This window comes from Lactuca virosa, chromosome 9 (assembly GCF_052849685.1).
Source record: "Lactuca virosa cultivar CGN04683 chromosome 9, Lactuca_virosa_CGN04683_v6, whole genome shotgun sequence".
Classification (NCBI taxonomy): Eukaryota; Viridiplantae; Streptophyta; class Magnoliopsida; order Asterales; family Asteraceae; genus Lactuca; species Lactuca virosa.
In genome coordinates this window covers 24,076,031-24,148,119 of record NC_136434.1, presented here as the reverse complement: position 1 = coordinate 24,148,119, position 72,089 = coordinate 24,076,031, and positions in this window count along the sequence as shown.

Below are 72,089 nucleotides of genomic sequence, written 5' to 3'. Positions count from 1 at the left end.
TATTATATATTCATAAATATTATTTACAATATATATTATTTATATATTAATAAATATTACTTTATTGGATTATTAATTTCTTTTAGTTAATTTTTTTAATTAATTTTTAGTGGATTAATTCATTTTTGTGGACAATATCACCACCATCCTAATTTATTTAAAAAAATCTCATCCATCCCACCACTATCGGACATAAACCGGGTCATTTTTCATCATTCAGCACAGTTAATCAGATGTACAATCAAACAACATGGTTTCTTTTCCAGTCAGAAAACTTTCCTAGACAACATTTTACCAGACAACACTTTCCCAGACAGAAACTATCAAACGGAACCTAACAGTTATTTTAATAAATATCCCAAAAATACCCAACTAAGATTTTCACTCAGGATCCATATATAAAATTTTATGAATAAGCAATAGTTGTACATAAAATAAGTTTAAAAAGAATGACTAAATGGGATATATATATATATATATATATATATATATATATATATATATATATATATATATATATATATATTAAAGAAGATTATATAATATTAAAAGATTTCATACAAAATTATAACAACTAAAAAAACGAATCGTTAATTAATTACTAATAAATCGATAAATATTTAGTTAAAAATATCATACACATGGTTGTCAAAATCGCGATCCTGATCGTAGGATCTTACGATCCTACGATCCTAGGTATGAAAAACAATCCGGATCGTAAACGGATCGTATTTTGGGTAGGATCGCAGGTAGGATCGTAAGATCGTAGGTACGATCGGGATCCGATCCGATCCTACCTTTCCTTGTTTTTTTTTTTTTTTTGCCAAATGAAAACATTTTACCACTTTATGTCTTTTACCCGTTTACCAAGTTACCGTTTATCATTTTATGTTGTGACTTATGACTAATATTTTGAAGTTTTTATAACTTTTTAACAAAAAATTGAATGTTTAAAATATTTTTCATGTATTAAAATTATAAATTAAAATTATGTTTCATTTTGTAGGATCTTAGGATCCCGATTCCGATCTTGCAAACCCAAAAACGATCTATGTAGGATCCCGATTGACAACCTTGATCATACATAACAATCGCATGTCTGTTATTAAATATGACATTAAACCGTGGTAGTTTCTTTAAATTATTTTCCGCCAAGCAATATTTTTGACGTAAGTTAAGATCTAAATAAGAGAGCAAAAATAGAAAGTTACACTATGGCCATCTAACTAATTTGGGTTGGGTATATTACCCCCTTTAGGAGTGAAACTAATCCCAAAAGCTCCTATTTTTGGTCATGTAAATGGCCAACTTTCATATCCAACAACCTTTTCTTTACATTGTGTATTTGCATTCACTTAAGGCAAGATTTCTATGTTTTGTGTATATTCCACATACGAATGTCTAACTAAATATTAATGAAAGGAATGTCCAACTAAAATTCATAGTGGTTAATTATTTCAATTTTGATAGGACAATAAATTTATTCGAATAAGCAAGAAGCATGTGTTTAACTATTTATTAGCAACATAGTATTCATATAATGAAGTAATTACTTTCAAATTGAATTGTACTTATTTTGGTATTGGAAAAAAATCAAATTTAGTATAAAACCATGATGGTTGTGTTTGGGCGCACTAGTTAAAAAGTTGGTTTTTAAGGGGTTGTTTGTATAATTTCAAAATGTTTATTATTTTAAGTTATATTATTCAATATAGAGTTGTTTTAATTTTTTTTCAACATGTTTATTATTTTAATAATATTATGAAAGATATTATAAACAATTCGAGTATATTTTATATAATTTCAAAACCATTTGGTAAATTTCATATAAATATTTTTTTGTGTTACATTGCATATAACCAAATTTTAATAAATTATAAAGTTAATCACTAAAATTACTAAATTTATTGAAGCTAACCGAAAAAATAATCATCGTCTTCAAAAAATTAACAAAATGAACATGATGTTCGTTAAATTAATAATTTTATTTATTGTTATTTAGCAAACACTATGTTTAATTATTTTGTATAAACATCTTTAAAAATCATATCATCGCAATGATCTTTATATTTGATTTGCATATGATTAAACTAAATATTATTTTTAACTATTGTATGGTTAATTTTAATTTATTACAACAGACTGCAGACGTTAAAAAACAAATAGACTTCTTATTACATGTTGCAGTTATTTCATCCACCTCTTCTGCAGATGGTTGCAGATGTCGTCCGCAGACTTCAGACATTTTCGTTTCGAAAAAACAAAAAACACCTAAGTTATAAGCTAGTTTATCAATAATTTTTTTTTAAAAAATAGTCTATAAAAAAGCTAATTTATAAGTTACGATATTTTTTTTATGGTCTTACAAATATCGATTTCAATGAGCTCGAAAAATAAGCTAATTTATATGCGTCAAATAAAATGAAATGTGATGATTAAGATAATGCTAACTTAACACTAAAGTCAATTTTTACACTATTTTAGGATTGATCCAACCCAACACGTACATCAAATTTGATGTTAGTAATAGTATAATAATAAATATGGTCTTATACTATTCATTAACATTAAATATAATGCTAAGTTGCGTTGATACAAATTTATCCATAAACTCTGAATTTAATCATTTATATTTTATGATTTACATAACAATAGTCGATATTTAATAGTGTTAATTACTTTGTGATATTATATAAACTAAACTGGTAATAATTTATAATATAAATTGAATCCAAATTTTATGTTTCCAATTCATTTAAAGTTAGTATATTTTAATAATTTAAAACATAATATCAAGTTTGAAAAAAAACTAATAAATATAAATGTTGTTTTTAAAACTTTATATAAAAAAGTTAGAAAATAAAATATGTATCAAAAATTTTCAATTTTAGTAATAAATAGTGTAATTTGTTGTAGAAGACTTTATTTTGCATTATTTTTCATATTCTTTTTTGGATAAATATAAAAGTTAAAGCCAACAAAAATGACATTCATGCTTAGCTGACATGAAATAAATGAGTTTTGGTATGAGAGTATAACTCGTTTAAGTAAAAGGATAGAAATGATATGTATAAGGAAATTAAACAAGTGATGTGGTCAATCTCTTCCAACCCACTTGGTGTTTAATCTGTCACGAAATAAACGAGTTTCGGTAAACGATTTTAACATATTTAAATAAAATGGATTGACACAAAACAGAAGTTAAGCAAGTTAGTCTTTGGTCAAGTTTTTTCAACCCGCTTAGTGTTTTAATTCAACAAGACACAACATATTTCCAAGGTTTAAACTATAAACTCACTAATGTGACACATAGTCGAGACAAAATAAATTGGTTTTGACAAAAGATTTCAAATCTTTTAAATAAACATGGTGACATGATCACATTCAACTAGTTTAAGTGTCAACTTCTTTCAACTCAACACGAGACAACATGTTTATACGTTTACCAGGTCTAATACAACAAGGTTATGGATAGAGATGTCTTAATATGAAAAATACAAAACACGATCTAATGGTGTGTTTGGTTGTGGAAAACTGTTTTCATTTTCTAAGAAAATGTTTTCAGAAAATAGAGTTGAGTTTTCGTTTTCAATTTTCAATGAAAATTTTAGAAAACGCGTTTGGTTGAAACCGGTGAAGTTTTCATTTTTCATCTTAGAAATTTGGAAAACTGTAAAAATCACTTTTCTACTTTACATACAATTTGGAAAACTGAAAATTTTCATTTTCTTGGAAAATTTTGAAAAACTGAACGAACCAAACGCATTTTCAAAATTTCCGTTTTTCTTGGAAATTTTTCCTTGAAAACTGAAAAATTTTCCACAACCAAACGCACATTAAGAGTCGTCTTTAAGGGGAAAAAAAACCTTAACAGGAATAGTAGAGGGAGGCAAACCGGCATATGATAGATAATATAATAAGGGGAAAAAGTGTCATGTATTCTAACATTAGGGTGTAGACAGCTGCAAACAGGAATAGTAGAGGGAGGCAAACCGGCATATGAGAGCATGGAGGCTGAGATTGGGTGTGGGCGGTGGAAAACTGAGAACGATACAAGTGGAATCAGTCGACAGTCGGTAGTTGTGACATAAGAATACATGTGCGTTAATTGAACGGAGACACGTGTAATGGTAGCTGTGGAATTCAAGCCCGCCTACTGAGTACTGTGTCCCTAACCACATAGGTAAACAACTTGTTATAATTCTTTAAATTTTATGTACTATTTTATTTATTAAACGATGAAAATGTCAAATCAAAATTAGTTTTGTTAATTTTTGGTAAAAATTGCAAAAATGGTCCCTGTGGTTTGTCAATTTTTGTGGGTAAGGTCCAAAAAAAAGTTTATTAACAAAAAAGTCTCTGATTGATGGTTTCGTTGTGGTTTTGGTCCCTACTTCGCTATGTTTAACAGCATGACTGTTAACTTTTGACAAATGACGGATTTACCCTTGGGACTATTTCTACAGTTTTATCTTCTTACCAAACTACAAGGACCAATTATACAATTTTTCTTTTTCATTTTATTGAATTATTAAATAATTCAATTACTTTTTTCTTTTTAACTTTTTTCTTATTATATTATTTTTTATGGATTATTATATACTAATAAATATTATTTTTAATATATTGTATTTATATATTAATAAATATTACTTTTTTTATTATTAAATTTTTTAATTAATTTTTTTTGAATTTCTTCTTTATTGCATTAATTCTTTTTTGTTGGATTATTATATATTAATAAATATTATTTTTAACATATAAATTATATTTATCTATTAGTAAGTGTTACTTTATTGGATTATTAAATTCATTTAATTAGTTTTTTTTAATTTTTTTTATTTTGTTAATTGTTTTGATTGGATTATTATATATTAATAAATATTATTTTTAATATATTTTATTTATATATTAATAAATATTACATTTTTATTATTAATTTTTTTAATTGTTTTTTTTTTAATTTCTTCTTTATTGCATTAATTCTTTATTGTTTCAAATAAAAATACCAAAAAATCATACCAACCCCACATTCTCTAATTTATTTTAAATATTTGGAAGATAACATATTTGGGACAACATCATCATCATCACTCAGTCACAACAAACCACTATCGGGTCGTCTCCAACCTTATTACTATATATATAAATATATATGTTCAGTTTTTATTCACGAAGTGAGATCATCGTGTGTATTTTAGTTTTTGTGTATTCACATATATCTAAATCTGTTATTTATTTCAATAAACTTATGATTTTAACTTATGATTTTGACATATATAATTTCCCTAAAAATATTTCTACATGAATTACCAAATCTGAGTATTCGCTACTCGGCGGTCGTCCGAACGAGTACTGAATAACGAGTTCTACAACTTTGTCACCACCTGTAGTGGCTATGGTGGTTTGAAAACCATCGATCTAACATTGTCGTCATCGATGGTGATATCTGTAATGAATGGTCGGCTGGAGGAAGTATGCTTTATGGGGTTTATTTCACATTGTGTGGGTAGTCAACTGGTGTAGTTTTCATCGAGAATGGCCGACTGTAGTCGATGATCGATGATTTCCAGCGAGACGATACGACGACCCAAGGTGGTAAAATGCAACGAATGGAGGAGCTGACCCTGAGTGTTTGTTGTTTTTATTTAAAACAATAAAGAAAGAAATTAAAATAAAATAAAAACAACTAAATAAATATTATTTATTATAAATACAAATAATAAATTTAAATTAATAATCCAATAAAAAGAACTAATGCAATAAAAAAATTAAAAAAATAATTAAATGAAATTAATAATCCAATAAAGTAACACTTACTAATAGATAAATATTATATGTTAAAAATAATATTTGTTAATATATAATAATCCAATAAAAAGAATTAATACAATAAAGAAGAAATTAAAAAAATCAATTAAAACAATAATAATAAAAAAAGTAATATTTATTAATATATAAATATAATATATTAAAAATAATATTTATTAATATAAAATAATCCAATCAAAAGAATTAACGAAATAAAAAAATAAAAAAAATTAATTAAATGAATTTAATAATCCAAAAAAGTAACACTTACTAATAGATAAATATTATATGTTAAAATAATATTTATTAATATATAATAATCCAATAAAAAAGAATTAATGCAATAAAGAAGAAATTCAAAAAAAATTGAAAAAATTAATAATAAAAAAGTAATATTTATTAATATATAAATATAATATATTAAAAATAATATTTATTAATATATAATAATCCAATGAAAAAATAATACAATAAGAAAAAGGTTAAAAAGAAAAAAGTAATTCAAATAATTAATATATAATAATTCAATAAAATGAAAAAGAAAAATTGCATAATTGGTCCTTGTAGGTTGGTAAAAAGATAAAACTGCAAAAATGGTCCTAGGGGTAAATCCGTCATTTGATAAAAGTTAACAGCCATGCTGTTAAACTTAACGAGGTTGGGACCAAAACCGCAACAAAACCATCAAATAGGGACCTTTTTTTGCTAATAAACTTTTTTTTGGACCTTACCCACAGAAATTGACAAACCACAGTGACCATTTTTGCAATTTTGTCTAATTTTTGCAAGAGTAGGTATTTAGATTCCGTTGGGATAAACTTGTTAAGGCTTGAGGAGTGGTGCCACCGAAACCGCACTCTCTTTCGTTGCCACATAAGCGCTACATCATTTTTACCACAAAAGTGTGGTTCTTTGCAACACCCAAGGAGTGGTGTCACACTTTATTTTAAAAAAAATAATTTAAATAAAAACATTATTTTTCTCCCCACCCAATCACAAAATGGTCAAATTCTCCTCACCCAATCACAAAACACGACCATTTTTTACAACACTGCGGTCTAAACCGCACCCAAACCGCAGTCAGGGGGCGGTGTTCCCCTGCCTATGTGGCAAAAGGTGCGGTAAAGACCGCACCACTCCCCACAGCCTAACAAAAGTTATAAATGACCAAAAAATGTATATAATAATAATAATAATAATAATAATAATAATAATAATAATAATAATAATAAGTTCATTACTCAACAGGACTGGATGTGCGGGATACACACTCAAGGTGATAAATGTGAACTCATAAATATGGCTTCCAGAGGCAACACTCCTGTGTACGGGGTTCCATTGGGGCAGCGCCCCTAGCGAGGTCCAAGGGGCTCGTTGTGGTTTCGGATATGGATTTTCCCGCCAAAAGGGTTTAAGACATCATAATGACGTAATTAGTTGGTTGTGTCTGATAACTACCTTTCAACCTCCATTCTGACGCCAAATCTGCATGTAATTACCATTAACTACCTTTCCCTCTTGTATAAGAAAAGGGTTACATTCTATATATATGGAATCACTCATCATATTTTCTCTCTCTCTGCAAGAACACAAAAACAACAATGTATTATTATGTGTTTCAAATTTAGAAGTAGTCTGACTTCTAAATTGTTACTCTTGTATTATTCCAAATCCGATTTCGCGATACCCCAGTTAAAAGGGTCGAAATCATAGATTTTGGAAAGTGATTACAATCACGATCCAAGATGTTATCCAAATATATTGATATTCTCAAGACCCCAAAATCTAACATAAATTATTAGATTTGGACCTATAGTCACATAATTTATAAATGGGGTAAATAAAAAATTGGGAGTAAAATATTTTATAAGCCACAGATAAAATGTAACATTTCGAAAATCACAATAAATTTTAACTTTTCAAAAACAACCCAAAATCATAATTGTTTACAAAACCATTGTTTTAAAAGTGTGTTACAGTAATCAGAGTATCTCAAAATCCAAATAACATAAAACCGAAAGATGTGCACGATCACACCTTCGCCTTGCCACAATCATCTGAAGTACCTGAAACAATAAACTGGAATTGTAAGCCAAAGCTTAGTGAGTCCCCCCCCACCCTTCCCAAAGTTCCAACACACAAACATATAACAACATGCATATTGGGTCCACAACTACTAACTGGATTACCCCTGAGCCCACAGTATGAGTCTGGCTTGCCTTTCAGGCCCACGACTCATATCTGGCTTGCTCCCGAGCCCACAACATAAGTCTGGCTTGCTCTTCAGGCCCACAGCTTATGTCTGTTTTGCTCCCAGGTTTGTTGGCTACCGCACAAAGCAGTACTACATCAACCCAACCATACTATGTCGATATATACGTAACATATAACATATATCCATCAAATAGATAAATATATAACCAGTCAGCAGATAATCAGGCAGATCTACAAATAACTACCACATACTACATTCTATATACCAGAACACAAGTCTAATAGATCACTACATCATAGCAACATCTTCTATACCAGGATACATAACTAATGGGCCGACATTGGTGCCTTCGACCCACAAGAACAATGAGGAAAACTCACCCCTAAGTCTGAAATGATCGTTGAACATGACACAACTCTGAATATCAGCTTTACCGGTCACCTATCCAACAATAGTGACCAATTCTCAAATACAACTCAAAATACGCAAAATATCCCTATGTCAAACTTGGTCAAAGTCAACGGTCAAAGTCAAAGTCAACTATAGCAGGTTGCCACGCTGTGACCATCCTTTGCCATGATGTGGCCACCAAATGACAAAACAGTCAAGTTTCAGTCCAGCTGCCACGCCGTGGAGACCTTAGCCACGTCGTGGGCACTAGGCTCCCCAACAACTTAATGGATTAAGTCGATTTCCTTAATCTTAAGGGCTCCAAATCCCATATATGGTCCATTCTAAAGTCCAAGTTGATAAAGTTTCTAACTTTATCCCTTTAGATTCTCTAAGGGATAAAGATCCCATTTCTAGACCTAAAAAGGGTAAGAACATAACTTGGTTTAGCCCATTAAGCACTTCCTCTTGAAGACTACTAGATCCCTATTTCCAGAACGTTTCTAGCATTAAATAACAACATAAAAATCCTCACTTTCTAGACATGCATGTCCAATGCATGTCTTGGACTCTATTAGGTCAAAATGAGGGTTTTTTTTTGCCAAATCTTCCATGCATGATGCTAAAATTTAATGTTATTCCAGATCCAAAGCATATAAGGTCCAAAATGACCTGGAGATTCATAAAGTTGCAAACTTTATGAGATATCACCATCCAACAATCAAGGACATGAAGATTAAGGCATAAAAAGCTAGATCTATGCACAATAAACCAAAAAGCTTGGAACTTGGGGACTTATAAGAGTCCAGAAGATGCACAATAAGATGGTGAGAATAGTTGCTTGCTGAATCCAAGCCTAGAAGTCACCTCCTTCTTCTTTAATCCCCAAAAAATTCAACATAAAAAACTTAGAGAGAAAAAATGGAGGCTAGGGTTTGCTTGGAGGATGAGAGAGTGTGATGGAGGCTGAGGGTGAGCAACCCTAGTCATCACATTCCCTTAAATACGACGCAAACCCTGGATATTTGAAACATCCCAAAAATATAGTCCAAAAATTTCGTTTTAATTCGTTAGTAAAAACCATCAATATCATCCATCACATAAAAGTCATAAACCATGTATCTCAAAAATTTCATAATATCTATCAATGTAACAAAATCATATGTCAAAAATCAGAGTAAATCCTCCCAGGCTAAAAACTGTGGTGTGTGCCATGCAGTCATCCCGAGCTCTTCCCCTTACTAGCGGAAGTACCTGAAACCAAAACTGAAAACTGTAACCACGAAGCTTAGTGAGTCTTCCCAACTACCACATACCATACACATATCACATAAACATATATTGGGCCCCGCCCCTGCTACATCTAGTCAAGCTCGGTATCGGCTTTCCTGACATCGGGCCCGCCCGACATCGAACCCTATTCGGCATCGAGCACATCTCGGTAAACATGTGAGCATAATGAAATAATACACATAAACCTAAACATAAATCCTTAACATTTAAACATTCCTTGGGCCCCGCCCGACATCAGACTGTAATCCGGAAACATACTAACATTCATCGGGACCGCGCCTCGGCATCAGACCGAAGTCCGGAAACATGCAAGTACAAACACATGCAAGAATCACAAAGACATCAAGCATACAAGCATTCCTCGGGACCGCCCCGACATATCGAAATCCGGAAAAACATATAAAGCTACATCGGGCCCCGCCCGGCATCGGACCGTAGTCCGGAACTAATACTATCTAAACGGTCCGGCCTTGGTGCCTTAGACCCGTTCCTACTGGAGGAAACTCACCTTTTATGCTAGCTGTGAAATCTCGTGTGAGGAATCTCTGACGGCTGCTCCAACGACTTCCCGACTATCAATTTCACAATAACACTTAATCAAAATATGATAATCCTTCTTAGGGTAAAATGAACCTTTTACCCCTAGTCAAAGTCAACATCCCAGTCAAAGTCAAAGTCAAGGTCAACTCCCAGCTGACTCAGCTCGTCGAGTTACCTCCTAACTCGACGAGTTCCTATACTACTCAGACTCGTGATCAACCGATTCAACTCGTCGAGTCCCTCCATAGACTCGTCGAGTTCTACCTGGCATAGAATCGGGACAACCCGACTTCAACTCGTCTAGTCCCTTTCTGGACTCGACGACTCGCCGAGTTCCCCTGTCTGTTTGGGCTATCTTAATGGATTAAGCCCCTACACTTCAGATCCAAGCCTCATACTTCACATAAACCCTGAAAATGTCCTTTTAAGGGTAAAGTTTCTAACTTTACCCATTAATACCTCTTCTTAAAGGGTTTAGCTCAAACCCTAATTCCTTGGGACCTAGAACTTGGTCCTTAAGCCATCCATACACCGAACTAAAGCTTACAACCTCAGATCTAAACCCCTAACACTACTTGGATATGTAAAGTTCCCACCTTTTTCCACATGCATGGGCTTTTGGGGCTAAAAAGGCCAATATAACACTCTATGGCTTGCCTGGGGGTCCAATGACATAAAGTTTGCACCTTTATGTCATATCAGCCCCTCTAGGTCCTAGATCTGGAAGAATATCCACTTAGGTCGATCATTCTCCAAAAGCTATTATTCTTGGACCAAAAACCCTCATAAAGATGGACATAAAGAGATCTAATGAACTAATAGCCAATATAGAAACTTTATTACCAGAAAATATAGCAAATGATGTGTAGTTTTTGTATCTACTATTTCCCTCTTGAGCCCTCTATCTTCTTCTTCTTCCACAAGCTTCAAAAGTACACAAAGATCTCTCAAAATGGTTCACACTCTCAAATAAAGCTTTAAGGTTTCGTGGATTAGGGTTTGGGACATGGAGGCTGGAAATGAGGCCAATGGGTGGGGGTTAAGGAGCTTAAATAGGGTGCAAACCCCGAAATTAGGGTTTCACTCTGGACGATATACTCACCGAGTCGAGGGCTCTTGACTCGTCGAGTAGATAGCTTAAACCCTGCGTATAATCTGCCCTCTACTCGACGAGTTAGGGCCACCAACTCGTCGAGTTACCCTTTCAAAATAAATAAATTAATGAGTTAAATGCATACCAGGAACCAGGCATTACAATTCTCCCCCACTTATCTTAGACTTCGTCCTCAAAGTCTGTTGCGTCTGAAAAAAAGTCCGGGTAGTGCTCCCTCATCTCCTCCTCGGGCACCCAAGTCCACTCAGAACCCTTGCGGTGCTGCCACTATACCTTCACTAACTGAACAACCTTGTTCCTCGAGGTTTTCGTCTTACGATCCAAAATCGCCGCCGGCCTCTCAATATAGTTGAGGGTGTCGTCAACCTGAATATCCTCCAAGGGCACAATCGCTGATCATCCACTAATCACTTCCGCAACTAGGAAATATGGAAAGTGTTGCGGATCTGATTGAGCTCTGCTGGTAGATCCAACCGATACGCCACCTTACCCACCCGGGCTATAACCCTGAAAGGACCAATGTACCTGGGGCCCAGCTTGCCCCGCTTCTGGAACCGGATGACATCTTTCCAAGGTGACACCTTTAGGAGGACCATGTCGTCCACCTGAAACTCCAAGTCTGAACGCCGCTTGTCGGCGTAGCTCTTCTGTCGACTCTGAGCAGTCTGGAGCCTGCTCCGGACTTGGTGGATCCGCTCTGTAGTCTTTATTACTACCTCAGTACTCCTCATGACTCTCTGACTGACCTCGCCCCAACAGATTGGGGTCCTATACTTCCTCCCATAGAGCATCTCGAAGGGAGGTCGGTCTATGCTGGCGTGGTAACTGTTGTTATACGAAAATTCCGCTAACGGAAGATACGTATCCCAACTGCCACCAAAATCCAAAACACATGCACGTAGCATGTCCTCGAGAGTCTGTATCATCCTCTCGCTCTGTCCGATCCACGATGACCCATATCAAATCTACTCCATGTGCGGTCCTGGGAAGCTTGGTAATGAAATCCATAGTGATATCTTTCCATTTCCACACGGGAATGTCCAACGGCTACATCTTGCCGTGGGGGCGCTAATGTTCGGCCTTGACCTTCATGCAGGTCAAGCACCGCTCCACGTACCAAGCAACGTCCCGCTTCATGCAGGGCCATCAGTAATCAGGGCGAAGATCCCGGTACATCTTCGTCGCCCCAGGATGGATGGAGAACCTCGACTTGTGGGCCTCATCCATCAGGATTTGTCGTACTCCATCCCAGTACGGAACCCAGACCCTCCCATGCAGGGTCAGCAACCCTCGGCTGTCATAATCAAATGAGGCCAATTGGCCTACGATCCTCTCGCACTTCTGGCGCTCTTCCTTCAGGCCCTCCACATGCGCCTCTCTAATCTGCTCCAGTAATGGAGTAATCATTGTCATCCTCAGGCATATATCTCGAATCGGAGCCGTCACCGCCTTGCCGCTCAGGGCATCGACCACGACATTGGCCTTGCCTGGGTGGTAAAGGATCTCACAGTCATAATCCTTCACCACATCTAACCACTGACGCTGCCTAATGTTTAAATTCGGCTGATCTATGAGGTACCTCAAACTCTTGTGGTCCGTGTAAATGGTACAATGGACTCCATAGAGGTAATTATGCCAAATCTTAAGGGCGAAAACCACAGCCCCCAGCTCTAAATCATGCGTCAGGTAGTTAGCCTCGTGAGGCTTCAGCTGCCTCGAAGTGTATGCTATAACATAACCTCGCTGCATCAGCACTTCACCCATACCTATGATCGATGTGTAACAGTAAACTACGAAATCATCAACTCCTTCAGGCAGAGTCAAAATCGGTGCCTCGCATAACCACTGTCTAAGGGTCTCGAAGGCTGCCTGCTGCTCAGGCCCCCAGCGGAATGTTACCGACTTCTTGGTCAGTCGGGTTAAAGGAACAACGATCTTGGAGAAATCCTGGATGAATCTCCGGTAATAACCCGCTAGACCAAGAAAACTCAGAATCTCAGTTGGAGACCTCGGAACCTCCCACTGCAGCACAGCCTCTATCTTGGACAGATCGACCAGAATACCCTTCTGGTTGACAAGATGCCCAAGAAACTGCACCTCGCGCAAACAGAACTCACACTTGGAGAACTTTGCAAAAAGTCTCTCCCTCCTCAGTGTCTCCAGCACCTCCCTCAGGTGCTCCTTATGTTGCTCCTGATTCTTGGAATAGACCAAGATATCATCAATGAAAACGATCACAGAACGGTCCAGCATCGGTCCGCACACTCGGTTCATGAGATCCATGAATACGTCTGGAGCATTGGCGAGCCCAAACGATATCACCACAAACTCATAGTGACCATATCGAGTCCTAAAAGCCATCTTTTGCACGTCCTCCTCTCTGACTCGCATCTGGTGATAACCCGATCGCAGATCAATCTTGGAGAACCAAGATGCACCCTGTAGTTGGTCAAACAAATCATCGATCCTCGGGAGGGGGTAACGGTTCTTCACCGTTACCTTATTCAGCTGCCGGTAGTCTATACACATGCGATGTGACCTATCCTTCTTCTTCACAAACAGGATCGGGGCTCCCCATGGCGAACTACTCGGCCTGATAAATACCTTGTCTAGCAGCTCTTGCAGCTCCGTAGAAAACTCCTGCATCTCAGGAGGAGCCAACTGATATGGTGCCTTGGCTATCGGAGCCGCACCGGGGACTAGGTCAATCCTGAACTCAACCTGTCTCTCCGGAGGTATCCCAGGAAAAATCCTCTGGGAATACATCCGTGTACTCTCGCATGACCGGTACATCATCCGCTGCCGCCTTACCCTTATCCCGAGTATCCATAACATAAGCGACATAACCTGTGCAACCCTATTGAAGGTAATGCCTCGCCCTTGCTGCTGAACATAAAACTGGTCCATGTTGTGGCCTCTCGCCTTGGATCACTAACCCTCCTCACTAGCTGTTGCCCACAGTCGACCACTGCCCCATTAAGGCTCAATGTGACACCCTGACTCTCAGGTATAAACTTCTCAGTCTTACATTTCCATTTGAAAGGTTGACTCGACGAGTTGGATGCCCTGACTCGTCGAGTAGGCACGGTTTTGGTCGCGGGTTTTAAGTGACCTACTCGACGAGTTAGAGGACCGACTCGACGAGTTGGAGCTGGAGGATGAAACCCTAATTTCCGGGGTTTTGTACCCTATTTAAAAGGTTATTAGCCTCCCTTACAGCCTCCTTTGAGCCCAAAAACCCTAAATCGCGTTTTCTCTCCATATTTGTGTATTTTAAGCTTGGAAGGTGGATCTTGGTAAGAGGAGCTTGGAGATCAAGAAGCTTTGAGCAAGGAACAGTTGAGGGATCTGAATCTTCTCCATTTTTGCAGCACTTGAAGGTAACAAGTCGTTACCTTGAGCTTCCTTCTATCTAGATCTCTTTATGCTTGAGATTAGGGCTATTCTAGCATGATTGGTAATTCATTTCGGGTATTGGGCAAGATATGAAGTTGCAACTTCAGATCTAGACTCATCTTGGTTCTTATGGTCATAAAGTTTCAGCCTTTAGCAAGATAATGCCTTTCCCTCACTTAGAACCTCTTCTCTAGCTTGATTTTGGCGATTAACACCTTGCATGTACGTAAAGTTTGCAACTTTATGTAGGAAGTATGTCCTAGGAACTCAGATCTGCAATATGGAGCTTTGGGGTGGCTTATAAGCATCTGAATGGAGAAAGGACTCGACGAGTTGCAGGGTCAACTCGGCGAGTCCGATGAAGATTAGCCTTGAAGGTTTCTGCATGAACTCGGCGAGTCAGTAGGATGACTCGACGAGCCAATTAGGGTTTCCTCGACTTCTGAACACGCATAGACTCGACGAGTCGGTAGTAAACTTGGCGAGTCAGTGAGGGTTTTATGACCTTATGAACCCTTAAGGAACTCGACGAGTTGCTAGCTGCACTCGACGATTTGGGTCAACATGGACTGTTGACTTTGACCAAGGGTCGACCAGTTTGACCTCTGGGGGTATTTCAGTAAATTGGAAATTTATGGGAGTGGTCTCATGGCAAATATAGGTGGTGGAGTTTGTGGCTATGATTCGAGGGTTTGAGCTTATCACTTCAGTTCGACATTTGTGAGGTTAGTTTTCCTCACTATGCTCAAGGGTCTAAGGCACCAAGGCCGGCCCTTTTTGATTGTCACTCTGATATGTTATGCTAGTATGAGTTGTTAGATTAGCATCCTGGTAGATAGGATTGTATTATGTTGCTATGATCTGTAGATTAGTATCCTGTTAGATAGGATGATGTTATGCTAGTATGATCGGTTAGATCGGTTTGTATGTCTATAGACTGTTATGTGATTATCTGATATATGTGTACATATTAATTGGTGGTTGAGGCTCCTCTGCTTTGTGTGAGAGCCAACAGACCTGGGCATTCCAACCCGATGGTTGTGGGCCGTGAGTATTCCATCCCTAGGATGATTGGACTCAAATTATGAGGGCATTCCAACCCGATGGTTGTGGGTCTGGGGTATTCCATCCCGAGGATGACTGGACCTATAATATGATTATCATTCCAACCCGATGGTTGAGGGCCTGGGGTATTCCAACCCGATGGTTGATTGGACCCATAATATGTTGTTTGTGTTATATGTATGTTGATGTGCGTATGGGTATTTTGGGGGAACTCACTAAGCTTCGGGCTTACAGTTGTTGATTTTGTTTCAGGTATTTCTGATGATTGCGGGAAGGCGAAGGCATGATCGTACACCTCCTGTTGTTTATGATTTGATTCTGGGATATTTTGACACTAAACTATTTTGAAAACAACTTTTGTAATAATCAATGGTTTTGGGATATTTTAAAAGTATAAATTTGGCATGATTTTTATGGATGTTACAAGTTGGTATCAGAGCCTTGGTTTGAGTGAATTGGAGGAGCAATCGTGTGGATCCAGTCTCAAACTAAGGAAAATATTTTCAAAAGGATTTTTAAATGGTTTTCAAAATAAGAAAAGGAGGATACAAGTGTACGATCAGCTGGAGCCAGTAAGTAGACCCCAAAAAACATGCAGTTATTTGATTATGTGATATGTTAAAACAATATGCTAGTAGTAGGCTAGGGATCTTTAGGAATTGCATGATAGAATTGCCTGATTGTATGATGCCTGATAGCCTAGGGTTTTCCTTATATCAAATTGACATCATTACCGTAGTTGCTTAGTGTATGCATCACAACTATACATAATTAAGATCTTATAGCCTGAGAATGTGTGGTTTGGCCTTATTTCATGTTCTTGTTTGATGAAGGGCTTAGGGTAGGATCAGGTATTCGAAAGTCTATAGGGTCCAACGTTATGTATGACTAGCATACACTAGTGCTGCAGGGTTGGTGGAAGTTTCATGGATGGTTGAGTCGTGCGAGGTCAGTAGAACAGTTATGAGATAGTTAGCCTCCCTTTATGAGAGAGGATTGAGCGATCACCATGCATATGTATATTGTTAGGGTGTTGTGATGATACTTGAGACAAATATGGGTAGGTGTGGAAGGTAGTATGGGCCCGTACTACTGAAAGCACAGGACCCATACGCGTAGCAAGGAAGTCACAATATCTAGGGTTTAGTTGGGAGTTGGTTGCCTGATATTTATGCGGATTATCTGATATCTTCTTGGTATATTTTCAGTATGGTGGTTACGAGGCGTTTCGTGACTGGATCCGGATCAGGATCAGGGCAGGGCGATCAGGGCGCTCCGACAGAGCCCGAGGTTATTGGCCAAGGTGGGCCAGTGTTGACAGAGGATCATGTCAAGGAGATCATCCGCGAGGAGGTGGTCGGGATTGTCCGGGGTCAGATTCCGAAGATGTTTGGGTCTATTAAGACCGCCATGATGGAGTATTTTTATGACAGATATGCAGCCCTAGCTGAGACGGCTACCGCATCAGCTACATCGGCTGTAACAGCGCCAGGGGGAGGAGCTGGCTGAGCTTTTCAGTACCGGGACTTCGATAACATGAAGCCCCCGACATTTAATCGTACTCAGGATCTGATTAGAGCCATGAGGTGGCTGTCTGACGTGGAGGGCTGTTTCTTCACGTGCTTATGTCCTACTGACCAGAAGGTCAGATGTGCCCTGAACCTGTTGAGGTCCGGGGCAAATGACTAGTGGAGACTTATGACTGGGTCTTATTCGGATGACAAGAGAGTTGCGGTTACTTGGGAGCAGTTCAGTGATATGTTCCGCGCTCGCTACATTCCACGGGTGGAGCGGGAGAGGTTGGCTCAGGAGTTTTTGGACTTGAGACAGGATGGCGAGACTGTGGCGGAGATCACCCCCATGTTTACTGAGAGGGAGATGTTCTGCCCGGAGTTTGCTTCTGAGCAGGCTCAGATGACACGTTATCTGAGCATGCTCAAGACTGATATTCGACAGTTTGTGGCGACCCAGCGTTGCGATACGCTTCTGGATCTACAGGAGGCCACTAGGCGGCGTGAGTTGGAGATTGAGCTGCAGCTGAGGGAGCAACGACAGGCCCCAACACAGTCACATTCGGCGCCAAAGCGGTCTAAGACCGCTGATACTAGGAATGGAGGACAGTTAGGTCGCACTTGTGGGAAGTGCGGGAAGGCTCACTCGGGCGTTTGCCGATCGGGGAGCGGGTGCCACAAATGTGGCAAGCAGGGCCACATTGCTAGGGATTGTAGGCAGCAGACTCCAACTCCTGGGGTCAGATTATGTTATCATTGTGATCATATGGGCCATATGAAGGCCCGATGTCCCCTACTAGCCGCCAAGCCGGCGCAGGCTCCTACGCCGACTACACTGAGGATCACTGACGGGAGTCAGGGTCGAGCAGCACCCCCGAGGGCCCAGGGACGCGCCTTCCAGCTTAGAGCAGCGCCAGACGTGGTTGTTGGTATGTTTATACCCCTTATCTTACTGATTATATCTGTTTTATGCTTATATGTTTGTACCTGTGATTAGGTACGTTTTTAGTGAACTCCTTACCTGCTTTGGTATTATTTGACTCGGGGGCGAGTCGGTCGTTTGTTTCTCAGTCTTTCAGTAGGGAGTTCGGGTTGCCAGTGGGAGAGTTGGAGTGTCCGTTGCGAGTCTCCATCGCCAACGAACACATGGTTTCCCCTTCTTCGGTCTATCGGGGTTGCATATTGGATATTTTCGGAGTAACTTTTCCGATAGACCTGATTTCGATTCCCATGGGGGATGTATGTGTGATTGTGGGTATGGACTGGCTTAGTCGTTTCGCTGCCATGATGGACTGAGAGGGGCAGCGGGTAGTAGTTCGAACCCCAAGTCGGGGAGAACTGATTGTTTACGGCGAGGGCACCAGATTGGGATCAGGGTTTTGTTCAGCTGCCAGGGCTCGACAGTACATTCAATATGGGTGTGCGGGTTATATAGAGTATGTGGTGGATACACGAGTCAGGGATCAGGTTTCAGTATCAAAAGTTCCAGTGGTCAGAGAGTTTGCTGACGTGTTTCCGGAAGAGTTACCCGGAGTGCCTCCGGAGAGGCAGGTTGAGTTTAGGATCGACCTAGTGCCAGGTGCGGTCCCTATCGCCAAGGCGTTGTACCGGTTGGCACCACCAGAGATCCAGGAGCTGTCATCACAGTTGCAGGAACTCCTGGGTAAGCAGTTCATTCGTCCGAGCAGTTCCCCGTGGGGAGCGCCGATACTCTTCATCAGGAAGAATGATGGTTCACACCGGATGTGCATTGATTACCGAGAGTTGAACAAGTTGACGGTGAAGAACCGTTATCCACTCCCGAGGATAGATGATTCTAACGCCTGGACTCTCAGGTATTAATTTTCAGCTTTACTCTTTCATATTGAAAAGTCTACTCGACGAGTTGGAGGCTCTGACTCGTCGAGTAGGAACGCGTTTGGACCAAAAACTTAAGTGACCAACTCGCCGAGTCGGAGGACACGACTCGACGAGTTTGAGCTGGAAGATGAAACCCTAATTTCCGGGATTTTACACCCTATTTAAAGGGTCATTAGCCTCCCATATAGCCCCTTGTGAGTCCAGAAACCCTAAATCGCCGTTTTCTCTCCATACTTGTGTGTTTTAAACATTTGAAGGTGGATCTTGGTGAGAGGAACTTGAAGATCAAGAAGTTTGAGGCAAGGAACGTGTGTGGATATGAAGTCTACCCCAGTTTAGCATCATTTGAAGGTATTAAGTCGTTACCTTGATCTTCTTCTAGCTAGATCCTTCTATATTTGAGTTTTGGGGCCATTTTGACATATTGGTGCTTCATTTCGAGTGATGAACCAAGATCTGAAGTTGTAACTTCAGATCTAGGCTCATCTTGGCCCTTACAATCCTAAAGTCTCAGTCTTTAGCATGCTAGTGTAATTCCCTTGCCTAGAACCTCTTCTTTTGCTTGATTTAAGTCATTAGCACCTTGCATGTACGTAAAGTTTGCAACTTTACGTAAGAAGTATGCCTTAGGAGCTTAGATCTATGTTATGGAACTTTGGAATGGCTTAAAAAGCATCTGAATGGAGAAAAGACTGAAGGGACTCGACGAGTTGCATGGTCAACTCGACGAGTCCGATGAAGATTGTCATGCAAGGGTTTCTGCATGGACTCGACGAGTCAGTAGGGTGACTCGGCGAAGCAGTTAGGGTTTTACCGACATTGGACATGCAAGAACTCGGCGAGTTACAGGGAAACTCGACGATTCAACCGGGGATTTCACGACTTCTCGAGTTTAGGAAGGACTCGACGAGTCGGTGAACTGCACTCGACGAGTCGGGTCAACATGGACTGTTGACCTTGACCATTGACTTGGACTTTGACCAAGGGTTGTGTTGAGTATTTGAGATATTGAAACTGATTTGGCATATTTGGTTATTTAGGGAAGCCTTTTTAGGGTTAATCATTTTATGATTCCCTACGATGCCTTTACAATAGAAGTTCTTAATCGAGCTCTTCTAAGGCATTGGTTTTTATATTTGGCATAGATTTTATATTTATGGCATATATTTATTGTTCCCTATAAATAATAATTAGGTTTACTTTTGGTGTAAGCTTTTTGACCAGATTAGGGTTTTCTATGTATGTTCATCTCATAATCAATACAAGAAAAACCTTTATCAGATTACTTGCATATTGTGGTGATTGATTCTGATTGTTCTTGATATTCCGCATTCTTCATATCAGATTTATTCCCAACAAGTGGTATCAGAGCGGGTTCTTGTAGATCTCAGCGATTTTTGCAAGAATCGATCTTGTTTATGGCGATATTTTATCATGAATCTCACCTTGTTCTTCAAGTTTTGTAAGTTTTCTGAAAAAGAAAAAGTCTTTACCTCGTTTTTATTGAAAAATCTTGTTCAGATCTGTTATCTTCTACTCATTATTTCATCTGATTTGTTCTTGAATCGTGTTCTGGAAGAGAGTTAGAAGAAAATTTTCGTGTTTATTTGAATTTTCGTGTTCAGATCTGTTTTCTCTCACTAAAAACCCATTCAGATCCGTTTTTCTCTCTCTAGAATCTTTATCATATCTATTTTATCTCTCTTCAAGTTCTATCATTTGTTGAAGATCTAATGGATTTTTTATTCTGTAACTCCATTTTAAAACTTGGATTAAAGGTCACTAAACCAATCTATGGTGTAAACAAATCAACTTTGTTTCATGTTCTTGGTGATTCTACGTTGAGGAATGTTACTGAGTTATATAACTCTTTTGTTGATAAGAAAATAAATCATTACTCACGGGTTGATGAACGTGAATTGCAAAAGAATGAGAGAATAGTAGAACAATTTCGTGTTATCTATGAACATTTAGATCGGTAACATAAACAGATGTTGAAGATAAAAAGGGCTGAAAAAGAAAAAGAAGAAGTTCATAATGTTCCTCATGTTTCTGAAGAAAAGATGACTCCAGATGTTCTTGTTGAGGGGGAGTCAAGTGGTTCCTATGTTTCAGATGAATTACAATCCGATTTTAGTTGTTCTGAAGATGAATCTCAAAGTAAATCTTTGGAAGTCATGAAAGTAAAGACATTTTGTTCTATTGGAACAACAACAGATGATTTATTGTGTTCTGATGATATCTTTGAAGGATTGGTTCCCTACAGAAAGCCAATAATTCAAGATGTTCATATTTATCAAACTCCTAAGGATTGTGTTCAAAAGTCTTCAAATGTTCAGTTTCAGAAAGAAGAAAAAGTTGTTCAGATCCGAAATTTGTTTCTGAAGCCTAAAAATAAGAAAAGGAAGAAGAAGAGAAAGAACAATAGTAAAATGAAGAAAGTTTGGATGCCCAAGGTACAAGTACCCAATGCTTGTGAAAAAGTTGATGTCAAGCATGCGCAAAGAATCTCTGATTCTCATTTTTCTTCAGTTAAAAATCTTAGAAGTTGGAAGGAAAAGAAAAGAGAATTTGGTTGGTTTAATTAAATTTTTGGAAATTTTTGTTTTCCAACTAAGAAGCGGGTATTATTTTCAGAGGATGATAGATTTTCTTCAAATAAGTGGTTATGCAAGAAACATACTCCAATGTTGAATCTTAAATGGGTACCAAAAGTCCCATAAAAGTTTTGTCCTTTATCAAAAAGAAAAAAAAAACGAAAATGGGGACAAAATCTTGGTGAAATCTGATGGATTTGGTTCAATGATATGATATTGTGTTGAAGAAATCAATTTTATTGTTTTTTTTTGTGTTGGAATTGACAAAAGTTGAAAAAGTTGAAAAGATGGGGTGAAAAGGGACTTTTTCTGAAAAGGGGGTAATATTCTGACATATTGCAGTGAACAGTGGGTGCAAGCTGTCATATGTACTTTTGACAGGGGCTAGTTTCGGAACTTTGGATAAATAAAAGGCTCATTCCTATGTTCGTTCTTTGAAGCGAGAGTCAAGAAGCCGAAGGTCACAGAACCGAACTCATAGAAGCGAACCTCACGAATAAGAACCGAACCCGAATCTACTGTTCACAACCGAACGTTCGGTTGATTTCGCTTTGGTATGAAATTGAAGCGAACTGCAATTCACTTTCGGTCCTTAATCTGCGTTCGGTCCTTGATTACTTTCGGTCCATGTCAATTTGAAATCGGGGCCATAAGTGCGAACCTGCAACTGGAATTGGAAGCGAACCTTGGAGTCAAAAGCGAAGGTCATAGAAGCGAAACTCATAAGACATGAAACTCACAAGAAACGAAAGGTGAAAGTCTAGTAGAAAGTCAAGAAGCGAAAGTCAGAAAAGATCAAAAACTAAACGAAGTTTCTTGTTCTTGGCTCGATTGCTTATAGTTGCAAATCAAAAACGAAAGTCAAAATTGGTTAGCAACGAAAGTCAAATTTGGAATTGAAATCTGGTATCACAATCGTTTTCTCCCACTTTCGTTCGGAGGTATGAAATTGAGATGAAAAATCAGTCGCACGCTTGGTTTCGTTTTTCTTGGTTCCGGATGTGTAATCATTAGACTCGTTGTTCTTGGCTCGATTTTGAAATCGTGTTAACTGTAAACGAAGGCTCGCTCAGAATTGAATCTGTAATCGATTTGGATTTGGTGTGAAAAAAGGAATTGGTATATAGATGGGAAGGTTCATTCAGAATCGGAACTGAAATCAGTAGCTACGCATTGTACTTGGATTGTATTCTAACCTGGAACAGAAATCAGAATTTTGTCTCTCGGAATTTGAACGAAAATTGAAATCGGAATGATGCTATCCTGTCGATTGGAACTTGATTTCATTTTGTTATTTGGATTGAATAAGATCGTTCATCAATTTTGACTTTTAAGAGTCAAAGGCGGGTTTTTTTTGCGTTCCAGTGAAGAAGACGACTTATGTTACATTATTGGTCCCTGAAACTTCAACTATTTTATAGTTTCGGTCCCCTGTGTTTGATCAACTTGGCAATTTCCATTTATCTTCACAAGTCAAAAGCGTGTTATCTGACTCGATGAAGATGATGAGTAACTTTTCATTTCCTGTCCCCGAAGTTTGTGTGGCTTGACAGATTTATCCCCATATCCCATTATTTCACAATATTTTTGGGATTTTACCACTTTTACCCCTTCTTTCCAAAAGACTTTCACTTTTTATTCTTTTCTTTGGTCTTATTCTTTTAAAACCCTTCTAAATTATTGCTTCTTTTTCTATTCTTTTATCTAAATTTGAATATCGGAAAATACAAAATTATTTTTTGTTATTTTTCGGTTTTAACTTTTTGAAGATTGGGTTTATTCTAAAGGGATTTATTTCATCAAATCTGACGGGTTTTGAAGATTGTTGGTAATTCTTCTTAACTTTCCGGATTCTCTCCATGGTATTTGTTGAAGATTCAAGGGGGAGTGATGATTATTCAAGGGGGAGTTCGTATTTGGAAGATTATTCTTATTTCTCTCGCTTTGAAGACCCCATGTACTGATGAGTCTCACAATTTAGGGGGAGAAATGCCAAGAAGATCGGAAATCGTGATCTTCATCAGTTTCAACATCTAGGGGGAGATTGTTGAGTATTTGAGATATTGAAACTGATTTGGCATATTTGGTTATTTAGGGAAGCCTTTTTAGGGTTAATCATTTTATGATTCCCTACGATGCCTTTACAGTAGAAGTTCTTAATCGAGCTCTTCTAAGGCATTGGTTTTTATATTAGGCATAGATTTTATATTTATGGCATATATTTATTGTTCCCTATAAATAATCATTAGGTTTACTTTTGGTGTAAGCTTTTTGACCAGATTAGGGTTTTTTCTGTACGTTCATCTCATAATCAATACAAGAAAAAACTTTATCAGATTACTTTCATATTGTGGTGATTGATTCTGATTGTTCTTGATATTCCGCATTCGTCATATCGGATTTATTCCCAACAGGTTGACTAGATGACTTCTGGGGTATTATGGTAAATTTGGAATTTTATGAATATAGTCATATGGTAAATATAGGCGGTGGATTACGTGGCGGTGATTTGAGAGTTTGAGCTTATCATTTCAGTTCGACAGTTGTGAGGTGAGTTTTCCTCACTATGCTCAAGGGTATAAGGCACCAAGGCCGACCCTTTTGATTGTGACTCTGATATGTTATGCTAGTATGAGCTGTTAGATTAGCATCCTGGTAGAGAGGATGGTAATATGTAGCTATGATATGTAGATCAGTATCCTGGTAGATAGGATGATGTTATGCTAGTATGATTAGTTAGATCGGTTTGTATGTCTATAGACTATTATGTGATTATCTGATATATGTGCACATGTTGATTGGTGGTTGAGGCTCCTCTGCTTTGTGCGAGAGCCAACAGACCTGGGCATTCCAACCCGATGGTTGTGGGCCGTGAGTATTTCATCCCGAGGATGATTGGACTCGTAGTATGAGGGCATTCCAACCCCATGGTTGTGGGCCTGGGGTATTCCATCCCGATGATGGTTGGCCCTATAGTATGAGTGGCATTCCAACCCAATGGTTGATTGGACCTATAGTATGTTGTTTTGTGATTATATGTGTATTGTTGTGTGTATGGATATTTTGGGGGAACTCACTAAGCTTCGGGCTTACAGTTTCAGTTTTGGTTTCAGGTACCTCAGATGATCTCGGGAAGGTAAAGGCGTGATCGTACAGCTCCTCACATTTTATGACTATGTTTCTGGGATACTCTGATATGGAACTATTTTGAAAACAAATTTGTAACAACTATTGGTTTCTAAATGTTTTAAAAAGTTTAAATTTGGCTTGATTTTTATGGATGATACAAGTTGGTATCAGAGCCTTGGTTTGAGTGAATTGGAGGAACACTCGTGTGAATCCAGTCTCAAATCAAGGAAAATATTTTCAAAATGATTTTCAAATGGTTTTCAAAATAATAATGGAGGATGCAAGTGTACGATCAACCGGAGCCAGTAAGTAAACCCCAAAATATCATGTAGTTATTTGATTATGTGATATGTTAGAACAACATGCTAGTACTAGGCTAGGGATCTTCAGGAATTGCACAATAGAATTTCCTGATTGTATGATGCCTGATAGCCTAGGGTTTTATTATATGAAATTGACATCATTACTGTAGTTACTTAGTGTATGCATCACGGGCATACATAATTACGATCTTATAGCCTGAGAATGTTTGGTTTGGCCTTATTTCCTGTTCTTGTTTGATGAAGGGCTTAGGGTACGATCAGGTATTCGAAATTCTATAGGGTCCAGAGTTATGTATGACTAGCATACACTAGTGCTGCAAGGTTGGTGGAAGTTTCATGGATGGTTGAGTCGTGCGAGGTCAGTAGAACAGTTATGAGATAGTTAGCCTCCCTTCATGAGAGAGGATTGAGCGATCACCATGCATATGTATATTGTTAGGGTGTTGTGGTGATACTTGAGACAAATATGGGTAGGTGTGGAAGGTAGTATGGGCCCGTACTACTGAAAGCACAGGACCCATACGCGTAGCAAGGAAGTCACAATATCTAGGGTTTAGTTGGGAGTTGGTTCCCTGATATTTATGCGGATTATCTGATATCTTCCTGGTATATTTTCAGTATGGTGGTTACGAGGCGTTTCATGACTGGATCCGGATCGGGATCAGGGCAGGGCGATCAGGGCGCTCCGACAGAGCCCGAGGTTATTGGCCAAGGTGGGCCAGTGTTGACAGAGGATCATGTCAAGGAGATCATCCGCGAGGAGGTGGTCGGGATTGTCCGGGGTCAGATTCCAGAGATGTTTGGGTCTATTAAGTCCGCTATGATGGAGTATTTTGATGACAGATATGCAGCCCTTGCTGAGACGGCTGCCGCAGTAGCTACATCGGCTGTAACATCGGACTCAGGATCCGATCATACCCATGAGGTGGTTGTCTGACGTGGAGGGATGTTTCTTCACGTGCTCATGTCCTACTGACCAGAGGGTCAGATGTGCCCTGAACCTGCTGAGGTCCGGGGCAAAGGAGTGGTGGAGTCTGATGACTGGGTCTTATTCGGATGATGAGAGAGCTGTTGTTACTTGGGAGCAGTTCATGGATATGTTACGCGCTCGCTACATCCCGCGGGTGGAGTGGGAGCGGCTGGCACAAGAGTTTTTGGACTTGAGACAGGATGGCGAGACAGTGGCGGAGATCACCCGCATGTTTATTGAGAGGGCGATGTTCTGCCCGGAGTTTGCCTCTGATCAGGCTCAGATGACACGTTATCTGAACATGCTCAAGACGGATATACGACAGTTTGTGGCTACCCAGTGATGTGACACCTTGCTGGATTTACAGGAGGCCGCCAGGCGGCGTGAGCTGGAGAATGAGTTACAGTTACGAGAGCAAAGGCGGGCCCGGCGCAGTCACAGCCTGCGCCGAAGCGGTCCAAGATCGATGATACTAGGACTGGAGGACAGTTGGGCCGCACTTGTGGGAAGTGCGGGAAGGCTCACTCGGGGGTTTTCCGATTGGGGAGCGGGTGCCACAAATGTGGCAAACATGGCCACATTGCTAGGGATTGTAGGCAGCAGACTCCAGCTCCTTGGGCCAGATTATGTTATCATTGTGAGCAGATGGGCCATATGAAGGCCTAGTGTCCCCTACTAGCCGCCAAGCTGGCGCAGGCTCCTGCGCTGACTACACTGAGGATTACTGACGGGAGGTAGGGTAGGGCGGAGCCCCCGAGGGCTTAGGGACTTGCCTTCCAGCTCACAGCAGAGGAGGCTAGGGCAGCACCGGATGTGGTTGCTGGCACATTTTTAGTGAACTCCTTGCCTGCATTGGTTTTATTTGACTCGGGGGCGAGTCGGTCAGTTGTATCTTGGACATTTAGTAGGGAGTTCATTGTGCCAGTAGGAGAGCTACAGTGTCCGTTGCGAGTCTGTATCGCCAACGAACATGGGGTTTCTGCTTCTTCAGTCTATCGAGGATGTGAGTTGGAGATCTTTGGGGTGTCCTTCCCGATTGACTTGATTCTGATCCCCATGGGGGATGTGTGTGTGATCGTGGGTATGTGTTGGGTTATGAGCATTCTAACACTCCTAAGTGTACATGCAACCCTAAATACCTTGGATCTATGTTTTCTCTATTATACATACAATTATGAACATCCAAGGTATTATCCTAATTTAGCATACAAAATAATAAATATAACAAGATAGAATACATACCTCTTTGATGTAGAATTTCTTCATGAAGCTTGAGTGCCTAGTGCCCCAAGTGTGACACCTCAAATGGTTCACACAACACCAAATACACTTGGAATAACTTGAGAGAAACTTGAACACTCCTTGAAATCGTCTAGCCCTCACACTCACACATTAGTGCACGATTTCTTGAGCCATGTGATTCTTTTATATGGTGGCTATTAGGGTTACGCCATGTAACTCATAACTTTACCCATTCTTTATGCTCCATGGATTTTAACCTCCATGGAGTATCCATGGGTCACCCCATGGACTTAGTCCAACATAAGGAATCTTGGATCACAAGCCCACATATATAAGAATGAATGATTTACACAATCAACCATATATTTAATTAGTCTCCTTTTGATCACTTAATTAATTCCAAATTAATTCTTGATCAATACTAATTAAATAACCTTATTAATATATTAGAACTTATAATATATTAACCAACCTTAAGTGTTATTTCTCTCATTATAGTCTATCCAAATGCATGATGCCATGCAACCCAAATGGACCATGCCGGGTCGGGTCAAGTCTTACCAATTATAGTTATGGACTTAGACATTAATCCAACAGTCTCCCACTTGGATAAGTCTAAAACTATTATTGCGTATGACTTCAGGAACCGATCAGCAATCGTAGCTCTCAAAAGCTTCTGTCGAACTCTGACCTTGTCGATGAACTCTGACCTTTGTCAATGACTTGTCCATTAGATAAGGGATCATATATTCCTCCATTCTAGATATCATATGGACTGAGACATGGATTATCAATCATTCTCTCTGTCCATTTGTTGTTTCCCAATTTCCGATTCATGATGACTGACTGATTGAACAAATCAAATCAGTCCTGGCTTGGCCAAGCACTCACATGTATCATCTTTAAATCATCGAGGGGCCCACAGATATCGCTTTTATCCCGAAGGTAAAAGGAATGAATAAACTTCGACTCATATGGCTTGTTCTACTACTTGTTGAATCATACACAAAGGCACGTTTTATAACATCGAGTTACCAATGCGTTTTCGTGCAATCAATGTATAACCAACTCATAGTAACAACTCATATCTCTAGGTTTGAAGAATATAAGATATTATCGTCTCATGATCACTCGTGATAAAATCCATGAAGTGATTCAAATGAGCGCGGGTTGAATCCAATACTCAGAACTTATGAGCACTCATGAGTGTTGTAGCACCACTTTGTCCACCAACTTGGACCTCTACAAACCAACCCATGACAGTCTTGATTCATATCTACTTCCAACATATGACCTACTGTGGATGGTTTGAATTACTTAATCATTCAGGAAGAGCGACTTAGTTATTCTGGAAGTCAAAACATGCAAAGTGAAACACAAGAATAAATGAATCAAATATGGTATCAAACCCTATGAATATAAATAAACACTTTTATTTATCACCATACTGATTACTCATTATTCATTGTTTCGGTTTTATCAACTTTATACTTGAATTTAAGACAATAGTTGTCCCATGCTCCAAGCATGTACACTATGTTTTCTAAACACTAGCCATGCCATACACCAAGTATGCATACTATGTTTGTCTATGATCTTTACTTTGTAAAATAGATCAATTGAACATCACTCCAATGATCCTCTTTTCACAGTCCCAAATCCTTACTGCAAATGCAAGAATTCCAAATTCATGCCATTTACTGAAATCTGTTAGATTCTAAACTTATATGCATTGATCCTCTTAATGATTATGCACAAAGTCAGAAAGACTTGACAACAATCATTACAGAGCATTCCAAAGGAGATCAGCTCCTTGGAAACATTCTTCTTTAATTAAGTTTCCTAATCTTACACAGATTGAATAATTTCTAACTTTGAAACATTTCCATATTCCATTTTGACTATCACTTCTGAACAAGAGTTGCCTCCTTACAGATTATGCCAATATGGTCCTTCCAGAATTAACATTATACTTCCAACTGTCCTTGAGCAACCAATCTTTGGTAAACCTTAGATTGTCCTCGACAATTGCTTAATCATTTTAGTCATATCCAATTCTAGACCTTTTCCCTTCATAATGCCCCAGGCATTTGGAAAATTTTAGAAAGGATGAATATAGCACATGTAATCGATCCTATATCCGAAGCATATTGGACACGATTCATGATGTATCACATAAAGACTAAACCAGTTTTTTGCTATAATATTTCCATTTCAATTTGCCAAGTTCTCAAAATTCAGATTATGAAAAGGGATGTCGTAATCATAATCGAATTTTAGAACGCAAATAATGGACCCATATATAGAATTTCCTTATGTTGAGCCATTCCAACATGAAATTCATATATATATATATATATATATATATATATATATATATATATATATATATATATATATCCTTGATTAAATACGATTAAAATCTCAATATAAGCTTTTAGAATTGAAATGAAGTATAATTTCCTCTCCCTTAATTATAGCAAAACAACTTTTTCAACCCCTGCAACCTCACGAATTGAAACTTTTGTTTTTCTATAATTAACATTGCTAACTTGCAACCTTTGTCATAATTATCATGCTCCCACTAACATGATGATTATTAGCATAACACTTATACTCCCACTAGCTTTGACATGTACTCAGAAATCAGCTGACTTTCTTACCAAAGTTCAGATTTCTGATACTAGATTGTTTTGATAAAACTTTATCAAAATCATACACCTCTCTTAGATAGCTCACATGTGTGTCTAAACAATTTTAGAACTATGAAAAGGGATGCCGTAATCATAGTCTCAATTGTTTAGACCTTTGCCACTTCTCACAAGTCCGTGTTAGTGTGCCGGTAAACCACACACGCTCCACTAACGACTTTGAGAATGCAAATATCACAATTGCTATCTAGCTAAAATCTACTTAGTGAAAGTGTTTCCTCACCATCATTTTCATGAATCGGAGAGAAACCTTATGACACTTAGATTTAATAGTGTATGTGTTCTTATGCATGTGAATTTGTCAAAACCATAATCACAAGACAAGGTTAGTGACAAATCCAAACTCATATTGATTAAACTTGTGCAATCTTAAATTCTTGCCATTTGGCAGCTCAGGTGCCTGCCATTGCTTCCAAGTAGTTGTGCAACCAATTGAGAACTCTCAGAACTCCTATGCAAAGCTAACTTGAATAGGCACACAAATTTCAACACGATAGGTTATAAACCTCAAGTCGTGTGCTAGTGAAGGACTTTAGGTTTTATTCTTGATTAAGTCTTGAAACTTTCAAGAGCTTTAAGACTCCCACTGTCCTCTTGACATATAAGACTCCCTTGTCAAATATTCAAGAGATAGTGCGGATTCTTTATCAAGACTAACACTTTACACAATTGGCCTAAGTTGGTCTCTGTTTTATCCAAAACATCACAACTTACCAATTTCAAATGTACAAGAGTAGATAACCTTTTACTCTTACATTTGACTAGTGTTAACAAACCCTCTTTAAGATATGTCACTCAAGTTACAATCTTGGAGTATGACTCTAAGAATTGTTTTGGAACGAAGTATGACTCATCTTTTTGATTTAACCATTTCAACAATTCATGACTCCTCTTCTTGGTCATAAGAATGCACTAAGATGACTTTAGAGGACCAATTGTGATATGGTATTTTAATCATCAAGATGATCATAAACATGATACTAAAGTACTCTCCCATCTTTTCAGATTTGAGAAACTTTTATCTTTCTGCCATACTTTGATTCTTCTTATTCGTTCTATCTCACATTGAAACTTCTCCAATGCTACAGACTTATACTTAAACTTATAAGTATAACCATATTTACTGAACTTAAGTAAATCATGACGAATAGTCTTCTTGATCTTTTGTGGTGGACTTGACCAGTGCACAAGAATGTGTACTCGATCCCTTAGTCCTTTCCTTATTCACATAAGGAATTAGTCTTAATTTTCCAAGCTGAAAGTTCTCATTCATCATACTATACAACTTGCATGATTCCAAGTTTCGGTCCAATTGAATCTTGGGTGATGAGAATCTTTCCTTATTTGGTAATATTAGACACTACCACAACCGAAAGAATCAAATCCATTTTTCCAATATTGCTATCAATGGAATCTTATAAGCAACAACTTTTCACAAATGCCATTGTAAGGATACTTAAAATAAATAAAATCAAAACCTTTTTCTTTTATTTTAAAACTTTGCGGAAAAACTTATCCTTACAATCCATATGAAAACCTTGTTGTTATCTATTCCTAAGCAATATAAATATCATAACTCTTAAGTAATAGCCCAAAATTCTGATCACCGAACCATGCGATTGAAATCCATCTTCGCGATCAGAATCAGCATGTACTTAATAGAGTTAGACAATGGACTTTACCTGAAGTAGAGCCAAACTTATTGACTTTAACATCCTTAGGTAAATTTGGCAGCTTCGTAACCAATGCCCCTTCCTTTGGCAATAGTTACCTATGGACCCTTGATAATGGGACTATCTCAGACTTCGCCTCTCTCTTTACCATTGGGTCAACCGAGTTGACTATGGCCGATCCCTTTCCATTGGGAAGAGAGAGCTTTACTGGATATCCAATGTCATCATTGTCAATGTCCATAACGTTTTAGGAAGTTGATCTTAGCAAATAGATAAGATCATTAAGGGTCTTGTCTTAGTCTGTTTCATAGGATTCCCAAAAGAACTCACTATGTGACTTAGAAAGTAGTTGAGCCACAAACTTTCTCAAGACTTTGACACCCAACTCTCCCGGCTTGTCAATATGTGACTACATCTCCAAGATGTGATCACACCTAGACCTTGCCTTGACAATAGGGCTTGAGTGACCTTAAACTTTTTAGGAACTTGTGGGTTAGGGAGAATAATTGGAGGAGGTGAAAGAAGTATGATATCCATGGGACATCATCTTCATTTAGGAAAGCTTGTTTCAAGAGATTTGGGAAGATCATAAATGTCTAGACCAGACATCTTTTTGGGAGATATTCAAGATAGTTGATTTAAAGTCCTTAATATGACACCCAATATGAAATATTAAGGCTAGGACCCAACAAACTATTTTATAACTTAGAAGAGGGATGCCGTAATCCAAGCTATAAAATATTTGAAGGTAGGTGAATGACGATTCACCAATTTCCACCATGAAAAACGAAATAATTTATTAGGTTTTAATTGGATTTGAAAGTCCTAGATCTTTGAGATTCATTGAACTGTTCAAAGGCATGTTTCAATCTCGAGTGTGCCCTTCAGGTTTTGTGACTGGGATGCCGAGGATCACAAAACAAGGTGTGAATAACCATGCAAATATACTTGGTACCCTTAATATTTACCCCTTAATCAGTGTGCCGGTTAACCACACACGCTCCATCGATACTATGATAAATATTAAGTTACCCTTTGCCTACCTTGTTAAGTCCAGGTTAGTGTGCCGGTTAACCACACACGCTCCACTAACGACTTAAGCAAAGTGCAAAGTGTAATTTCATGGGTTAGCACCAAATTCACATTTTCCTAAGTAACTAAGATTGGGTATTAATAAGAGTTTAGTTACTTAGTATTTATCATTAATACTTTTAATGAAAGGAGAATTATAGTCCTTGTCCTACCCGTTCGGCTAACGACCCTCCACCAGTCAAGGAAGCGGTGGATGAGAGTGGACACCCATTAAACTGTCATTTTATAGGCAGTAACCTTATACCCCCCTTATAGACCGGCTTCGTGAATGAGGCCTACTAACGGTAAGACTGACTTTACTCTTATACATATATATAAATATTATTAACTTATAATATTATAAAGTATAAGGGTTGAATTTTAACTTTTAAAATTCTAAGGGCTAACTTGGAATTAAAGTATTCATAAGTGAAAACTTTTTCAAATTCCAAAACTTGAGGGCAAGTTTTGAAACTATTCAAAACTAATTAATTCCATAACTTATGAGTTTAAAGTAGTTTTAATTAAAAAAACAAAAAAACTCTTCAAGTTCCATAACTTGAGGACAAGTTATGGAAGACTTTAAACTAATTAATAAAAAAAATAACTTTTTTTTTATTGTAACTTATGGAACTAATTAAGGTTACACTTTTTTTTTTTAATTTAATGAAGAGACTCTTGAACCTCCATAACTTGAGGACAAGTTATGGAGTCATAAAACCATTTAATTAGAACTAGACTCTTCATTTTGTAACCTTTGCCAACTTTTATGAGTTTTGTGATTCTTAAATGTGACTTTTCATATAACTTGAGGACAAGTTACAAAAACACACTTTGGAATCAACTCTTAGATTAAAATGGATTGAAAACAACTATTTCACACAACTTTTCTATTAATCTAAGAACCTCATAAGAACAAGATAATTCAAATCATCAATCTTCAAGAAATTAGCATGAACATACAAACTAATACAAATCTTGAAATTATGAGAATTATCTTAGAAGTTGGATTAGCATGAACATTACCACATCAAAAACAAGTTTATAAGTCCAAAAACGTCTTAGGGTAATGTTCCTAGTCCAATTCCAGCCAAAACAATCGAATATATGCATCCAACTCGATTTTTCAGCTATTTTTGCAAGTATAACAAGAAAACAAGCCTAGGCTCTGATACCACTGTTGGGTTATGAGCATTCTAACACTCCTAAGTGTACATGCAACCCTAAATACCTTGGATCTATGTTTTCTCTATTATACATACAATTATGAACATCCAAGGTATTATCCTAATCTAGCATACAAAATAATAAATATAACAAGATAGAATACATACCTCTTTGATGTAGAATTTCTTCATGAAGCTTGAGTGCCTAGTGCCCCAAGTGTGACACCTCAAATGGTTCACACAACACCAAATACACTTGGAATAACTTGAGAGAAACTTGAACACTCCTTGAAATCGTCTAGCCCTCACACTCACACATTAGTGCACGATTTCTTGAGCCATGGGATTCTTTTATATGGTGGCTATTAGGGTTACACCATGTAACTCATAACTTTACCCATTCCTTATGCTCCATGGATTTTAACCTCCATGGAGTATCCATGGGTCACCCCATGGACTTAGTCCAACATAAGGAATCTTGGATCACAAGCCCACATATATAAGAATGAATGATTTACACAATCAACCCATATATTTAATTAGTCTCCTTTTGATCACTTAATTAATTCCAAATTAATTCTTGATCAATACTAATTAAATAACCTTATTAATATATTAGAACTTATAATATATTAACCAACCTTAAGTGTTATTTCTCTCATTATAGTCTATCCAAATGCATGATGCCATGCAACCCAAATGGACCATGCCGGGTCGGGTCAAGTCTTACCAATTATAGTTATGGACTTAGACATTAATCCAATAGTATGGACTGGCTTAGTCGCTTCGGTGCCATGATCGATTGCGAGGGTCAGCGAGTGGTGGTTCGAACCCCAAGTGGGGGAGAACTGATTGTCTATGGCGAGGGTACCAGATCGGGATCAGGGTTTTGTTCAGCTGCCAGGGCTAGGCAGTACACTTAGAACGGGTGTGCGGGTTATCTAGCGTATGTGGTGGATACGCGGGTCAGGGAGAAGGTTTCAGTATCAGAAGTTCCAGTGGTCAGAGAGTTTGCTGATGTGTTTCTGGAGGAGTTACCCGGAGCGCCTCCGGAGAGGGAGGTTGAGTTTAGGATTGAACTAGTACCGGGTATGACCCTATCACCAAGGCGCCGTACCGGTTGGCACCACCAAAGATGCAGGAGCTATCATCTCAGTTGCAGGAACTGTTGGGCAAGCAGTTCATTCGTCTGAGCAGTTCCCCATGGGGAGCGCCGTTACTCTTTGTCAGTAAGAAGGATGGTTCACATCGGATGTGCATTGATTACCGGGAGTTGAACAAGTTGAAGGTAAAGAATCGTTATCCACTCCCGAGGATAGATGATCTTTTTGATCAGTTGCACGGAGCATCTTGGTTCTCCATGATAGACCTGAGGTCCGGCTACCATCAGGTCAGGGTTAGGGAGGAGAGACGACCATGTTCCGAACTCGTTATGGACATTACGAGTTCGTGGTGATGCCGTTTGGGCTCACCAACACGCCAGCAGTATTCATGGACTTGATGAATCGGGTCTGCAGACCGATGCTCGATCGCTCGGTCATAGTGTTCATAGACGATATCTTGGTATATTCCAAGACCCGAGAGCAGCACGAGGAGCATCTGCGAGAGTTATTGGAAGTTCTGAGGCGAGAACGACTTTATGCCAAGTTCTCGAAATGCGAGTTTTGGTTACGAGAGGTCCAGTTCCTAGGTCATCTCGTTAACCAGCAGGGGATTTTGGTCGATCCGGCCAAAATCGAGGCGGTTATGCAGTGGGAGGTTCTGAAATCTCCCTCGAACATCAGGAGCTTTTTGGGATTGACAGGGTACTATCGGAGATTCATACATGATTTCTGCAAGATTGCAGTACCCCTCACTCGTCTGATGAGGAAGGGGGTGGATTTCCGATGGGGCCCCGAGCAGTAGAGGGCGTTCGAGACGCTCCGACAGCGACTATGCGAGGCTCAAGTCTTGACTCTCCCGGAGGGAGTTGAAGATTTTGTGGTTTTCTGTGATGCATCTATCACGGGACTGGGAGCGGTCCTCATGTAGAGAGGACGGGTAATACCCTATGCATCGCGGCTGTTGACGCCGCATGATACGAGATACCCCACTTATGATCTGGAGTTGGGAGCGGTGGTATTCGCTCTCAAGATTTGGAGACATTACCTCTATGGGGTCTGTTGTACCATCTACACGGACCACAAGAGCCTGAGACACATCATGGATCAGCCGAACCTGAACATGAGACAGCGCAGATGACTAGATGTAGTCAAGGACTACGACTGTGAGATCCTTTACCACCCAGGTAAGGCGAATGTGGTTGCGGACGCTCTGAGCCGCAAGTCAGATGGATCTTCTACACCAGTGACATGCATGACGATTTCAGTGGATTCTCCACTTATGGGCTTGATCAGGGGAGCCTAGGCTGAGGGTATGCGTCAGGAGAATTGGAAACTTGAGAGGATCAGGGGTGAGAACACCCAGTTTGTGTAGGATAGCCGGGGATTATTGACCCGTTGCGGTCGGGTCTGGGTTCCGATGTCTGGTGGAGTTAGACAAATTATTTTAGAGGAGGATCATAGATCTCGCTTCTCTATTCACCCGGGGGCCACCAAGATGTACCGGGACTTGCGATTGAGTTACTGGTGGCCGTGCATGAAGCGAGAAATCGCTTGGTACGTTGAGAGGTGCTTGACCTGCAGGATGGTCAATGCCGAGCATCAGAGGCCACATGGAAAGTTGCAGCCTCTGGAGATTCCTATGTGGAAATGGGAGCAGATCATGATGGACTTCATGACCAAGCTGCCAAGGACGGCGAAGGGGTTCGACGCTATTTGGGTCATCGTGGATCGATTGACCAAGAGTGCTCATTTTCTGCCCATTCGGGAGAGATCATCGGCCGAGAAGTTGGCCAATGTGTACATACGCGAGATTTTCGCTCGCCATGGGGTTCCGGTCTCTATCATCTCAGACCATGATGTTCGGTTTACCTCCCGATTTTTGCAGAAGTTCCACGAGGAACAGGGCACACGGCTGCATTTCAGCATAACCTATCATCCGCAGACAGACGGCCAGAGTGCGCGGACGATAGAGACTCTTGAGGATATGTTGAGAGCCTGCGTTATTGACTTTGGTGGGAGTTGGGACTCCTACCTACCACTTGCAGAGTTCTCATACAACAACATCTTTCACTCCACCATTGGTGCTCCACCTATGAGCTGTTGTATGGGCGGAGGTTCCGCACCCCAGTCTGTTGGGGTGAGGTGAGCCACAGGGTGATGGGTCGGACCGAGGTAATCTTATAGACTACCGAGAGGATTCATCAGATTAGACAATGATTGCATACCACACAGAGTAGACAGAAGAGCTACGCCGACCGACGCCGATCAGAGTTAGAGTTCCACGTCGGTGGTATGGTACTCCTGAAGGTCTCGCCTTGGAAGGGTGTGATACGCTTTAGGAAGAGGGGGAAATTGGGTCCCCGATACATCGGATCGTTCAGGGTCATGGCCAGGATTGGCAAGGTGGCATATAGACTAGATCTTGCTGAGGAGCTCAGTCAGATCCACAACACATTTTACGTTTCGCAATTGCGAAAAGTGCATTCTGGATGAGCAGGCGGTGGTGTCATTGGATGACATTCAGGTTGACGAGTGCCTGAATTATGTGGAGAGGCCCGTGGCCATTCTGGAGAGGAAAGTGAAGATTCTGCGGAACAAGAAGATACCTTTGGTAAAGGTACAGTGGGAGCACCGTAGAGGGTCTGAGTGGACATGGGAGCCGGAGGCTGAGATGCGGGAGCACTATCCGGAGGTGTTCACCGCAGCGGACTTTGAGGACGAAGTCTAGTTCAAGTGGGGGAGAATTTTAATGCCCCAACTCTCAGGTATTAATTTTCAGCTTTACTCTTTCACATTGAAAAGTCTACTCGACGAGTTGGAGGTCCTGACTCGTCGAGTAGGAACGCGTTTGGACCGCAAACTTAAGTGACCAACTTGCTGAGTCGGAGGACACGACTCGAAGAGTTGGAGCTGGAGGATGAAACCCTAATTTCCGGGGTTTTGCACCCTATTTAAAGGGTCATTATCCTCCCTTAGCCTCCCATATAGCCCCTTGTGAGTCCGGAAACCATAAATCACCGTTTTCTCTCCATACTTGTGTGTTTTAAGGATTTGAAGGTGGATCTTGGTGAGAGGAACTTGAAGATCAAGAAGTTTGAGGCAAGGAACGTGTGTGGATCTGAAGTCTACCCCAGTTTAGCATCCTTTGAAGGTATTAAGTCGTTACCTTGATCTTCTTCTAGCTAGATCCTTATATATTTGAGTTTTGGGGCCATTTTGACATATTGGTGCTTCATTTCGAGTGATGAACCAAGATCTGAAGTTGCAACTTCAGATCTAGGCTCATCTTGGACCTTACAATCATAAAGTCTCAGTCTTTAGCATGCTAGTGTAATTCCCTTTCCTAAAACCTATTCTTTAGCTTGATTTAAGTCATTAGCACCTTGCATGTACGTAAAGTTTTCAACTTTACGTAACAAGTATGACTTAGGAGCTTAGATCTATGTTATGGAACTTTGGAATGGCTTAAAAAGCATCTAAATGGAGAAAAGACTGAAGGGACTCGACGAGTTGCATGGTCAACTCGACGAGTCCGATGAAGATTGTCATGCAAGGGTTTCTGCATGGACTCGACGAGTCAGTTAGGGTTTACCCAACATTGGACATGCAAGAACTCGGCGAGTTACAGGGAAACTCGACGATTCAACCGGGGATTTCAAGACTTCTCGAGTTTAGGAAAGACTCGACGAGTCGGGTCAACATGGACTGTTCGGCATCGAGCCTCGCCCGACATCGAGTCTCGCCCGACATCGAGCACATCTCGGAAAACATGTGAGCATAATCAAATAATACACATAAACCTAAGTGATGCGACATTGACCTCCGGCGAGTCTTCTGGTCTTCTGCTGCGGCGGAGATCTGGATATCACAGTGCAAAGTCGTTAGAGCCGTCCCAGGGACTGTACCCTGGGAGCGGACTCCGACGGTCAACTTAGATCAGCTAGAAGATCTGAGATGGTCCTCCATAGCTGGAGAGAACCATCTTGGTGCTAGTGGTGGTGTATGGTGGCTGACTGCGGCGGGTGGCGGCTGAGCCACCCGGCCGGAGTTAGGGGTGGCGGCTGAGCCAAAGGGAAGGATCCCCCTCCATGGAGGAGGTACTATTCATTATATAGGGGGCAATTAGGTCAGGCCTTGGGCCAGCCCAATTCAGGCCCAGCTAGCAAGGAGGTGGGCGAGGCCGCCCGGAGGCGCCGAGCGAGGCTGGCGGGCGCGCACCAGGCAAGGCTGGCGGGCGCACACCAGGAAAGGTTGGCAAGGGAGCGCCAAGCCAGGGAGCGCCAGGCTAGGCCGGTAGGAGAGTCCCCAGCAGGGCTGGCAAGGGAGAGTCAGGCCGGGCCGGTGAGATAGTCCCCATCAAGGCTGGCAAGGGAGCGCCAGGCGAGGCTGGCGCGCCGGAGCTGTCTAGGCCATGCTAGTGGACCATATATCATCAAGTCCCCCCAGTCTGATGTTATTGGTACGCGGCCAATGACATCGGACTGGACTAATTCGTATAAACCAACAGGAGAGTCCCCAGCGAGGCCGGCAAGGGAGCGCCAGGCAGGGCTGGCAGGAGCGCGCCAGGCCAGGCTGACGCGCTAGAGTAGTCTGGGCCATGCTAATGGACCATATATCATCAAGTCCCCCCAGTCTGGTGTTATTGGTACGCGGCCAATGACATCGGACTGGACTTAGTCATATAAACTGTGCGTCATCAAGTCCCCCTAGTCTGATGCGATTGGGTTGCTGACAATCGGATCAGACTAGATAAAGCACCAATACATTAAATAATAGAGAGAACAACCGAACCTCGCCCACGAGAGCTGTGGGGTTGTGCGATGAGCCAAGTACTACTTGAGCTGACTTGATACTCCTTCATTGAGAGGAGTACGAGCTGATCGGTGCGATGCAACGTAACTGTTGCTGCGATCGTGCGGACCGAGGTTGCTAAAGAGTGTTACGCGACACTAACGTTGATAAAATGCCGGACCGGGGTAGCTAAGAAGCGTAACCTCGCCATGCAGTCTCTGAGACTATTATTCAGCACAAATGTTGTTGTAGTTACGTGCAAATGGAATAACAGAAAAACCACCTACATAGTCTGCATTAATAACCGTCTTGGAGGTATTTCTTGCTTGGGCTACACCTAGCTGGATTCACCCCAGTCTGATGTGGGTAGCATAGGTAGCCGTGTCAGACTATGTTGTCAAACCAATAAACCATAAGGTTGTTGACCATAATATAAGTGGAAGAGATTCCAAGAGCTGTGCGATTAGGTTGCTAGCGAGGGTCACATAGCGAGACTATTGTCGATAGCCAGACAACAGAATTGTTGAGGGATAGGCGGTGAGGCTATAGGTTGGGGTTGCATAGCAAGACCGTTTCCGAGAGCCAGGAAACAGAGGTGCTGTGGGGTACGCGGCGAGGCTACAGGTAGGGTTGCACAGCGAGACCATTTCCGAGAGCCAGGAAACAGAGATGCTGTGGGGTACGCGGCGAGGCTACAGGTAGGGTTGCACAGCGAGACCATTTCCGAGAGCCAGGAAACAGAGATGCTGTGGGGTCGTAGGTAGCAGGGCCACTGTCGGGATGACCTTCTTACTGGAGAGTATCCTCACTATAGCATGATGTAATGTAGATAACACTGCATCGATCGTCCGAGCACAAGAGAACCATGATGACTGTGAGAGAGGAAGCACCAAGATCATGGTGTGGAATAAGCTTGTGACGCGCGACTCATGGTGCGCGACTTAGGAGAGGAGCTTGGGCTTAGCAGCCAATGATCATGGAGATGTTATGCGGGAGAGCAACGCGCGGAATGGATTGGGCTTGGCTTCCAGCGATCGTAGATAAGTCACGCGGAAGAGCGTCGCGTGGAATGGTCGGAGCATGTTGCTATAATGGAGTCGGGCTAAGAAGCCAGGCGACTCGAGGCAAAGGTACTGAACCTCGCATGCGGGGCTTGCCGCTATAACGGAGTCAGGCTGAGGAGCCAGGCGACTCGAGGCGAGGGTACTGAACCTCGCATGCGGAGCTTGCTGCTATAATGGAGTAGGACTGAGAAGCCAGGCGACTCGAGGCGAGGGTACTGAACCTCGCATGCGGAGCTTGCCGCTATAATGGAGTTGGGCTGAGAAGCCAGGCGATTCGAGGCGAGGGTACTGAACCTCGCATGTGGAGCTTGCCGCTATAATGGAGTCGGGCTGAGAAGCCAGGCGACTCGAGGCGAGGGTACTGAACCTCGCATGCGGAGCTTGCCGCTATAATGGAGTCGGGCTGAGAAGCCAGGCGACTCGAGGCGAGGGTACTGAACCTTGCATGCGGAGCTTGCCGCTATAATGGAGTCGGGCTGAGAAGCCAGGCGACTCGAGGCGGGGGTACTGAACCTCGCATGCGGGCGTAGCACCCCACAATCTATGCGTCTAGCTCGTGTGATCAGTTTGGGTTAAAGTGGAATGGTACCTGATGCTTTGCTGCATCGCTAGTCATGCTAATAATTGATGCCTCGGTGTCTTGACTGTTTGTCGAGGGCTATGCGGGGGTGCTACTTAGAGCTGGATAGTGTAGCTACCGTCAAGTGGTGCGTAGCGAGACCGCCGTCGAGAGCTGGTCATCAGGGCCGCTAAGAACTGAGCATCGAGATGCTAGCGATAGGTGAGTAACACGACTATTAAGAGTTGGACCATGAGGCTACTCTTTCAATCTGGAGTACCAATGTCATCTCGGGGATGCACCGTCATGCATAGTGTCAGTTCTTCATGCACTTTAACTCTGCCCCTTCAGAATGAAAATCACTTCTTCATAGTGTCGTACCCACCCTACTCCCCCCACTCTTTCTTAGAGGAGGCGAGGTATAGGAACGATGGGTGCATAGTTGCAGGAAATTGGGCGACACAACTACTGAGAAGAGCTAAACGACCCAAGTACTAACAAAAACTGGGCAGCGCAACTTGCACGACTGCTGGGAGTCAAACAACGTAACTGCTGATGAATAGGCTTTGCAGCTGCTGAGCTGGGTCGCATGGCTGGTGAGGGTCGGGCTACACGACTGCTAAGGTCCAGGCAGTGCGATTGTTCAGAGTTGAGCAGCGAGACTTCCTGAAGTTGGTCAACATGGCTGCTGATAGCCGAGCAACACAATTGTTGAAGGTTATTTCAGAACGCTTCACGAGTAGTAGTAGTGTACTACTCTTCTCCCTCCCCCCCCTTTTTTTTTTGCAAAAGCGGCTCTTATTGGCATTAAAGATCTGATTTGGAGCCTAAGAACTCATGAGCCTGAATTGCTTAGCCCACCTGTCGTGAGAGGAGTCCAAAATTTAACCTTTGGAGCCCATTTTCGAATTATAAGCCCAAGGAGGAGCCCAAGGTAATAAATAGAAGCCCATATGCAACTAACTTGTAACCCCAAGTCACATTCCTTTTTTTTTGTTTTTTGAAAAATGCTGAGTGGAGCGTATTGCAGCGAATATTGTGTGTTCCATTGAGTGGAATCACGTCAAAGGAGCGCTTAACGATTATATTCTTTCCTTTCAAAATTATCCCTCATAAGATGTGTTCCATAAAAATGCTTTAAGGAAAAAAAAACCCAAGTATTTTGTTGCAGCCCAGTTAGTGAATTATCGGCCCAATTCCTTGTTATCTTTTTTTTCTGTGTGTGAACCGGATTAGGCCCATCAGCTACTAATCAATTATGAATCATAGGGTTTGCGTGACTTCATGAAGATACTGAGAGGAAAGGAAGCGTCGGCTGGAGATACTCTTCTCCATTTTCAATTTTTTTTGAGATCGCGGCCTGTAGAAGGAGATTAGGGCTTTGGCGTGGCTTTATAGGTCTGTTGTACCCTCGTTTGAAGATGGCCGGCGACAGTTGCAGGTTGGTGAGGTTCGAAGGAAAATCATCGCTGGTTGGAAGAGATTGACACAGTGGTTGGGTGCTCAAAACCTGATTAGCGACGAATGCTTTCAGATGAGTCGATGAACTTGGAGATGGAAAAGCAATGGAGAATCGCATCTGGACTTGTATTAGACGTGCCAATTAATGATCTTGGTGGGTCAACAAATCTGCTGCGACATCAGTTGAATGCGAGTTTTTCGGGTGTGCTTCGTGGTTGCCAGTCGTCGGCTGGAGGAGATCGGTTGGGTAATGACGGAGAAGCAGGTGGAGACCGATGGCGACGATTGCTATTAGGGGAAGTAGTCAAACGGGGGCTGGAGATGATGTGTTTTCCGGGGCTCAGGCGAATTTCTTCGACGATGGCAGTTGGCGGTGAACAAGAAACAGGGACCCGACAAATGCTGTTTCGTCGGGACTAAGCACCCTTTGTCACCTGTGCTGAAGGTGGGTAGCATCTGGTCAATCAGGCCGTTTTTGATTGGTGGTGCTCAGAGGATTATCCGAAGTTTGTGTTTGTGACCGGCGACGAGATGGGTAGTAGCTCAGACCGACGACGAGGATTCAAGAAAACGAAGGCTACAATTCGTTGTCAGTGCTACTGTCGGGTGGCCGGAGGATTATTGCAGGCGGGTGAAGCATGAAGAAAGCAGATGTGATTAGGTGGGCCCACGTTATGACTTTTCATCCAACTTTTGACCGTGGGGGCCCACAGATGCTCTTTGCCTTTAGTTCACCTTTGAGATGTGGGGATGCCTGCGTTTTTCCTTTTCTACGAGTTTTCTAAAAACTCGTATGACCCACATTTTTTATATTTGAGCTGTATGTACTGTACATATGTGACTTTTGACTTACTTTTCTTGTCATGATTTCTTTTATGTGATGTATATTGGACATACTATGTCATCCCCTTTCTTTTTTTTTTTTTTTGAAAACCATTAAATAAGATGGTAACACTGAAGTAAAAATAACTTTCACTAGTGTTTTGAAATGTATAAAAATTACAACACGACTTACTGAGATAACTTTTGATAATTTATGAGTGAAAAGATGGTAAAAACTCATAAAAGCTTTCTTTCTTCTCAAAGCTAAATAAAACCATCAAAATATAAACAAAAATAGATTTGAACAAATACTTTCAAACATGCTCAAAAATGTCAGCAGCTCCTAGGATCTAAACTAAGAATATATTCAGAATACTCTAATGAAAAAGTGAGTTTCCTGAAATTTGAGAAAGTTAAAAATTCATAGAAACTTATTTCTTCTTTCAAGCTTATAAACAACTTGAATAAACTTGAAAATCATACATCAAATGGGATTTTCTGAAAACCCATGGAAGCTCATCTCTTCTTCTTCTTCTCTTTTTTTTTCCTTAGAGTTTTGTAAAATGTACAAGTTACACAACTGTGTGTACAAATAAATGTTTCAGACATTGAAGTTCTATGCATAAAATCTGGATAAAAATCGTTTTTCTTTAATAAAAATCGTTTTTCAAACTTGCTGAAGAAAACCCCAAGATATAACTTAAAAACGGATCTGATAGGGTTTTGTGTAAGCTTGAAAGATGTTTGAATGAACAAAAACAAGAGCAAATCTACAGATCTGAAAAAATTCGTTTTCCTTCTTTAAGCTTTGAAGAAAACACTAAATAAACAGCTTCAACAGTGTTTTGCCAAGAAAATCATAAATCAAAGACCATTTCTTTTAGGAAAACAACTGGAGATGAGATAAAATATCACAAAAATTCCATTTCTTCTCATGTTTGCTTGATAAAACACCAAAATAAAAACGAAAATGGGTTAAGAACTCATAAGAGATTCTTTCATCACTACTTGCTGAAGAACCCATCAAGATATAGATGAAAAATAGATCTGATAAAGTCTTTTAAGACTTGAGAGTTGCTCAGATTAACTAAAACAAAACATATCCAGGCATCTGAGCAAAAAACAAGGCAGATCTGAAGATCTAAGAGAGAAAACTCTAAAAAGATCAAAAGATCTGAGCTAAAAAACGAGCAAATCAAAACATCTGTGCATAAAACTAAGCAGATCAAGAGATCTGAACGATGGTTAGACAGATCTGAAAGGATCTTGTCAAGAACCAAATCGATTTGAACAGATCTTGGCCAAAGCAAAACGGATCTGAACTAAATGGTGCTAGAAATGAACAGATCTGAGGAAAACCTTAGCTGAAACGACAGATCTGAACAAATCTGGGCAAAAACGAGCTTGAGGACAACTGAGGCTTTTGCTACTTGCTTGAATCCGGGATGGCGCCAAATGTTGCGACATCTACCTCCGGCAACTCTTCTGGTCTTCTGCTGCGGCGGAGATCTGGATATCACAGTGCAAAGTCGTTAGAGCCGTCCCAGGGACTGTGCCCCGGGAGCGGACTCCGACGGTCAAGTTAGATCAGCTAGAAGATCTGAGATGGTCCTCCATAGCTGGAGAGAACCATCTTGGTGCTAGTGGTGGTGTATGGTGGCTGACGGCGGCGGGTGGCGGCTGAGCCACCCGACCGGAGTTAGGGGTGGCGACTGAGCCAAAGGGAAGGATCCCCCTCCATGGAGGAGGTACTATTCATTATATAGGGGGCAATTAGGTCAGGCCTTGGGCCAGCCCAATTCAGGCCCAGCTAGCAAGGAGCTGGGCAAGGCCGCCCGGAGGCGCTGGGCGAGGCTGGCGGGCGCGCACCAGGAAAGGTTGGCAAGGGAGCGCCAAGCCAGGGAGCGCCAGGCTAGGCCGGTAGGAGAGTCCCCAGCAGGGCTGGCAAGGGAGAGTCAGGCCGGGCCGACGGGAGTGTCCCCAGCAAGGCTGTCAAGGGAGCGCCAGGCGAGGCTGGCGCGCCGGAGCTGTCTAGGCCATGCTAGTGGACCATATATCATCAAGTCCCCCCAGTTTGATGTTATTGGTACGCGGCCAATGACATCGGACTGGACTAAGTCGTATAAACCAACAGGAGAGTCCCCAGCGAGGCTGGCAAGGGAGCACCAGGCAGGGCTGGCAGGAGCGCGCCAGGCCAGGCTGGCGCGCTAGAGCAGTCCGGGCCATGCTAATGGACCATATATCATCACTAAGCATATATCATTAACATTTATACATTCCTCGGACCCCGCCCGACATCGGACTGTAATCCGAAAACATACTAACATTCCTCGGGACCGCCCTGGCATCGGACCGAAGTCCGGAAACATGCAAGTACAAAAAAATGCAAGAATCACAAAGACATCAAGCATACAAGCATTCCTCGGGACCGACCCAACATCAGATCGAAATCCGGAAAAACATTTAAACCTACATCGGGCCCCGCCCAACATCAGACCGTAGTCCAGAACTACTACTAACTAAACGGGCCGGCCTTGGTGCCTTAGACGCGTTTCTATTGGAGGAAACTCACCTCGTATCCTAGCTGTGAAATCTCGTGTGAGGAATCTCTGACGGCTGCTGCAATGAATCCCCGGCTATCAATTTCACAAGAACACTTAATCAAAATCTGATAATCCTTCTTAGGGTAAAATAACCCTTTTACTCCTGGTCAAAGTCAACATCCCGGTCAAAGTCAAAGTCAAGGTCAACTCCCAGCCGACTCAACTCGTCGAGTTACCTCCTAACTCGATGAGTTCATATACTACTCTGACTCGTGATCAACCGAGTCAACTCGTCGACTACCTTCACAGACTCGTCGAGTTCTACCTGACATAGAATCGGGACAACCCAACTTCAACTCATCTAGTCCCTTTCTGGACTTGCCGAGTTCCCTGTCTGTTTGGGCTATCTTAATGGATTAAGCCCCTACACTTCATATCCAAGCTTCATACTTCACATAAACCCTGAAAATGTCCTTTTAAGGGTAAAGTTTTTAACTTTACCCATTAATACCTCTTCTTAAAGGGTTTAGCTCAAACCCTAATTCCTTGGGACCTAAAACTTGGTCCTTAAGCCATCCATACACCGAACTAAAGCTTACAACCTCAGATCTAAACCCCTAACACTACTTGGACACGTAAAGTTCCCACATTTTTCCACGTGCATGGGCTTTTGGGGCTAAAAAGGCCAATATAACACTCTATGGCTTGCCTGGGGGTCCAATGGCATAAAGTTTGCACCTTTATGTCATATCAGCCCCTCTAGGCCCTAGATCTGGAAGAATACCCACTTGGGTCGATCATTATCCAAAAGCTATTATTCTTGGACCAAAAACCCTCATAAAGATGGACATAAAGAGATCTAATGAACTAATAGCCAATATAGAAACTTGATTACCAGAAAATGTAGCAAATGGTGTGTAGTTTTTGTATCTACTATTTCCCTCTTGAGCCCTCTATCTTCTTCTTCTTCCACAAGCTTCAAAAGTACACAAAGATCTCTCAAAATGGCTCACACTCTCAATAAAAGCTTTAAGGTTTCGTGGATTAGGGTTTGGGACATGGAGGCTGGAAATGAGGCCAAGGGGTGGGGGTTAAGGAGCTTAAATAGGGTGCAAACCCCGAAATTAGGGTTTCACTCTGGCCGATCTACTCACCGAGTCGAGGGCTCTTGACTCGTCGAGTAGATAGCTTAAACCCCGCGTATAATCTGCCCTCTACTCGACGAGTTAGGGCCACCAACTCGTCGAGTTATCCCTTTCAAAATAAATAAATTAATGAGTTAAATGTATACCAGGAACCAGGCATTACAATTCTCCCCCACTTGTCTTAGACTTTGTCCTCGAACTCTGTTGCGTCTGAAACAACTCTGGGTAGTGCTCCCTCATCTCCTCCTCGGGCTCCCAAGTCCACTCAGAACCCTTGCGGTGCTGCCACTGTACCTTCACTAACTGAACAACCTTTTTCCTCAAGGTTTTTGTCTTGTGATTCAGAATCGCCATCGGCCTCTCAATATAGTTCAGGCTGTCGTCAACCTGAATATCATCCAAGGGCACAATCGCTGAATCATCCACTAAGCACTTGTAAATCCCGGTTCCCGGTACATATTTTAAATTTAAAAATTGTATGTTTTTACACTGGTACTCGACGAGTTGGAGCCCCAACTCGTCGAGTAGACAAGACTTTGGAGGCAGGTTTTAAGTAATCTACTCGACGAGTCGGGAGCCCGACTTAGCGAGTAGGACTGTCTGGATGAAACCCTAATATTTAGGGTTTGCACCCTATTTAAACAACTTATCTTGTCTCAACCCAGCCTCCGTCGTCCCTCCCAACTCAGAGAAACCCTAAATCGAAACCCTAACCTTGTTTGAGTGTTCTTGAGCCATTTTTGTATGCTTGTGGTGATTGTGAAGCTTGAGAAGGAAGAACGAGCTTGGAAGTTTGAGTGGAATCTAGTAGATCCAGAGGTTGTGCCCCATTTCTAGCGCACTTGAGGTATAAAGATGAAACCTTGACCATCTATCTCTTAGATCTCTAGTTAGGGTTTATTTCTACCTTTTCTAAGCCTTAGAGGTGCCATACTCGGAATTTTGTGGTTCATTGAGGGTATAGCTTCAGATCTGGAACCATTGGGGGTTCTTATGGCATAAAGGTGCCAACTTTATTGCCATAAGCACCCCATGCATCTGGTAGACTTCATTCTAGAGCCATTTAGGCGAAATACCTCATGCATGGACGTCAAGATTGGAACTTTACGTATAATATGGACCCTAGGAGGTCAGATCTATGGTTTGGATGAATTAAGACCGATTAAAATCGACTGTATAGTTTTGGAAAAAGAGGGACTCGGCGAGTCGCTTAGGTGACTCGGCGAGTCAGGTCGCAGTTTCCCCCAAACGTCTTCTGGAAATGGTCTTTGGTTGAGTTGAGGAAAAACTCAGCCTGTTGGGGTTTGTTATGGACTTGAAGATCGAAGGACTCGGCGAGTTCAAGGAGGAACTCGGCGAGTTCAAGGCAATGTCCCAACCACATGAAGACGGACTTGACGAGTTCAAGGAGAACTTGGCGAGTCATAGACTAAACACCTTCATACGGATGAAGATGAACTCGACGAGTTCAAGGATGAACTCAGCGAGTCAGTTGAAGAAGGTCCTGATGTTTTGTTGAAGGCGAAATCGTTGAGCTCTTGCTAGACTCAACGAGTAGGGATGGGGTTGTAGCATTTCGTGGACGTGGGGACTCGACGAGTTGGTGGACCAACTCGGCGAGTCTAGTCAACCAGATGTTGACTTTGACCAGGGTTTTGACCTTGACTTTGACTTGAACTTGAGATGACACTTGTAAGGGTTATGAGTATGAAATGGTAATTTAGAAAGGTTGTTGTGTAGGGATTGAGGAGTTGAGAAGAGTTGATTTCCATACCGAGGACAGTGTATACACTACACGACATCGAGGTGAGTTACCTTCCAGAGCCGGTTGGGGCAAACCGGAGGGTAGGTCAGCACCCCAGAACTGCTTGACAATGGTAGGTCAACACCCCAGAACTGCTTGACATGGGTAGGTTAGCACCCCAAAACTGTTTGACATGGGTAGGTCAGCACCCTAGAACTGCTTGACCTGGGTAGGTCGGGCACCCCAGAATTGCCCGACAGTATGCTTGTTGTATGATATGTGGTATGATGGGGGAACTCACTAAGCTTCGTGCTTACAGTTTTCAGTTTTGTTTCATGTACCTGTTCAGCGAAGGGAAAGGAGCCGGCGCGGTAGCAGCGCATCGCACACACACTCGATTTCCGCACTATGATGTCCTTGGGATTGTACTATGATATTATTATTATTCCATGACATGTTTTTATGACATTTGACTTATGGGTTATGAATTGATATGATATCGATGTTGCCTTTCAGTAAATGGTTTTAATGAACTACTTATTCAAAACGAAATTTTTGGTCATGATTTTCGGGATGTTACAAGTTGGTATCAGAGCCCTGGTTTGAGGGATTCGAACACATCTTCGGGGGTGTCTGGACTCAAATCGAGGATTTGAAAGATTTTTTATAACGAAATAATTTTTCCAATATTTAAAATAATGAGTTTTGAGAAAGAATAAGGTGTGTGATGCGTGCGACCGGCCGAGCTCAAGTAAGTTTTCCCCAAGATACCCATATATGTTATGCCATGATGTGATATGATTATGAGAATCGCATGCTAGATTAGGGCTAAGGATCTAGGAATGATGCCTTATATGCTTGCTGCCCTTGTATGAGAACTGCATGCTAGATTATGGCTAAGGATCTAGGAAGACGCCTTATGTGCCTGCTATATGTGCCCATTGAATTATATACTAGAGCTGATTATTCAGTAATATGATGGCCTGAATAGGACATGCTTAGTATGGTTACTCAATGCTCGAATGCTGCTTGCTTTGTGCTTTTAGGAGTTCTAGTTATCTTTAGCTAACTAGTAAACGAATACGTTAAGTTACATATCGCAAGGACTAAATAATTTCAGAAGGTTAGGTCTAGCCCTATTTCGCAGCTCTTGTTTGAGTCCAACCGTTGTAGGGTAGAACCTCTCATTCGAAGAATTATCTGGTCTTAGTGATATGTAATGGTATTTGCAAGCTAGTTAGGTAAAGGTAGCAGGGATTCCTTATGCAGCTGATGGCAGAGAGTAGGTCGGAGAGTTATCCTAGGGTAAGCCTAAGATGAGATTAGTGCATCGAGCAGTAGTAGTGAAAGGGACTTGGTGAAGGCAAGGCAATCCTTGAGGAAAGTATGGATAGATGTGGAAGGTAGTATGGGCCCGTACTACTAAAAGCAGAGGATCCGTACTTGAGTCAAGGAGGGCCAAGATCGAACCAAGAAACTTGTAGTATGTGAGACCTCTCGATATTATGTATGACCCTGATGATTATGTGTTTTGTTTCAGAATGGTGATGATTACGCGACACGGAGGAGGAGGAGGAGGTTCAGGGTCAGGATCGAGTTTAGGATCAGGTTCGGGATCAAGTGCCGAGCCAGTTGATGCGGGATTACGTGAGTTCATTGCTTCTGAGATCACTAGAGGCATCCTTGAGTCGACCTCGGTAATTTTCTGGTCGATCAAGGAAGGGATCATTGAGCTGATGGAGGATCGCCTTAGGGCGTTTAGGAGTGACTGGGCGGCTAGCCAGTCAGGGGCGCGCACACTATCCTTTAAGGACTTCAGGGGGAGTGGTGCACCGGATTTCCATAGGGAGAAGGACCCCATCGTGGCCAAGAGATGGATCGCAGACATCGAGTCTGCATAGTTGACGAGCTTCTTCCCTGAGGGGTCGAAGGTTCGATATGATGCAGGTTGTTTGAGGGACAGGGCTAGGGATTGGTGGGAGTCAATTGGTGATTCCTTGGGAACCTCAACCGTTGAGGCTATGACCTAGTCGGACTTTGTGACCAGGTTTAGGGCTGAGTTTGCACCGGCTGTGGAGCTTCAGCAGCTGGCCAGGGAGTTTCTCGACATGAGACATACTACAGATACAGTGGCAGAGATTACCGCCAAGTTTCGGGAGAGGGCCTTGTTGGTGCCTCAGTATGCGGGGGATGAGGAGATGCAGAAGACCTGCTATCATGACATGTTGAGAGCGGACATTCGAGAGCACGTCAGCTACTCAGCATGCCTGACCCTGGATTCTATGATTGCCACGGCGAGGGAGAGGGAGATTGATTTGGAGCACCTCAGGAAGAGGAAGGCAGAGGAGGGACAGGTTACTGGGGCTTCGGGGAAGAAGCCCAAGGGATTCGACTCTAGGTCGAAGGGCCAGCCGGGCCAAAGCCGCGGCAGGAAATACGGCAGGCCGCATGAGGGAGCTTGTAGACTGGGATCATCGGGCTGCTATAAGTGCGGAAAGACTGGGCACTTTGGTAGGGATTGTACTGCTCCTACCCCCACCTTTCAGACGTCAGACCTGATTTGCTTTCATTGCAATCAGAAGGCCCATAAAAAGGCCAACTGCCCGAGATTGATAGTAGCAGCAATGCCGGTAGCGGCGCCAGCTTTGGATTAATGTCTAAGTCCATAACTATATTTGGTATGTACTTGACCCGACCCGGCATGGTCCATTTGGGTTGCACTTCACCGACACAATTTATATGGATAGTCTTTTGAGAATAGTATATTTATGATTTATATTAATATATTATAAGTTCTAATATATTAATATATAATCATATTATTTAATTAGTATTGATCAAGAATTAATTTATAATTAATTAAGTGATCAAAAGGAAATAATTAAATATGGACTCTTAGATATATATATGTGTAGTGGGCCAAGTTCATTTAGGTTGGGCTAAGTCTTCATGGACAGTCCATGGAGCTTTAACCCATGGATCCTAGGAAATTAAAGGTCATGGGTATTAGGGTTTAACCCTAATCCTCCACACTATATAAAGGGTCTTATGGTTCATGAAATTATGCTAGTGGCTAGTGTGGATACACTAAAGAGGGCAATAACCGATTTCATAGTGTGAGCCAAGTACCCATATTCTCTAAAGGTTTTCCAAGGTGTTTTGGTGATTTGTGATTCCACTTGAGGCTTCCACACTAATGGGGCTAACCTCTTAAAGCTTGAAGACATCATGCTACATCAAAAGGTATGTCATCTAACTAGAACTTTGTAGTATAGGTGCTTCATAATATGCTAGTTAGGATGAAACCTTGGAAAATTTAATATTTGCATGTATAATAGAGAAAACATAGATCCAAGGTTTATAGGGTTGCATGTACACCATAGGAGTGTTAGAATGCTCAAAACCCAACAGTGGTATCAGAGCCATGGGTTGTTTTCTGTTATATTGATGCAAATCTATTTTTTTTTCAAGTTGAAGGAAAAAAAAAAGAAAAAAAACATGAAGTTTGTCAAATTTTATGATAATTACTTGATTTTATGAAAAAACTAATTATTTATAAAATTTTAGTCACTTTACTACAAGAGTTGAATTAGGTCAATTTATTAAAAGATAGAATGATATGATTATTTTATTTGTTTTAAAAGTTTGATCTAAATGGTTTTAAGGGGTTACAAATTTTGTCATAAAATTTTGGAACTCAAAAGTTTTTTTAAAGTTATGATCTTAAGAGTTTTGAAACTTCCATAAGTTATGGATGTGAAATATCTCATTTATTAACTCTTTAGGTTATGAATTCCAAGAGTCTTCAAAGGATAATTGTCAAAGTTTCAAGATTTGTATTAGTTTATATGATTATCTAATTTCTTGAAAATTGTTGATGTGAATTATCTTTACTTATGAGTTTAATCTAGATCATAGAAAAATTATTTGATTATTGTGTTAATTGGAATATTTGATCTTAATGGTTTTTATGAACTCCATAACTTGTCCTCAAGTTATGGAAAGTGAAGAGTTTTTCTTTTTAAAGTGTCATTAAGTCTCATAGGTTATGAAAATAGAAGAGTCACTATTTTTAATGTCATCATTAAATGATTTAATGTCTTCCATAACTTGTCCTCAAGTTATGGAATTTGAATTTTTTTTTCATTAAACCTTAATTAAACTCATAAGTTATGAAATGAAAAGTTTTGAATAGTTTCAAAAACTTGCCCTCAAGTTTTGAAATTTGTAAAGTTTTCACTTATGAATATTTTAATTCCAAGTTAAGCCCTTAGAATTTTAAAAGTTAAAATTCAACCCTTATACTTTATAATATTATAAGTTAATAATATTTATATATATGTATAAGAGTAAAGTCGTCTTACCATTAGTAAGCCTCATTCACGAAGCCGGTCTATAAGGGGGGTATAAGGTTACTGCCTATAAAATGGCAGTTTAATGGGTGTCCACTCTCACCCACCGCTTCCTTGACCGGTGGAGGGTCGTTAGCCGAATGGGTAGGACAAGGACTATAATTCTCCCTTCATTAAAAGTATTAATGATAAATACTAAGTAACTAAACTGTTATTAATACCCAATCTTAGTTACTTAGGAAAATGTGAATTTGGTGCTAACCCATGAAATTACACTTTGCACTTTGCTTAAGTCAGTTAGTGGAGCGTGTGTGGTTAACCGGCACACTAGCTTGATTTAACAAGGTAGGCAAAGGGTAACTTAATGTTTATCATAGTATCGGTGGAGCGTGTGTGGTTAACCGGCACATCGATTGAGGGGTAAATATTAAGGGTACCAAGTATATTTTCATGGTTATTCACACCTTGTTTTGTGATCCTCGGCATCCCAGTCACAAAACCTGAAGGGCACACTCGAGATTGAAACATGCCTTTGAAAAGTTCAATGAATCTCAAAAGAATCTAGGAGTTTCAAAACCAATTAAAACCTAATAATACATTTCGTTTATCTTGGTGGAAATTGGTGAATCGTCATTCACCTACCTTCAAATATTTTATAGCTTGGATTACGACATCCCTTTTCCAAGTTACAAAATAGTTTGCTGGGTCCTAGCCTTAATATTTCATATTGGGTGTTATATTAAGGACTTTAGATCAACTATCTTGAATATCTCCCAAAAAGATGTATGGTTCAGACATCTATGATCCTCCCAAATCTCTTGGAACTTCACTTCCTCCACCTCCTCCAATTATTCTCCCTAACCCACAAGTTCAAGGTCACTCAAGCCCTATTGGCAAGCAAGGTCTATGTGTGATCGCATCTTGGAGATGAAGTCACATATTGACAAGCCGGGAGAGTTGGGTGTCAAACTCTTGAGAAAGTTGGTGGTTCAATCGCTTTCTAAGTCACATAGTGAATTCCTTTGGGACTACTATGAAACAGACTATGACATGACCCTTAATGATCTTATCTATTTGCTTGGTGCTGCTGAATCAGCAATAATTTGGAGCAGTGGGAGAGCAGTTTTGATTAGTAGATCAACTTTCCAAACTACCATGGACATTGACAATGGTAACATTGGATATCTAGAAAAGCCTTCTCTTCCTAAGGAAAGGGATTAACCATAGTCAACTAGGTTGACCAAATGGTAAAGAGAGAGGCTAAGTCTGAGATAGTCCCATTACCAAAGGGTCCATATGTTTATTTTGCCAAAGGAAGGGGTGTTGATTGCAAAGCTGCCAAATTTACCTAAGGATGTTAAAGTCAATAAGTTTGACTCTACATCAGGTAGAGCCCATTATCTAACTCTGTTAAGTTCTATTCTGAGATCCTCATTACATGATGTGACTGGGTCACATGTTGATGTTTTAAGAATCAAATAATAGAGAGAAATCTTAAAGGAAGTATATGTTGATTCTGATCGCGAAGGTGGATTTCGATCGCATCAGAATTTTGAGCAGTTGCTTAAGAAGTTATGATATATTGCTAAGGAATAGATAACAACAATTATCCATGTGGATTGTAAGGATAAGTTTTTCCGCAAAGTTTTAAAATAAAAGAAAATTGTTTAATTTTATTTATTTGAAGTATCCTTACAATGGCATTTGTGGAAAATTGTTGCTTATATGATTCCACTGACAGCAATATTGGAAACTGGATTTGATTTTTTCATTTGTGGTAGTGTCTAAATTTACCAAATCAGGAAAGTTCCTCATCACCCAAGTTTCAATTGGACCGAAACTTGGGATCATGCAAGTTGAATAGTATGATGGATGAGAACTTTCAAGCATTGGAAAATCAAGACTAATTACCTGTTCATATGGATGTGTGAGTTAAGTGAAGGACTAAAGGGATCGAGTACACATTCTTGTGCACTGGTCATGTCCACCACAAAGCTCGTTAAGACTATTTGATTTACTAAAGTTTAGTAAATATGGTTATACTTACAAGTTTAAGTATAATTCTGAAACATTGGAAAAGTCTCAATGTATGGCAGAACGAATGGGAAGAATCAAATTAGGCAGAAAGATAAAAGTTTCTCAAATCTGAAAAGATGGGAGAGTACTTTAGTATCATGTTTGTGATCATCTTAATGATTTAGAAATCATATCACAATTAGTCTTCTAAAGGTCATCTTAGTGCATTCTTATGACTAAGAAGAGGAGTCATGAATTCTTGAAATGGTTAGATCAGGAAGATGAGTCATACTTCGTTCCAAAACAATTCTTAGAGTCATACTCCAAGATTGTAACTTGAGTGATATATCTTAAAGAAAGGTTTAAAACACTTGTCAAATGTAAGAGTAAAAGTGTCCTACTCTTGTACATTTGAAATTGGTAAGTTGTGATGTTTTGGATAAAATAAAGACCAACTAAGGCCAATTGTGTGAAGTGTTTGTCTGGATAAAGAATCCGCACTATCTCTTGAATATTTGGCAAGATAGTCTTATATGTCAAGAGGATAGTGGGAGTCTTAAAGATCCTAAAAAGAATTTCAAGAACTAATCAAGAATAAAACCTGAGGTTCTTCACTAGCACACGACTTGAGGTTTATAACCTATCGTGTTGACATATTTTGTGCCCATTCCAGTTAAAGTTGGCTTTGCATAGGAGTTCTGAAAGTTCTCAATTGGTTGCATAACAACTTGGAAGAAATGGTAGGCCCTGTACTGCCAGGTGGCAAGAAGTTAAGATTGCATAAGTTCAGTCCATATGAGTTTGGATTTGTCATTATCCTTGTCTTATGACTATGGTTTTGACGATTCACATGGATAAGAACACATACACCATAAAATCTAAGGGTCATAAGGTTTCTCTCCGATTCATGAAAATGATGGTGAGGAAACACTTCCACCAAGTAGATTTGAAGCAAATGGCAAAAGGTCTAAACAATTGAGACTATGATTACGGCATCCTTTTTCATAGTTCTGAAATTGTTTAGACACACATGCATGCTATCTAAGGAAAGGTGTATGATTTTGATAAAGTTTTATCAAAGCATCTCGTATCAGAAATCTGAACTTTGGTAAGAAAGTCAATAAAGTATTGATTTCTAGAAGTTCAGCTGATTTCTGAGTACATGTCAAAGCTAGTGGGAGCATAAGTGTTATGCTAATAATCATCATGTTAGTGGGAGCATGATAATTATTGTTAGTGTTGCAAGTTAGCAATGTTAATTATAGAAAACAAAAGTTTCAATTCGTGAGGCTGCAGGGATTGAAAAAGTTGTTTTGCTATAATTAAGGGAGAAGATATACTTCATTTCAGTTCTAAAGGCTTAGATTGAGACCTTAATCATCTTTAGTCAATAATATATATATGAATTTCATGTTAGATTGGTTCAACTTAAGGAAATTATATATATTGCGTTCTCAAAATTCGATTATGATTACGGCATCCCTCTTCATAGTCAAATTTTGAAAACATGGCAAATAAAAATATTGTAGCAAAAGACTGGTCTAGAATCATGTCTTTATGTGAGACATCATGAATCGTGTACCATTTGCTTTGGGTACAGGATCGATTGCATGTGCTATAATATTTGTCATTTCTAAATTTTTCCAAATGCCCAGAGGCATTAAGAAGGGAAAAGGTCTAGAATTGGATATGACAAAAATGATTAAGCAATTGTCGAGGACAATCTGAGGTTTACCAAAGATTGGTTGCTCAGGGACAGTTGGAAGTATAGTGCTAATTTTGGAAGGACTATATTGACATATTCTGAAAAGAGGCATCTCTTATTCAGAAGTGATAGTCAAAATGAGAATATGGAGTTGTCTCCATAGGTGGAAGTTATCTGTGTAAGATTAGAAAACTTAATGCAAGAAGCATGTCCAAAGCAATGTACTTTGAATATGAGACTTAGTTTCCATGGAGTTGATCTCCATTGGAATACCTTATAATGACTGTTGACAAGTCTTTGTGACTTTGTACATATTCATTACAGGAGGGTCAATGCATATAAGTTTAAAATCTAAACAGATTTCGATAAATGATAGAAATTTGAAATTCTCACATTTTTCGATAAGGATTTGGGAGTGTGAAATTAGAATCATTGAAATTGTGTTCAATTGGTTTATTTCACAAAGTAAGGATCATAGACAAACATAGAGTGCATACTTGGTGTATGGCAAAGCTATTGTTTAAGAAAAACATAGTGTACATGCTTGGAGCATGGGACAACTAGTGTTTTTAATTCAAGTATAAAGTTGATAAAACCGAAACAATGAATAATGAGTAATCAGTATGGTGATAAATAAAAGTGTTTATTTATATTCATAGGGTTTGATACCCTATTTGATTCATTTATTCTTGTGTTTCACTTTGCATGTTTTGACTTCCAGAATAACTAAGTCGCTTTTCCTGAATGATTAAGTTATTCAAACCATCCACAGTCGGTCATATGTTGGAAGTAGATATGAATCAAGACTGTCATGGGTTGGTTTGTAGAGGTCCAAGTTGGTGGACAAAGTGGTGCTACAACACTCATGAGTGCTCATAAGTTCTGAGTATTGGATTCAACCCGCGCTCATTTGAATCACTTCATGGATTTTATCACGAGTGATCATGAGACGATAATATCTTATATTCTTCAAACCTGAGTTGTTACTATGAGTTGGTTATACATTGATTGCACGAAACCGCATTTGGTAACTCGATGTTATAAAATGTGCCTTTGTGTATGATTCAACAAGTAGTAGAACAAGCCATATGAGTCGAAGTTTATCCATTCCTTTTACCTTCGGGATAAAAGCGATATCTGTAGGCCCCTCGATGATTTAGCGATGACACATGTGAGTGCTTGGCCAAGCCAGGACTGATTTGATTTGTTCAATCAGTCAGTCATCATAAATCGAAAATCGGGAAACAACAAATGGACAGAGAGAATGATTATAATCCATGTCTCAGTCCATATGATATCTAGAATGGAGGAATATATGATCCCTTATCTAATGGACAAGTCATTGAGAAAGGTCAGAGTTCATTGACAAGATCAGAGTTCGAAAGGGGCTTTAAGAGCTACGATTGCCAGTTGGTTTTTGAAGTCATACTCAATAATAGTTTTAGACTTATCCAAGTGGGAGACTGTTGGATTAATGTCTAAGTCCATAACTATATTTGGTATGTACTTGACCCGACCCGGCATGGTCCATTTGGGTTGCACTTCACCGACACAATTTATATGGATAGTCTTTTGAGAATAGTATATTTATGATTTATATTAATATATTATAAGTTCTAATATATTAATATATAATCATATTATTTAATTAGTATTGATCAAGAATTAATTTATAATTAATTAAGTGATCAAAAGGAACTAATTAAATATGGACTCTTAGATATATATATATGTGTAGTGGGCCAAGTTCATTTAGGTTGGGCTAAGTCTTCATGGATAGTCCATGGAGCTTTAACCCATGGATCCTAGGAAATGAAAGGTCATGGGTATTAGGGTTTAACCCTAATCCTCCACACTATATAAAGGGTCTTATGGTTCATGAAATTATGCTAGTGGCTAGTGTGGATACACTAAAGAGGGCAATAACCGATTTCATAGTGTGAGCCAAGTATCCATATTCTCTAAAGGTTTTCCAAGGTGTTTTGGTGATTTGTGATTCCACTTGAGGCTTCCACACTATTGGGGCTAAGCTCTTAAAGCTTGAAGACATCATGCTACATCAAAAGGTATGTCATCTAACTAGAACTTTGTAGTATAGGTGCTTCATAATATGCTAGTTAGGATGAAACCTTGGAATATTTAATATTTGCATGTATAATAGAGAAAACATAGATCCAAGGTTTATAGGGTTGCATGTACACCATAGGAGTGTTAGAATGCTCAAAACCCAACACCAGCTCCATCGACCCTGCGGCTCACTGATGGCCGGTAGGGCAAGACAGAGGCTCCAGTGGTGAGGAGCCGAGCCTTCCAGTTGACTACCGAGGAGGCACGTGCCGCAACCGATGTGGTGACGGGTATGATTTCTTCTCCCTAGCTTTTATTATATGTTGCTTATGATATTTATGTGCTATGTTATGTGTTTTGTTTAGGATCGTTCCATGTGAACGGTATTCCAGTTCAGGTGTTGTTCGATTCGGGCGCTACCGGATCATTTGTCTCTCTTGCACTTAGCAAGAGGTTCCCTGCGTCTTCGGGCATGTTGGATTACGCACTAGAGGTCGAGATTGCTGATGACCGATCAGTTCGAGCATTAGAGGTTTTCATAGATTGTGTTTTGAGGTTGTTCGAGGAGCGCTATCTGGTAGACTTGGTTCCCATACCATTGCGTGGGAACAAGGTGATCATCGGTATGTACTGGTTGAGCCCTAATGGGGTTGTGATTGATTGCGCGCAATAGTTGGTACGCGTCAGGACCCCAAGTGGGGGAGAGCTTGTGATTCAGGGCGAGAGGCCACAACGTGGACCACCCCTATGCTCAGCAGCGAGGGCTAGGCGTTACCTTCAGCAGGGTTGCGTCGGATATGTCGCCTACGTCATGGATACCCGGGAGGAGGGTAAGGCGACTGTGAGTGAGGTGCCGGTGATACAAGAGTATCCAGATGTGTTTCGTGAGGAGTTTCCTGGGATACCTCCGGAGAGACAGGTGGAGTTTAGGATCAACCTGGTTCCTGGTGCGGCTCCGATAGCCAAGGCACCGTATCAGTTGGCTCCTCCCGAGATGTAGGAGTTGTCTACACAGCTGCAGGAGCTGTTAGACAAGGGATTCATCAGACCGAACAGTTCACCCTGGGGAGCCCCGATTTTGTTCGTGAAGAAGAAGGACGGGTCGCATCGGATGTGTATAGATTATCAGGAGTAGAACAAGGTAACAGTGAAGAACCGTTACCCAGTCACGAGGATTGATGATCTCTTTGAACAGCTACAGGGGGCGTCTTGGTTCTCCAAGATTGATTTACGTTCAGGCTACCATCAGATGAGGGTCAGAGATGAGGATGTATAGAAGACTGCATTCCGGAGTCGCTATGGCCACTACGAGTTCGTGGTGATTCCCTTCAGGCTCACCAATGCTCCTGCCGCATTCATGGACCTCATGAACCACGTATGTAGACCGATGCTGGATCAGTCTGTGATAGTTTTCATCGATGACATCTTGGTTTACTCTAAGACGCAGGAGCAGCACGAGGATCACTTGTGAGAGGTGCTGGATACCTTGAGGTGGGAGAGCTTGTACGCCAAGTTCTCCAAGTTTGAGTTATGGTTGCGCGAGGTTCAGTTTCTTGGTCATATTGTCAACCAGAACGGTATTTTGGTTGACCCGGCCAAAGTGGAGGCCGTGATGAGATGGGAGGTTCCGAAGTCTCCATCAGAGATTCAGAGTTTCCTAGGATTGGAAGGCTATTACCGGAGGTTCATTTAGGATTTCTCCAAGATAGCCGTACCCTTGACCCGACTGACGAAGAAAGCCATTGTATTTCGTTGGGGGCCTGAGCAGCAGGCAGCGTTTGAGACATTGAGACAGAGACTATGCGAGGCGCTGATCCTCGCCCTGCCAGAGAGCGTGGATGACTTTGTGGTATATTGTGATGCGTCCTTCTCAGGGTTGGGCGCGGTATTGATGCAGAGAGGGCATGTTATCGCTTACGCTTTGAGACAGCTGAAGCCTCATGAGGCGAACTACCCCGACGCACGATTTGGAGTTGGGGACGGTTGTCTTCGCCCTCAAGATTTGGCGACACTACCTCTATGGGGTCCGTTGTACCATTTACATGGATCACAAGAGTCTGAGGTACCTCATGGACCAGCCGAATCTGAACATGAGGCAATGTCGGTGGCTAGATGTGGTGAAGGATTACGATTGTGAGATCCTCTATCACCTGGGGAAGGCCAATGTGGTGGCTGATGCTCTTAGCCACAAGGCTGCCCCGATCAGAGACGTTTGATTGCGGACGACAGTGGTGACTCCGTTTCTGGAGCAGATCCGAGAGGCCCAACAGGAGGCTATGAAGGAGGAACATCGGAAGAGCGAGCGTATTGTGGGACAGGTTTCCTCATTTGACTACGATAGACGTGGGTTGTTGACACTACATCGTAGGGTGTGGGCTCCCTATCATGGGGGTGTGTGCCAAGTTCTGATGGAGGAGGCGCACAAATCCAGGTTTTCTATTCATCCCGGGGCGACGAAGATGTACAGAGATCTTCGCCCTGATTACTGGTAGCCCTGCATGAAGCGGGGAACTCACTAAGCTTCGTGCTTACGGTTTCAGTTTTGGTTTCAGGTACCTCCAGTTTTCAAATGAAGGAGCTCGGGACGATCGAAACACATACACCCATGTTTTTCTGCAATATGTGATCTTTGGGATTAGACTCCGATATTATTTTTAATTGAAATGTTTTTAGTGTTTTGAACAAAGTTATTAAGTGTTTTTCCTATATTAAAAATGAATTTTTTACCTTGGATTTTTGGGATGTTACAAGTTTGTATCAGAGCCTTAGTTTGAGGGATTCGGGCATACTTTTGGGTGTGTCTGAACTTAAACTGAGGACTTGGTATGAAAATTTTCAAAAGAAAATCAGTTCTGTAAAAGGGTTTTTAAAAGAGAAAAGGGGTGATGCATGCAATTGGCTGAGATCAAGTAAGTGGTTCCCAAAGTACCAATACATGTTATTATGTGATATGATATGATTATGACAATTGCATGCTAGATTATGGTTAAGGATCTGCTCAGTATTTCATGATAGGAGAGATGCCTTTATATGCCTGATTGTATGAGCTTTAGCATTGCATGTTAGCATAGATTCCTGATAAGAGGATAAAATGGCTTGATTGGTTAGTTTTTACATTGTATGAATGCTGCTTGCTTTGTGCTTTGTGGCACTCTTAGCAATGTGAGCTAGCTATTATGTGAATATGCTAAGTCACATGTGGTACAGGCTGGATAATCTCAGAATGATGGACTTGGCCATATTGCGCAACTCTCGTGTGAGTCCAACCGTTATAGGATTCAGTCTTTTAATCGAAGGATTATCTGATCTCTATTGCATGTGACTATATTCATGAAGTAGCTAGTTGACATTACTGGGAATCTTTCAGCGGCTGAGGACTGGGTGGGTTCGGGAACCTAGGAAAGCCTAGGATATGTTTCAGTGGGCTAGAAGTACGGTTTAGTGAGTTTTGGGTGCATCAGTTTGAGGAAGTAACTTAGAGGATTCGGGAGGATTACAGAGGAAAGTATGGATAGGTGTGGAAGGTAGTATTGGGCGCGTACTACTGAAAGCATAGGATCCATACTCGAATCGGTGAGAGTCTTGGAAAATATAAGAAGCTTATGGGAGAAGGACCCTTGGTTATGTTTTGAACTTTGGTATGTCGTATTTCAGTTTGGAGATGAGTTCTCAGGGAAATGGTCCAGGTTCGGGTTCTGGCTCAGGTGTGGGCGATGAGCCGATTAGCGAGCAGTTGCGGGAGTGCATTTCATCAAAGATTTCTCGTTGTGTTTCAGAGATAGTGGATGAGTGCTTGAACGCGTTCCGTGCGGAGGTTATGGCTATCATTGGAGCTCGCACACTGTCTTTCCGGGAGTTATATGCTTGTGGAGCTCCTGCGTTCCATGGGGAGAGGGACCCCATTGTCAGTAGGAGGTGGTTAGCAGATATGGATAACGCGTTCAGGACGAGTTTCTGCCCCGAGGAGGCAAATGTCAGATATGCTTCCTGCCTGTTAAAGGATCGGGCACGTGATTGGTGGGAAGATATCGGTAGTGAGTTGGGTGATGATGCGGTCGATTCTATGTCATGGGATGACTTCTCGACCAGGTTCCGAGCTGAGTTTGCACCAGGTTCCACCAAACTACGGAGACTGTGGCAGAGATCATTGCTAAGTTCCTGGAGAGGGCTTTGTTGGTACCGCAGTATGTAGCAGATGAGGATATGAAGAAAGTGAGGTATCTGTTGGATTAGTGTCTAAGTCCATAACTATAATTGGTATGTACTTGACCCGACTCGGCATGGTCCATTTGGGTTGCATGGTATCGGAACATTTGGATAGACCGTTTACGAGGAAAAGACATTTTGTGACATATTAATATATTATAAGTTCTAATATATTAATATGAAATCATGTTATTTAATTAGTATTGATCAAGAATTAATTTGGACTTAATTTAGTGATCAAAAAGAGACTAATTAAATATATGGGGATTGATTGTGTAAATCATTCATTCTTATATATGTGGTCTTATGATCCAAGATTCCTTTATGTTGGGTTTAACCCATGTGGTGATCCATGGATACTCCATGGAGGTTAAAACCCATGGAGCATAAGGAATGGGTAAATTCATGAGTTACATGGTGTAACCCTAATAGCCACACTATATAAGAACCCCTTTAGTTCAAGAAATGGGCACTAGTGATACATATTTTGAGGGCTAGCCGATTTGAACATGTATGTCTTCTTCTCATGGTTATTCCAAGAGTTCATGATGTTGTGTGAACCATTTGAGGTGTCACACTTGGGGCACTAGGCTCTCAAGCTTAATGGAGTCAAACAACAACAAGGTATGTATTCTATCTATTTTATTATCCTAGTATCAATGTTTTGGTATGCTAGTTAGAATAATACCTTGGATAATCATATTTGCATGTATAATAGAGAAAACATAGATCCAAGGTATTTAGGGTTGCATGTACACTTAGGAGTGTTAGAATGCTCAAAACCCAACAGTGGTATCAGAGCCTAGGCTTGTTTTCAATTATACTTGATGCAAATTGCTGAAAAATGCTGAAAAAGTCGAATTTCGGGCATTCTGGGCACTGGACTCGCCGAGTAGGTTGATACACTCGACGAGTAGGAGCCCCAGACAGCATATTTTCGAGTTTTTTGGCTAGAAATGGACTAGAAACATTACCCTAAGATGTTTTTGAACTTAAAAACTTGTTTTTGATGTGGTAATGTTCATACTAATCCAATTTCAAAGATAATTGTCAATAGATTCATGTTTTGTATTAGTTTAGTGATTAGGCTAATTACATGAAAAAGTTTGATTTGAATTATCTTGTTCTTATGAGTTGCTTAGATTAATAGAAAAGTTAATTGATTATGTGTTTTCAATCCATTTTAATCTAAGAGTTGATTCTAAAATGTGTTTTTGTAACTTGTCCTCAAGTTATATGAAAAGTCACATTTAAGTTTCATAAAACTCATAAAAGTTGGTAATGGTTACAAAAATGAAGAGTCTTGTCCTCAAGTTATGGAGGTTCAAGAGTCACTTCAATAAGTAATAAAATGTGTAACCTTAATTAATTCCATAAATTACAAAATATAGAAAAGTTACATTCTTTTATTAGTTTAAAGTCTTCCATAACTTGTCCTCAAGTTATGGAACTTGAAGAGTTTTTTAATTAAAACTAATTTAAACACATAAGTTATGGAATTAATTAGTTTTGAATAGTTTCAAAACTTGCCCTCAAGTTTTGGAATTTGAAAAGTTTTCTCTTATGAATACTTTAATTCCAAGTTAGCCCTTAGAATTTTAAAAGTTAAAATTCAAACCCTTATACTATTATTATAATTTTAATTATATAGATATGTATAAGATAAAGTCAATCTTACCGTTAGTAGGCCTCATTCACGAAGCCGGTCTATAAGGGGGTATAAGGTTACTGCCTATAAAATGGCAGTTTAATGGGTGTCCACTCTCACCCACCGCTTCCTTGACTGGTGGAGGGTCGTTAGCCGAACGGGTAGGAAAGGACTATAATTCTCCCTTCATTAAAAGTATTAATGATAAATACTAAGTAACTAAACACTTGTACATTCCCAATCTTAGTTACTTAGGAAAATGTGAAAAGGTGCTAACCCATGAAATTACACTTTGTACCTTACCAAGTCATTAGTGGAGCGTGTGTGGTTAACCGGCACACTAATAAGGACTAGTAAGAGTGGCAAAGGGTAACTTGACTCTATTATAGATCGGTGGAGCGTGTGTGGTTAACCGGCACATCGATTAGGTGATAAAGTTAAGGGTACCAAGTCAATTTGCATGGTTATTCACACCTTGTTTGTGATCCTCGACATCCCAGTCACAAACTTGAGAGGGCACAATCGAGATTCAAACATGCCATTGAAAGTTCAATGTATCTCAAAAGATCTAGGAGTTTCAAATCCAATTAAAACTTAATTATATTTCGTTTTTCATGGTGGAAATTGGTAAATCGTCATTTACCTACCTTCAACTATTTTATAACTTGGATTACGGCATCCCTCTTCCAGTTATAAATAGGTTGTTGGGTCCTAGCCTTAATATTTCATATTGGGTGTTATATTAAGGACTTTAAATCAACTCTCTTGAATATCTCCCAAAAGATGATCTTCCCAAATCTCTTGAAACAAGCTTTCCTAAATGAAGATGATGTCCCATGGAAATCATACTTCTTTCACCTCCTCCAATTATTCTCCCTAACCCACAAGTTCCTGAAAAGTTTAAGGTCACTCAAGCAAAGGTCTATATGTGATCACATCTTGGAGATGTAGTCAGATATTGACAAGCCGGGAGAGTTGGGTGTCAAAGTCTTGAGAAAGTTGGTGACTCAACTATTTTCTAAGTCACATAGTGAGTTCCTTTGGGACTCCTATGAAACAGACTATGACAAGACCCTTAATGATCTTATCTATTTGCTAAGATCAACTTCCTAAAACTTTATGGACATTGACAATGATGACATTGGATATCCAGTAAAGCTCTCTCTTCCCAATGGAAAGGGATCGGCCATAGTCAACTCGGTTGACCAAATGGTAAAGAGAACGGCTAAGTCTGAGATAGTCCCATTATCAAGGGTCTATTGCCAAAGAAAGGGGCATTGGTTGCGAAGCTGCCAAATTTACCTAAGGATATTAAAGTCAATAAGTTTGACTCTACTTCGGGTAAAGTCCACTATCTAACTCTGCTAAGTTTCTATTCTGAGATTCTTGATACATGATGTGACTGGGTCACATGTTGATGTTTTAAGAATCAAAGAAAAGGTGAAGAAACTTAAAGAAAGAATATGTTGAATCTGATGGCATAGATGGATTTCTATCGCATAGTTTGAAGATCGGATTCTTGAGCTACTTCTTAAGAGTTATGATATATTGCTTAGGAATAAATAACAACAAAGTTTTCATGTGCTTTTGCATTGTAAGGATAGTTTTTCCGCAAAGTTTTAAAATTAAAGAAATTTTTTTTTTGATTTTATTTATTTTAAAATATCCTTACAATGGCATTTGTGAAAACTTTTGTTGCTTATAAGATTCCATTAAGAGCAAGAGTGGAAATATGAATTTGATTCTTTCATTTGTGGTAGTGTCTAAATTTACCAAATAAGGAAAGATTCTCATCACCTAAGTTTCAGTTGGATAGAAACTTGGAATCATGCAAGTTGTATAGCATGATGAATAAGAACTTTCAAGCATTGGAAAAATTAAGACTAACTACTTGTTCACATGGATGTGTGAGTCAAGTAAAGGATCGAGTACACATTCTTGTGCACTGATCAAGCCCACCACAAATAATCGTTAAGACTATTCGTCATTATTTACTAAAATTCAGTAAATATGGTTATACTTACAAGCTTAAGTGTAATTCTGAGACATTGGAAAAGGTTTCAATGTATGGCAGAGCGAATAAGAAGAATCAACTTAGGCAGAAAGATAGAAGTTTCTCAAATCTGAAAAGATGGGAGAGTACTTTAGTATCATGTTATATAAGTGCATTCTGGTAGCTAAGAAGAGGAGCTATGAATTGTTGAAGTGGTTAAATCAAGAAGATGATTTATACTTCGTTCCAAAACAATTCTTAGAGTTATACTCTAAGATTGTAACTTGAGTGACATGTCTTAAAGAAGGTTTAAAACACTTGTCAAATGTAAGAGTAAAAGTTTTCTACTCTTGTACATTTGAAATTGGTAAGTTGTGATGTTTTTGGATAAAACAAAGACCAACTAAGGCCAATTGTGTGAAGTGTTTGTCTTGATTAGAATCTACACTATCTCTTGAATATTTGACAAGAGAGTCTTATATGTCAAGAGGACAGTGGGAGTCTTAAATGTCTTGAAAGTCTCAAGAACTAATCAAGAATAAAACCTGAAGTTCTTCACTAGCACACGACTTGAGGTTTATAACCTATCGTGTCGACATGTCTGTGCCTATTCAAGTTGGCTTTGCATAGGAGTTCTGAGAGTTCTCAATTGGTTGCACAGCTACTTGGAAGCAATGGCAGGCCCTTGAGCTGCCACATGGCAAGACATTAAGATTGAGTTCAGTCCATATGAGTTTGAATTTGTCATTATCCTGGTCTTGTGACTATGGTTTTGACAATTCACATGGATAGGAACTCATACACCATAAAATCTAAGTGTCATAAGGTTTTTCTCCGATTCATGAAAATGATGGTGAGGAAACACTTTCACTAAGTAGATTTTAGCTAGATAGCAATTGTGATATTTGCATTCTCAAAGTCGTTAGTAGAGCGTGTGTGGTTAACCAACACACTAACATGGACTTGTGAGAAGTGGTAAAGGTCTAAACAATCGAGACTATGATTACGGCATCCCTTTTCATAGTTCTTAAAATTGTTTAGACACACCTGTGAGCTATCTAAGATAAGGTGTATGATATTGATAAAGTTTTATCAAAGCAATCTAGTATCAGAAATCTGAACTTTGGTAAGAAAGTCAATAAAGTATTGATTTCTAGAAGTCCAGCTGATTTTTGATTACATGTCAAAGCTAGTGGGAGCATAAGTGTTATGCTAATAATCATCATGTTAGTGGGAGCATGATAATTATGATAAAGGTTGCAAGTTAGCAATGTTAATTATAGAAAACAAAAGTTTCAATTCGTGAGGCTGCAGGGGTTGAAAAAGTTGTTTTGCTATAATTAAGGGAGAGAAAATTATACTTCATTTCAATTCTAAAAGCTTAGATTGAGGTTTTAAGTCGTATTTAGTCAAGGATATATATATATGAATTTCATGTTGGAATGACTCAACATAAGGAAATTCTATATATGGGTCCATTATTTGCATTCTAAAATTCGATTATGATTACGGCATCCATTTTCATAATCTGAATTATGAGAACTTGGCAAATAGAAATGGAAATGTTATAGCAAAAGACTGGTTTAGTCTTTATGTGAGACATCATGACTCGAGTCCCATATGCTTCGGATATAGGATCGATTACATGTGCTATATTTATCCTTTCTAAAATTTTCCAAATGCCTGGGGCATTAAGAAGGGAAAAGGTCTAGAACTGGATATGACTAAAAGGATTAAGCAATTGTCAAGGACAATCTAAGGTTTACAAAAGATTGGTTGCTCAAGGACAGTTGGAAGTATAGTGATAATTCTGGAAGGACCATATTGACATAATCTGTAAGGAGGCAACTCTTGTTCAGAAGTGATAGTCAAAATGGAATATGGAAATGTTTCAAAGTTGGAAATTATTCAATCTGTGTAAGATTAGGAAACTTAATGCAAGAAGGATATTTCCAAGGAGCTGATCTCCTTTGGAATGCTCTGTAATGGTTGTTGTCAAGTCTTTCTGACTCTGTGCATAATCATTACAGGAGGATCAATGCATATAAGTTTAGAATCTAACAGATTTCAGTAAATGGCATGAATTTTGAATTCTTGCATTTGCAGTAAGGATTTGGGACTGTGAAAGAGGATCATTGGAGTTATGTTCAATTGATCTAATTCACAAAGTGAAGATCATAGACAAACATAGTATGCATACTTGGTGTATGGAATGACTAGTGTTTAGAAAACATAGTGTACATGCTTGGAGCATGGGACAACTATTGTTTTAAATTCAAGAATAAAGTTGATAGCTGAAACAGTATACAATGAATAATGTGTAATGATATGGTGATAAATAAAAGGTGTTTTATTTATGTTCATAGGTTTTGATACCATATTAGATTCTATTATTATTGTGTTTCATTTTGCATGTTTTGACTTCCAGAATAACTAGGTCGTTCTTCCTGATTGACTAAGTTATTCAAGCTATCCACAGTCGGTCATATGTTGGAAGTAGATATGAATCAAGACTGTCATGGGTTGGCTTGTAGAGGTCTAAGATGTTGGACAAGGGGCTACAACACTCATGAGTGTTCATAAGTTCTGAGTATTGGATTCAACCCGCGCTCATTGGAATCACTTCATGGATTTTATCAAGAGTGATAATGAGACGATAATATCTTATATTCTTCAAACCTAGAGATATGAGTTGTTACTATGAGTTGGTTGTACATTGATTGCACGAAAACGCATTCGGTAACTCGGTGTTATAAAACGTGGGCCCCTCGATGATTTGGTGATGACAAATGTAAGTGCTCGGCCGGGCCTGGACTGATTTGATTTGTTCAATTAGTCAATCGTCATAAATCGGAAATTGGGAAACAACAAATGGACAGAGAGAATGATTATAATCCATGTCTCAGTCCATATGATATCTAGAATGGAGGAATATATGATCCCTTATCTAATGGACAAGTCATTGACAAAGGTCAGAGTTCATCTACAAGGTCAGAGTTCGACAGCGGCTTTTGAGAGCTACGATTGCCAGTTGGTTCCTGAAGTCATACGCAATAATAGTTTTAGACTTATCCAAGTGGGAGACTGTTGGATTAGTGTCTAAGTCCATAACTATAATTGGTATGTACTTGACCCGACTCGGCATGGTCCATTTGGGTTGCATGGCATCGGAACATTTGGATAGACCGTTTATGAGGAAAAGACATTTTGTGACATATTAATATATTATAAGTTCTAATATATTAATATGAAATCATGTTATTTAATTAGTATTGATCAAGAATTAATTTGGACTTAATTTAGTGATCAAAAAGAGACTAATTAAATATATGGGGATTGATTGTGTAAATCATTCATTCTTATATATGTGGGCTTATGATCCAAGATTCCTTTATGTTGGGTTTAACCCATGTGGTGATCCATGGATACTCCATGGAGGTTAAAACCCATGGAGCATAAGGAATGGGTAAAGTCATGAGTTACATGGTGTAACCCTAATAGCCACACTATATAAGAACCCCTTTAGTTCAAGAAATGGGCACTAGTGATACATATTTTGAGGGCTAGCCGATTTGAACATGTATGTCTTCTTCTCATGGTTATTCCAAGAGTTCATGATGTTGTGTGAACCATTTGAGGTGTCACACTTGGGGCACTAGGCTCTCAAGCTTCATGGAGTCAAGCAACAACAACAAGGTATGTATTCTATCTATTTTATTATCCTAGTATCAATGTTTTGGTATGCTAGTTAGGATAATACCTTGGATAATCATATTTGCATGTATAATAGAGAAAACATAGATCCAAGGTATTTAGGGTTGCATGTACACTTAGGAGTGTTAGAATGCTCAAAACGCAACAGTATCATGATATGCTGCGGGATGATATCAGGAAATTCGTGAGTATTTTAGGGTGTGAGACCCTGAATGATATGATTTCTAGAGCTCGTGATCAGGAGATTAACCTGGAGCACATAAGGAAGAGGGGGTCAGATCAGTTGCATAGATCAGAGGGTCCAGGGAAGAGACCCAAGACGTCAGATCAGCGATTGATAGGCCAGCAGGGCCGAAGTCAGTGCAGCACGTGCGGGAAACTGCACGATGGAGTTTGTCATTCCAGGGGTTCAGGCTGCTACAAGTGTGGCAGGTTTGGTCACGTCACCAGGGATTACCCTCAGGGGCAAGCCCATTATGTTTTCACTACGATCAGGTGGGCCACAAGAATGCCGACTGTCTGACGTTGGCAGGAGGAGCAGTGAGTGTGCTTGCTCCGACTACTTTGAAGATCACCGATGGACGAGAGGTTAGGACAGGAGCCCCAGCGGAGAGGATTCAGACTTTGCAGTGATATGCAGGAGAGATCAGAATTACAGCAGGCAACGTTGCGGGTATGTATCTTTTGCTCTATTCGGTTCTATCTGTATTTTGTGGTTGCTTTCTTACCTCGGTTTTGGGTAAGTGTATCTATAGGTTTATCTCTCTGCTTGTGATTGGATTATACTTTAAAGAAGTGTCATATGCCAAAGGCGTACCGTGAATTATTAAGTGGTTAGTGAAAGGTAGTTTCCCTTTTAGTTAGGTTGGAGTGTTCAGTGTTATCTTGGGATAGGGTCGAGATCGGTTCAGGAGCATTATGTGAAGTCCTGCAGTCAGGGTCCACAGGATGGTTATTCAACACCGTCAGGATTCGGTGGTTGTAGTGATTGTTCTTGGAGTGGCTGTTGGAAGCGCCAAGGGAAGGGGCTTGTTACCGAGACATTGGTCAGAGCATCTGTGTTTTGGAATTCAAGATGT